Genomic DNA, 72,089 nt, shown 5'->3' with positions numbered 1-72,089 from the left:
TGAACAATAGACAATTATCATGAACAAGGAAATATAATAATAACTATTTTATTATTGCCTCTAGGGCATATTTCCAACACTAACGACGCATTTGAGGACTTAAAGAGGCAGCTAGCTGAGCCTCCAGTTCTTGCTGCTCCCATTGATAAGGAGCCAATTGTTACATGTAGTTGCTAACACCCATGCTCTCAGTGTGGCCATTGTGGTGGAGCGTAAGGAGGCTGGCAAGGAATATCCGGTTCAACGGCCGGTTTACTACATCAATGAAGTGGTTATTGAGTCCAAGCAGAGATATCCACATTGGCAAAAGCTCATTTATGGGATGTTCATGGCCAGCCGGAAGCTTAAAAATATTTTCTGGGTCATCCCATCACTATGGTCAGTTCTGCTCCTTTAGGAGATATCATTCAAAACAAAGAAGCCACGGGACGAGTCGCCAAGTGGGCCATTGAGCTTGGGCCTCAAGGTTTAAAATATATGCCTCGCACTGCCATCAAGTCTCAAGCGCTGGTGGATTTCATCAACGACTGAACAGAGCTGCAGATGCCTGAAGAGAAGTCGGATAACACATATTGGACTATTCACTTTGATGGGTCCAGGCAGTTGGAAGGCTCGGGGGCTGGAGTTGTCTTGGCTTCCCCTCGAGGTGACAAGTTTTGTTATGTTCTAAGGTTGATGTTCCCCTATACTAACAATGCAGCTGAGTACGAAGCGTTGCTCCATGGTCTTCGGATGGCTAAGGAGATGAACTTAAGCCGGGTGAGATGTTTCGGTGACTCGGATTTGGTGGCTCAACAAGTCTCAGGCAAATGGGATTCCAAGGATCCCCTCATGGCGGCTTATCACCGCGAAGTTGATGCTATTGCTGGGCAGTTCAAGGGTTATCAAGTGGAGCACATTGATCGTAGAAAGAATGAGGCGGCTGATGCTTTAAGCCGGTTGGGATCTCAGCGTAAGCCAGTGCCACCTAACACTTTTTTTGGATGTTCTGCATAACCTTTCTATCAAGTTGCCTATAGAGGAAGATCTTGCTGTTCCTGACCCGGAAGCACAATTGGTGGCGGCTCTTCACGTTATCCCAGATTGCACAGTACCATATTTGGCTTATATGACCCAGGGCGAGTTACCTGAGGATGAAACTTTGGCCAGGTAGATAACCTGGCGGTCTAATTCAATGACCATTGCCGATGGCGAGTTACACCATCACAGTGTCACTGGGGTGTTTCAGCGTTGTGTCTCTCCTGAGGAGGGCCAAGAGATTCTTCGTGAGATTCATGAAGGAGATTGTGGTCATCATGCCAGGTCAAAATCTCTTTTAGCTAAAGCTTTTCCTCACGGATTTTATTGGCTGACAGCTCACGCTGATGCAGAGGATCTGGTCAGTAAATGTGATGGCTGCCAGAAATTTTCATGACGAGCTCATGTGCTGGCTCAAGAATTGAGGATGATTCCAATTACTTGGCCATTTGCAGTCTGGGGGCTTGACATGGTTGGGCCTTTTAAAAGATCTAAGGATAAAAAGACCCACCTCTTGGTGGCGGTTGACAAATTCACAAAGTGGGTTGAAGCAGAGCCGGTCTGTAAGTCTGATGCGGCAACGGCGGTTCAATTCATTAAAAAGGTGATTTTCCGTTTTGGCTTTCCCCACAGTATCATAATTGATAATGGCACTAACTTTTCCAAAGGTTCTTTGAAAGAGTTTTGTCAACGTGAGCATATTCGTCTTGATGTATCATGAGTAGCTCACCCTCAATCCAATGGTCAAGCTGAAAGAGCCAATCAAGAAATTTTGAGAGGCATCAAGCCCCGGCTTATGGTTCCTTTGCAACGGACGTCGGGTTGTTGGGTGGAGGAGTTACCTTCAGTGATATGGAGTATCAATACTACCCCCAACAGGTCTGCGAGTTACTCGCCTTTCTTCATGGTTTATGGAGCAAAGGCGGTTCTCCCTAGTGACACCCGTCATGACTCTCCTCGCGTGGCGGCTTACGTTGAAGCTGATAATGAACAAGCACGTCAGGATGCACTTGACCTATTGAATGAGAAGCCCGATCGTGCAGCAGCCCGTTCGGCGATTTATTAACAAGACCTGTGCCCATACCATAGCCGCCGGGTTAAGTCCAGAACCTTTCAGGAAGGTGATTTGGTGCTCCGGTACATCCAGGATCAAACTGACATGCACAAGTTATCCCCACCTTGGGAAGGGCCCTTTGTGGTCAGCAAGAATTTGAACAATGGGTCATACTATCTTATCGATGTTCGAGAGCACAAAGACTCGCGTAAGTCGGAGGAGGAGACCCGCCGGTCGTGGAATATTGCTCATCTTCGGCCTTACTACACTTGAGCCACCGGCTCTTATGATATACATATTTTTGACGATGTATATATTATGATGATTATAATAAAGCAGGGTCTACATTGTTTCATCTTAGACAATCATGTGTCTTCGTCATCATTAAGACCAATTGGGGGTGGGCCGTATTCGAATCATGCTATTAACCCCTTTTGGCCGGCTTCCTGGTCGTATTCGAACCATAGCCGTAAACACTTAGATCATTTGGGGGTTGGATCATATTCAAATCATAGCTTAACCCCTTTTGGTCCGGCTTACTAATCGTATTCAAATCAGAGTCCTTAAAAGCTTCAAGGTCATTTGGGGGCTTCCTGTTCAAACATAGGTGTATTGACCAAAGAGAACATAGCTGTCGGTACCCTCTTGATTGGCGCAATGCCAACACTTCAAAGTCATTTGTCGGCTTCCTGTTCAATCATAGGTGTATTCACCAAAGAGAACATAGCTGTCGGTACCCTCTTGATCGGCGCAATGCCAAACACTTCAAGGTCACTGGGGGACTTCCTGATCGTATTCGAATCATAGTTGTCGGTACCCCTTTGATCGGCGCAATGCCAAAAACCATTAGGGGGCTTCCTGATTGTATTCGAATCATAGCTACTAACCCTCTTGGTCCGGCTTCCTGGTCGTATTCGAACCATAGCCTTGCTTTTTGACATTTGACTTGGTTTCTTGAAGTTTTTCCGGTTCTTCTTGATACTATCTTGCCTTTTGATTTAAAAGTAATTTTGGTCATACTGTGGTTTTCATTACCCGGCTTAACACAAGAGGCAACAAGCCGCCCATACATGATGATATCCAACACTTGGACTTATTGGCTTCTAAAAAGCTTTAGGGTGCTCACCCTTACTGCATAGATATCGTAAACCGGTAGTGCAGTTACATATCACATGTATGATATCATTATTATGTTTCAATTAAGGTTCAACAAGCCTTATCCATAACTGTTTAAGCATCAGTGGGTGCATATGAGATATTATGACCCGCCTTGCGGTAAACCGCCAAGGGATCTCTTTTGATTTACTTGTGTGCATGATAAAGTTAAAAAAATTCTACACCACTCAAAAATCATAAGTCTCAGGTGGCGCTTTAACAGTATGGAGCATAACGCAAAACGTGCACGATAGCACGGCAGAGCAAAGTTGTGACTCCCAGAGTCCAATTGCTTACATGTTTTTCCAGAAGGCCATAAATATAAACCGCCCAAGGATCAATCTTCTTGCTGCATGATGCTTCTAGGTCAACCCTCCCCGCTTCTTTGTCCTGTCCTACATCCTAGAAGGTTGATGACGACTAGTCAATGCCACTCAAAGCTTCGAACTCATCTTCATCATCAATTAGCTTGGACGGGTCAACTTCCGGGGCAAAGGTATGCTTACGGATTGGGGGGATCAGGCTTGTCACTTTATAAGATCGTGTTGGCATCTTCTGATTTCCCACGTCATAAGCCGGATGATACTTGGTGAGGTCTGTCTCATTGGCAATAAGGCTGGCCAGATGACATATCTCCTTTATGCAAGCAGCAAAGTCCTTTTGTTCAAATGGAGTACCGTCCTCCTTGAGGCTTGGATAACCGATAGAGATGTCGATCGGGTCTAATTCCCGTAGCCACGCTTTGGCCCGGCTTAAGGCAGTCACGGCTCCAGCTCTTGCAGATGATTGCTTGATATGTCTCCAACGTATCTATAATTTTTGATTGCTCCATGCTACTTTATCTACTGTTTTGGACTATATTGGGCTTTATTTTCCACTTTTATATTATTTTTGGGACTAACCTATTAACCGGAGGCCCAGCCCAGAATTGTTGTTTTTTGCCTATTTTAGTATTTCAAAGAAACAGAATATCAAACGAAGTCCAAACGGAATGAAACCTTCGGGAACACGATTTTCTCACCGAACGTGATCCAGGAGACTTGGACCCTGCTCCAAGGAACAACCGAGGAGGTCACGAGGGTGGGGGCGCCCCCTCCCTAGGGCGCGCCCCCTGCCTCGTGGGCCCCCTGTTGCTCCACCGACGTACTCCTAACTCCTATATATACCTACGTACCCCCGACAGATCAAATACGGAGCCAAAAAACCTAATTCCACCGTCGCAACTTTCTGTATCCACGAGATCCCATCTTGGGGCCTGTTCCGGAGCTCCGCCGGAGGGGGCATCTACCATGGAGGGCTTCTACATCAACACCATAGCCTCTCTGATGAAGTGTGAGTAGTTTACTTCAGACCTTCGGGTCCATAACTAGTAGCTAGATGGCTGCTTCTCTCTTTTTGGATCTCAATACAATGTTCTCCCCCTCTCTTGTGGAGATCTATTCGATGTAATCTTCTTTTTGCGGTGTGTTTGTTGAGACCGATGAATTGTGGGTTTATGATCCAGCTTATCTATGAATAATATTTGAATCTTCTCTGAATTATTTTATGTATGATTGAGTTATCTTTGCAAGTCTCTTTGAATTATTTGTTTGGTTTGGCCAACTAGATTGGTAGTTCTTGCAATGGGAGAAGTGGTTAGCTTTGGGTTCAATCTTGCGGTGTCCTTTCCCAGTGACAGCAGGGGCAGCAAGGCACGTATTGTATTGTTGCCATCAAGGATAACAAGATGGGGTTTTATCATATTGCATGAATTTATCCCTCTACATCATGTCATCTTGCTTAAGGCGTTACTTTGTTTTTAACTTAATACTCTAGATGCATGCTGGATAGCGGTCGATGAGTGGAGTAATAGTAGTAGATGCAGAATCGTTTCGATCTACTTGTCTCGGACGTGATGCCTATACACATGATCATACCTAGATATACTCATAATTATGCTCAATTCTGTCAATTGCTCAACAGTAATTTGTTCACCCACCGTAGAATACTTATGCTCTTGAGAGAAGCCACTAGGGAAACCTATGGCCCCGGGGTCTATTCTCATCATATCAATCTCCATTACTTTATTACTTGCTTTGTTTTTACTTGGCCTTTTACTTTTCACTTTGCATCTCTATATCAAAAATACCAAAAATATTATTTATCATCTCTATCAGATCTTACCCTCGTAAGTGACTGTGAAGGGATTGACAACCCCTAATCGCATTGGTTGTGAGTAGCTATCGTTTTGTGTAGGTACGAGGGACTCGTGCGTGATCTCCTACTAGATTGATACCTTGGTTGTCAAAAACTGAGGGAAATACTTACGCTACTTTACTGCATTATCCTCTCCTCTTCGGGGAAATCCAACGCAGTGCTCAAGAGGTAGCAAGAAGAATTTCTGGCGCCGTTGCCGGGGAGTTTGCGCAAAAGTCAACCATACCAAGTACCCATCACAATCCCTATCTCTCGTATTACATTATTTGCCTCTCGTTTTCCTCTCCCCCACTTCACCCTTGCAATTTTATTCGCCCTCTCTTTCCCAATCTCCTCCTCTCTTTCCCTTTCGCCTTTTTCTCGTTTGCCTTTTTGTTTGCTTGTGTGTTGGATTACTTGTTGCCATGGCACAAGATAATACCAAATTGTGTGACTTCTCTAATACCAATAATAATGATTTCCTTAGTACTCCGATTGCTCATCTTAATAATGATGAGTCTTGTGAAATCAATACCGCTTTGCTGAATCTTGTTATGAAAGATCAATTCGCCGGCCTTCCTAGTGAAGATGCCGCTACTCATCTAAATAATTTTGTTGATTTGTGTGATATGCAAAAGAAGAAAGATACGGATAATAATATTGTCAAATTGAAGTTATTTCTGTTTTCACTTAGAGATCATGCTAAAGTTTGGTTTTCGTCCTTGCCTAAAAATAGTATTGATTCTTGGAACAAGTGCAAAGATGCTTTTATCTCTAAGTATTTTCCTCCCGCTAAGATCATCACTCTTAGGAACGATATTATGAATTTTAAACAACTTGATCATGAGCATGTTGCCCAATCTTGGGAAAGAATGAAATTGATGCTTCGTAATTGCCCTACTCATGGTTTAAATTTATGGATGATCATACAAATTTTTTATGCCGGATTGAATTTTGCTTCTAGAAATCTTTTAGATTCGGCCGCGGGAGGCACGTTTATGGAAATTACATTAGGAGATGCTACAAAATTACTTGATAATATTATGGCTAATTATTCTCAATGGCACACCGAAAGATCTTCTAGTAAAAAAGTGCATGCTATAGAAGAAATCAATGTTTTAAGTGAAAAGATGGATGAACTTATGAAGATGTTTTCTACTAAAAATACTTCTCTTGATCCCAATGATATGCCTTTATCTACTTTGATTGAGAATAATAATGAATCTATGGATGTGAATTTTGTTGGTAGGAATAGTTTTGGAAATAACGCGTATAGAGGGAATTTTAATCCTAGGCCTTATCCTAGTAATCCTTCTAATAATTATGGAAATTCCTACAACAACTCTTATGGAAATTTTAATAAGATGCCCTCTGAATTTGAGAGTAGTGTTAAAGAGTTTATGAATTCACAAAAGAATTTTAATGCTTTGCTTGAAGAGAAATTGCTTAAAGTTGATGATTTGGCTAGGAACGTTGATAGAATTTCTCTTGAAATTGATTCTTTAAAGCTTAGATCTATTCCTCCTAAGCATGATATCAATGAGTCCCTCAAAGCCATGAGAATTTCCATTGATGAGTGCAAAGAAAGAACCGCTAGGATGCGTGCTTCCAAAGATGCTTTTATTAAAGCGTGTTCTTCCAATTCCTATGAAAATCAAGATGAAGATCTAAAAGTTATTGATGTGTCCCCTATTAAATCTTTGTTTTGCAATATGAATCTTGATGAAACTAAATATGATTTTCCTTTACCAAGAAGGCGTTCTAAGAATTCGGAGTTTCTAGATCTTGATGATGAAATTGATGAAAGTGGGATTGAAAGAAATAAGAACCTTGATGTTGCTAAACCCACTATTTTGGATCTCAAGGAATTTAATTATGAAAATTGCTCTTTGATTGGTTGTATTTCCTTGTTGCAATCCGTGCTAGATTCTCCACATGCTTATAGTCAAAATAAGGCCTTTACCGAACACATTATTGATGCCTTGATGCAATCTTATGAAGAAAAACTTGAGTTGAAAGTTTCTATCCCTAGAAAACTCTATGATGAGTGGGAACCTACCATTAAAATTAAAATTAAAGATTATGAGTTTCATGCTTTGTGTGATTTGGGTGCTAGTGTCTCCACTATTCCCAAAACTTTGTGTGATTTGCTAGATTTCCGTGACTTTGAAGATTGCTCTCTAAACATGAATCTTGCGGATTCCACTATTAAAAAGCCTATGGGAAGAATTAATGATGTTCTTATTGTTGCAAATAGGAATTATGTGCCCGTAGATTTTATCGTTCTTGATATAGATTGCAATCCTTCATGTCCTATTATTCTTGGTAGACCTTTCCTTAGAACGATTGGTGCAATTATTGATATGAAGGAAGGGAATATTAGATTGCAATTTCCCTTGAGAAAGGGTATGGAACACTTCCATAGAAACAAAATAAAATTACCATATGAATCTATCATGAGAGCCACTTATGGATTGCCTACCAAAGATGGCAATACCTAGATCTATCCTTGCTTTTATGCCTAGCTAGGGGCGTTAAACGATAACACTTGTTGGGAGGCAACCCAATTTTATTTTTTATTTTTTGTTTTTTGTTTTTTGTTTTTTGCTTCTGTTTGGGAATAAATAATCCATCTAGCCTCTGGTTAGATGTGATTTTATGTTTTAATTAGTGTTTGTGCCAAGTAGAACCTATAGGATAAGCTATGATGATAGTTGATTTGATTCTGCTGAAAAACGGAAACTTTGTGCTCACGAGAAAAAATTCAAGAAATCACAGAAACGTGATTTTGCATTGATTCTTTTTGATTCTGATCAATAAAAAAAAATTCCAGTACTTCCTGTTTTGGTAGAATTTTTAGAGTTCCAGAAGTTTGCGTTAGTTACAGATTGCTACAGACTGTTCTGTTTTTGACAGATTCTGCTTTTCGTGTGTTGCTTGCTTATTTCAATGCATCTATGGCTAATAAATCAGTTTATAAACCATAAGGAAGTTGGAATACAGTAGGTTTAACACCAATATAAATAAATAATGAGTTCATTACAGTACCTTAAAATAGTCTTTTGTTTTCTTTCACTAACGGAGCTCACGAGATTCCTATTGAGTTTTGTGTTGTGAAGTTTTCAAGTTTTGGGTGAATTCTTTTGATGGATTATGGAACAAGGAGTGGCAAGAGCCTAAGCTTGGGGATGCCCATGGCACCCCCAAGATAACCCAAGGACGCCAAAAAGTCAAAGCTTGGGGATGCCCCGGAAGGTATCCCCTCCTTCGTCTACTTCCATTGGTAATTTACTTGAAGCTATATTTTTATTCACCACATGTTATGTGTTTTGCTTGGAGCGTCTTGTATTATTTGCGTCTTTGCTTGTTAGTTTACAACAATCATCCTTGCTGTACACACCTTTTGAGAGAGCCATACATGATTTGGAATTTACTAGAATACTCTATATGCTTCACTTATATCTTTTGAGCTTGATAGTTTTGCTCATAGTGCTTCACTTATACCTTTTTCAGCGTGATAATTTTTGCTCTAGTGCTTCACTTAGATCTTTTAGAGCACAGTGGTGGATTTGTTTTAAAGAAACTATTGATCTCTCATGCTTCGCTTATATTATTTTGAGAGTTGTTAATAGCATGGTAATTTGCTTAAAGATAATATACTTGGTATTCAAGATATGTGAAACTTTCTTTTGAATGCATTGAATACTAAGATAAGTTTGATGCTTGATAATTGTTTTGAGATATGGAGGTGATAATATCAAAGCAATGTTAGTTGGGGTGATTATGAATTTAAAGAATGCTTGTGTTGAAGTTTGTGATTCCCGTAGCATGCACGTATGGTGAACCGCTTTGTGATGAAATTGGAGCACAATTTTATTTATTGATTGTCTTCCTTATGAGTGGCGGTCGGGGATGAGCGATGGTCTTTTCCTACCAATCTATCCCCCTAGGAGTATGCGTGTAGTGCTTTGGTTATGACTTCTGAATTTTTGCAACAAGTGCATGAGTTCTTTTGATTAATGTTGAGTCCATGGATTATACACACTCTCACCCTTCCACCATTGCTAGCCTCTCTAATACCGCGCACTTTTCGCCGGTATCATACACCCACCATATACCTTCCTCAAAACAGCCACCATACCTACCTATCATGGCATTTCCATAGTCATTCCGAGATATATTGCCATGCAACTTTCCACCGTTCCGTTCATATGACACACATTACTTTTGTCATATTGCTTTTTTGCATGAACATCTAGTTGACATTGTATTTGTGGCAAGGCCACCTTCATAATTTCATACATGTCGCTCTTGATTCATAGCATATCCTGGTACACCGCCAGAGGCATTCATATAGAGTCATATTTTGTTCTAAGTATTGAGTTGTAATTGTTGAGTTGTAAGAAAAATAAAAGTGTGATGATCATCATTATTAGAGCATTGTCCCAGTGAGGAAAGGATGATGGAGACTATGATTCCCCCATAAGTCGGGATGAGACTCCAGACGATATATAAAAAAAGGCCATAAAAAAGGAGAAAAGGCCCAAATAAAAAAATATGAGAGAAAAAGAGAGAAGGGACAATGCTACTATCCTTTTACCACACTTGTGCTTCAAAATAGCACCATGATCTTCATGATAGAGAGTCTCATATGTTGTCACTTTTATATACTAGTGGGAATTTTTCATTATAGAACTTGGCTTGTATATTCCAATGATGGGCTTCCTCAAAAGTGCCCTAGGTCTTCGTGAGCAAGCAAGTTGGATGCACACCCACTTAGTTTCTTTTGTTGATCTTTCATATATTTATAGCTCTAGTGCATCCATTGCATGGCAATCCCTACTCACTCACATTGATATCTATTAATGGGCATCTCCATAGCCCGTTGATACGCCTAGTTGATGTGAGACTATCTTCTCCCTTTTTGTCTTCTCCACAACCACCATTCTATTCCACCTATAGTGCTATGTCCATGGCTCACGCTCATGTATTGCGTGAAAGTTGAAAAAGTTTGAGATTACTAAAGTATGAAACAATTTCTTGGCTTGTCATCGGGGTTGTGCATGATTAAATACTTTGTGTGATGAAGATAGAGCTTAGCCAGACTATATGATTTTGTAGGGATAACTTTCTTTAGCCATGCTATTTTGAGAAGACATGATTGCTTTGATTAGTATGCTTGAAGTATTATTACTTTTATGTCAATATGAACTTTTGTCTTGAATCTTTCGGATTTGAATATTCATGCCACAATTAAGAAGATTTACATTGAAATTATGCCAAAGTATCACTCTGCATCAAAAATTCTTTTTTATCATTTACCTACTCGAGGACGAGCAGGAATTAAGCTTGGGGATGTTTGATACGTCTCCAACGTATCTATAATTTTTTATTGCTCCATGCTACTTTATCTATTGTTTTGGATTATATTGGGCTTTATTTTCCACTTTTATATTATTTTTCAGACTAACCTATTAACCGGAGGCCCAGCCCAGAATTGCTGTTTTTTGCCTATTTCAGTATTTCGAAGAACAGAATATCAAACAGAGTCCAAACGGAATGAAACCTTCGGGAACGTGATTTTCTCACCGAAGGTGATCCAGGAGACTTGGATCCTGCTCCAAGGAACAACCGAGGAGGTCATGAGGGTGGGGGGCGCGCCCCCTGCCTCGTGGGCCCCCTGTTGCTCCACCGACATACTCCTTCCTCCTATATATACCTAGGTACCCCCGACAGATCAAATACGGAGCCAAAAACCTAATTCCACCGCCGCAACTTTCTATATCCACGAGATCCCATCTTGGGGCATGTTCCGGAGCTCCACCGGAGGGGGCATCTACCACGGAGGGCTTCTACATCAACACCATAGTCTCTCCGATGAAGTGTGAGTAGTTTACTTCAGACCTTCGGGTCCATAGCTAGTAGCTAGATGGCTTCTTCTCTCTTTTTGGATCTCAATACAATGTTCTCCCCCTCTCTTGTGGAGATCTATTCGATGTAATCTTCTTTTTGCGGTGTGTTTGTTGGGACCGATGAATTGTGGGTTTATGATCCAGCTTATCTATGAATAATATTTGAATTTTCTCTGAATTCTTTTATGTATGATTGAGTTACCTTTGCAAGTCTCTTCGAATTATCCGTTTGATTTGGCCAACTAGATTGGTAGTTCTTGCAATGGGAGAAGTGTTTAGCTTTGGGTTCAATCTTGCGGTGTCCTTTCCTAGTGACAGCAGGGGCAACAAGGCACGTATTGTATTGTTGCCATCGAGGATAACAAGATGTTTTTTATCATATTGCATGAATTTATCCCTCTACATCATGTCATCTTGCTTAAGGCGTTACTCTGTTTTTAACTTAATACTCTAGATGCATGCTAGATAGCGGTCGATGAGTGGAGTAATAGTAGTAGATGCAGAATCGTTTCGATCTACTTGTCTCGGACATGATGCCTATACACATGATCATACCTAGATATACTCATAATTATGCTCAATTCTGTCAATTGCTCAACAATAATTTGTTCACCCACCGTAGAATACTTATGCTCTTGAGAGAAGCCACTAGTGAAACCTATGCCCCCGGGGTCTATTCTCATCATATCAATCTCCATTACTTTATTACTTTCTTTGTTTTTACTTTGCCTTTTACTTTTCACTTTGCATCTCTATATCAAAAATACCAAAAATATTATTTATCATCTCTATCATATCTCACCCTCGTAAGTGACAGTGAAGGGATTGACAACCCCTAATCGTGTTGGTTGTGAGTAGCTATCGTTTTGTGTAGGTATGAGGGACTCGTGCGTGATCTCCTACTGGATTGATACCTTGGTTCTGAAAAACTGAGGGAAATACTTACGCTACTTTACTGCATTATCCTCTCCTCTTCGGGGCAATCCAACGCAGTGCTCAAGAGGTAGCATTGCTTCATTTCATTAAACCGCTGGGGCAAGACAGAAAGCTTCCTTAGCACGTCAACCAAGAGTGTGGGGGCTTCATTGGACGGAGCAATTGTGGCCAATGCGTGCTGAGCACCAGTGTAAAGTTGCTCCACCAATATGTAAACCTCCTTCAGCTTCACCAGTATATCTTGGTTTAGATTGGTGCTTCGAGAGCCTACAAAGTGATCATTGGATAGGTTAAAGGCAGATAATATCATCTAGGAGGATATTCAAAATTGGGCAATCATTATGCGACTCACCAAAGATAGCAGACACCATCTGAGACACCTGGCGTTTTAAGCCGATAAGTTTAGTGGTCGCTTCCTAGAGAGCTGCCTCCGCCTTCTCAGCCCATTGGGTCAAGGCTATTTTCTCTTCAGCCGAGGCGTCCTTCTCAACTTTAAAACCGACCTTCACTTTCTCTGATTCAGCCACAGTAAATTCAAACTTTGAGTTTGCTTTCTGGGTCTCAGCCTCTTGCAGTTCCAGACAGGTCTTCAACTCAGACAGCTCGGTTTGAAGTTCAGCAATGGTGGTCTATTCATAAACCGGATCAACATCATAATTCAAATGTTAGTTCAAAATATCAAGTCCCAAGCCTTTTGCACGCAACAACACTTGGCACTTGGGGGCTAATGTCTACCGAAAGTTCTATCTAAGTGGCGGCTTAAGTGAATAAGTCCCAAGCACTTTGCGACCAAGAGTGTTTGACACTTGGGGACTAATGCATATTGCTTGACTAGTTGCAATTTTATGATGACACCTTGGTGCTACAACCGGCCATAGCCGGCTCATGAGAGCTACACAACTTTAAGCCGGATTTTGATCAAGTCTACAACATATTTAAAATAAGCAGTAAACGTGGGGGCTGGCAGGATATGCATAATCTAAGAGTTGAAGATATCATACCTCAAACTTATGATGCATCTGCTTCACCATGTCCACTTCAAGATCATGGCTACTGTGTACTTGGCTGAGAAAGCCAGAGTATAGTTCACCAATGCCCAATTGAGCATAGTTGGCGATATCAAATCGTACTTTGCATGGCTCAACATGTTCTTCCTTAGCAGAATGCTTGGCCAGCACAGTAGGTCTCCCCGGTTCAGTAAAGCCGGTCTTGGTGATCTCTACTTCATCATCTTGTGTGTTGGCTGTCTTGACAGGGCTTGAATTTTCAGGAGTTACAGAATCATCTTTGGCTTGATCAACAGGTGGGTCAACAGTCATGGTTGGAATATCATGAGCCGGATCAGATGGTTCAGGAACGAAGGCCTCAGGCGTTGTGGTTTGGGGCTCCGACTCATGGACTTTTGGTTCTTTGGCCGGCTTGTTCTTCTTTGCCCTCTTGCTGGACTTTGCTTTTCCACTACATGAGTCAAAGAGGTCAGTACAAGTATAAAAGGATTATAATGTGTAAAGGATAAGTAAATCATCATTACCTAGGACCAGTCTTGAAAGCCGGCATATTAGATTGGATTGAATCATCGGAAGAGGAATGTGAAATTTCCTGATAATTTGAATCGGAAGAGTTGAGCAGTTGATGAGTGAGACCCGCCAAAGGATAAAAAGAGTTTAAGTCGGGGGTGACCTCATTTCGGCACTTCCTTGGCGTGTTCGGTAAGCCGGAGGATAGTTCCACATCCTTGCTTGTCCGAGTCTGCCGTCGGCTGTCATGCTGCTGTTGCTTCAAAATAAAGTGGGGATCGAAATGAGCTAAGGGGTGTGAAAATCTTACTTTCCGGGTTACTCTTCGGATTTTTTGTCTTGGCAAAGGCTCGGAGTCGGAGGAAATAATAGTTACCTCTTCTTCCACTCCCTGACTCATTCCCGTGTCATCCTGATGATAGTCAATGTCAATAAGATGGTTGAAAAAAGAGCCAAGAGAATCAAGGGCTACCTCCAACTCAGAGGTGTCATCCAGCTGAAGTAAATCGGAAGCGTTGGGCTTCTTTCCTCTCTTCTAGTAGCTCTCCTGGCAGCTTTCTTGGCCTTCCTAGCTCTCTTTGCAGCTTCATGATCGTATTCTTTCTTCCAAAACTTGTCATCAGCTTGTGAAAATCATCAAAGATTGAGTTAAGATAAAGCATCAAAGATAAAGGTAAACTAATTAAGTTTGGCGGCTTACCCCTGGAGCCGGGTTAGCTGCATAGAAAGGGCTTAGGCCCACCTTGCGACAATCAGCTAGGCTTTCGTTCAGAAGGGATTTTGTCATCCAATTGATAAGGTCACCAGTCAACGCCTTGGAGCTATGGCGCAGTGGATCCTTCGTCTCTCTCGTATAATTACACATTAAACTAGAGCGGCGGCTCAAGGGGATTATCCGCCATGCCACCCAGCATCGAACCAAGTCAATGCCATTTAAGCCATTCCCCAACAGAACATTGACTTTGGCAATGGTAGGGGCGAGCTTCTTATGATCAGCAGCTGACAACTTGTCGGGGAGCGGATGGTTGGATTCGAGACGCAGGGCGCGAAAGCCGGGCAGAGGGTTCTCATTAGCTAGAGAAGTATCTTGGTAGTAGAACCATGTCTGGTTCCAGTCCTTGGGATGACTTGGTGGCTGCGCATAAGGAAAAATGGCGTCTCTCCGTCGTTGGATTAAGACCCCGCAAAGTTCCAGACTAGGTCCGTTGGAGTATTCGTTCTGGCGGTTCAAGTAAAAGTATTCTCTGAAAAGTTCCAAGACGGGCTGTTCTTCAAGGTATACCTCACAGAACACTTGAAAGTTGCATATGTTAGACACGGAGTTGGATCCAATGTCTTGAGGATGGAGGTCGAAAAAGTGCAGAACGTCCCTGAAGAACTTAGAGTCGGGCGGTGAAAAGCCCCGGTTCATGTGACCAGTGAAGACAATGATTTCCTCTTCTTTGGGCTGAGGTTTTTCTTCTGTCGGTTTAGGGGCGCGGTACGACATGACATCCTTTTTGGGTAGATATCCGGTTTTCACAAAATCTTCAAGTGTATTCTTCGTGACGATGGAGCGAACCCAATTACATGAAGTGGTTGTTTTGGGCGGCATTGTGAAGAAGGAAGCCTAAAAGGGAAAGAACAAATTTGCCGGTTCAAATTTAAGCCGGAGGAAAAGGTATTACAACACATATTCAGAAAGACGGCTTACTAAGGGGCCTAATGGTGTATGACTAATTACGTCAGGTTATCTAAGCCGCCATGAGCAGTTTGATGTTATCTATTGAGCATTGCAATTAAAGCCGGTGGTATGAGCCGCCATGGTTAGGTGGATCTATCAAAGCACAGTTTTTTGCTAAGTACACTACGAACAGGTTTCACAGATTGCAAGTATTATTTCAGATCAGCGGCAGTTCAGAAAAAGAAAATAATTCAAGACCTAAAACCACCACAGGGGAGTTCATAAGTTCTAATGAGATCTCTTTCCAAGTAAATGGGGTCCGCTAGTATTGAAGGTGAAGGCAAAACAACTATCGCATAAGTTATATGCCGTTTCTAGATCAAAAGGTGCTACGGTGGAAGAACTATGAAGAAACTATGAAGAGCACGATGAACAGTCGGAACCCTAATGCGATCTAACGCACTAAAGGAGAAGCACTTATAGGTGCAGATTTGACTGCGGGGGAGCGCCGGCGTACTCTGATCCGACACAGGTTGATGCAGCGGCCAAGGTTGAGGAGGACGAGGTGCTTTGCGACAGCGACGTAGCTCGAGCGACAGAGGGTCGCGAGAGGAAGATGGCGATGGAAAGGGGGAGAATGAGAAGAAGACTAGTCGTGGCTATTTATAAGGAAAGGCTAACAAATGGGCGCGAAAAACAAGGAGGCCAAAACATGATTATCCAGCTGCCCAGGCGCCTCGATTCTTGGGACAATTATTAAGATAAAGATCCATTGAGATATGTTGGATAAAGTGTGAATTAATGGCAGGTGACGTCATGGTGGGTTATCACAAATCCAGAAAATGACGTCAATGGCGGGTTATAAACTCTCGCACAATGAAGAGCAAAAGATTTTTTCTAGGTATTGAAGATTGACATGAACCAGTTCAAATCAATCTGGGCCTAATGTTGGGGATATAACTATTAGGTATGACCCGCCCAGGAGGGGCCAGGTTATACCTATGGCGATTCATCATATAAAGCCCACGAAGATATTTGAAGATGGTGGTTTAGTTAATGGCCCAAAGCCCAGGGGCGACTTAAGGCCTGTAAGGGTAAACCGCCATATATGTATGACGTGTGTTATAAGGCATGAATAGATAGTCACCGAGCCAGACACTGTTTATGAGCCGGCCGGGACTCCGTGAGCCGCTGGGCATTGACCTGTGTATATAAAGGGACGATCCGGCGGTGATTTAGGACAAGAAACAACAGATCGAAAGCTAGGTCAAGCGGATTCACTCCCTAGTAACCGAGACATAAACAATACCACCTCAAACTGGATTAGGCCTTTACCTTCACCACAAGGGGGCGAACCAGTATAAACTCCCGTGTAGTTTGTCCCGTTTAACCCCTTTAAGTTTCCTAGTTTCAATGGCTCCATGATTAAGTCCTTTTGCTAGGACATCTGCCATGACCTTTCCACGACAAACATGGAACAACCTGCAACTGCACCTGCAACTTGCAATGCTATAAGAGAGGCTGAGGAAAGCGGTAACATAGCCAAACAACGGTTTGCTGGGATGGTGAAAAGCGTTAGAGGCTGTTTCATGGCGAATTGGGAGGCTTGATAAACAAGTGGTGGGTAGCGCGACATAGCAATAACATTGAGACAACTAGCAAAGCAAAGATAGTTGTGAGATCTAGGGTAACGGTCATCTTTCCTGAAATCCCGCTAGGAAGAAGATCAAGTCCATGAAGTAGACGAACCAATGTAGTCGAACAAATCTTCACAATCCACAAATTAATCGGAACAAATAAGCAACACCGGAAAGAAGCAAACGACGCGGTAAACATACAAGCATAAACATGGCATAATGCACAACAAGTATGACGCGTGTCCGGTTTAAATATGCATGGCATGGCAAAGTGCAACAAACAATATTACAAGTTAAGTGGAGCTCATTATGCAACGAGTTGCATATTGACGAAACACCACATCCATTTATTTAGTTCTCTCGTGTTTATGCTACTCACCAATGTTAAATATTGTTAAACGTGGCAAGAGGTGATGCATGAACAAACTACCTATCTAGGCAATTTAAATGAGGTCAGAAACAACAAACAACAATTCCGATAAGTTCCCATGTGCATATTTAGAATTTGATACTGTTCTGCCCTAAACCATATTTTATTATTGTTAAGCATGCAAACTAATGCCACCTTGTTAAACTATGCATTTTTCTACACCATTTACATATAAAGTTTATTTAATTCCGAGCTACGATTATTTAGTTATAAAATAAATCATTTTAGCATGTCATTTATGCAAAACGAATGCAAACAGTATTTTAAACATTTTAAACATGAATGAAAGTTGGTTATTATGAAACTAGATGAAATTTAAGCATTTTGCATATATAACATGTTTAATTCCGATGCACCGTTAGTTAGATATGATATGCATGAACCAGGAGGGTTTTTCTGTAAAACTGCTTTTCCTGGTTAATTAGTAAATCGTTCCGCGGAAAAAAAACGTGAACAGGGCCGAATCTGGCTGGCCCGATAGGAGCGTGGGAACTGGAGGCTCACCCAGCAGGCCTTGGTCCATCCGCAGAGGAGGCCGGCTTGGGCGCACTGGGCCTATGCGTGGCCCACCTGGCGCACGGCAGGGAGCAGTCCGAGCGCTGTCCATCTCGCTCGACAGAGAGACAGTGCGGCGGCACAGAAGGTCAACGGCAGGGTAGCGGCGGGCTCCGGCGAGGCTTGGGGAGGTGGACGAGCTCTAGGACGGGCGCGCAGAGGAGGAGCGATGCCGGGGCTTGGCGAACTGTTGCTATTCGTTGCAGTGGAAGCAGAGGCCGGTGATGGATGGACTTGATGCAGCGGTGGCGCTTGAAGGCAGAGGAACGACGCGACGATGAGGGCGGCGCTCCGACGCTCGATGTGGTCAACGGGGAAAACCGAAGAGTTGTTGCGTCTCCCTCGTGCTCGCGAACGACGCAGGGACGAGTGGACTTTCATGGCAGCGTGATGTAGAGGAGCAGCAGAGGGACTTGGCGGGCACCAGATCCGGGGCGGAGCAGGCGGCTCCTGGGAGTTGGTGGAGCGGCGGGGACCCGAGCCGATCCGGCCGAAGTTGAGGCAGAGGTGTAGCGGGGTTGAGCTGGAGCATCCATGGCGTCTTGCGGGACACAGAGAAAATGAGAGACTGTTGAGAGAGTAGAGAGAGACCGAGGGAAAGATAAAGAAGCAGGGGCATGGCCTGGTTCTTGTCGCCGGTGGTAGTCGCCGGCAGCAGGTCAAGTTCCTGCTCGAGGAAGGAGGCGCACAAGGGGCTCAGCTGCTGAATCGAGCGAGGGGATTGGCTCAAGGATGAAAATGAGGAGGGAGATGTTGCGCGATCCCGAGGAAGAGGGCGGCGGCGACGGCGATTGGATAGGGGAGGAATGGATGGGACAGTCTAGCGTTAGACTGTTTATATAGGTAGGAGGGTTAGAAGGGGGCAAGTTTTAGACCCTTCGATCAAAATTGAGCGATCTCAGATAAATAGGTTAGGAAGCCCAAACAATGAACCGAAGATATTTTAGGGATGTTTGGAGATGATCCGGACCCATCGGTCATGATTGAGTGTTTCGGGTCCGGGGGAGTTTCAGACGCGGGCGAGGGGTCGATGCATTGTGCAAAGAGGGGTTAGGTGGTTTGACAAGAGGGAATCGAAAACCTGGTTGGACTCAGATCGGTCAATGAAGGCAAGGGGAACGCGGCAGCTACGAACGGATGCAAGCTTTATGAAAACATGCAGATGCAATGCGCATGATGCTATGATGAAATGCAACAAGCAAAAATAAATCACATGGTGAAACTCGAAATAGCCGGAAGTCTTCTGGAGCGTCGGTCTCAGGGCGTCACAACACTCCCCCACTTATAAGAGATCTCATCCCGAGATCTAAGGATGGCACCGGAGTGAAGCGGAAGAGGAAGAGGTAAAACAAAGATGCTTCTTCGACAAACGAGTGAAACCACGAGCCTTGGGAGGTTGAACAAATTGAAAGAAAGAATACAATGGAGATGAATGATATTGCAAACATTCTGTTAGCAAAGAGGAACAAGGAATACGACAAGAACCAAGAGCTTAAGGAACAATATAGACTTTGGACCCACTTTGGTTGAAGAGAAGCAAGGAAAGAAGAATTCGGCAGCACTCTGTCTGAAAGAGGGGCAAGACTTGATAAGATAAAAGGAACTTGAAGAAATGACACAACACCCCGGTTAAATCGATAAGCATGGAAAAGAACATGATCTTGACAAAACAAGATGATGGGTGAAGAGAGCAACATCACAATGCCTCCGGAACAAAAGAGTGGAATGAAAAGGACGGAGAAGAGAGCATCAATTTCCACCATGAATGAACATGAAGGAGCCTTGCTACGAAGAAGAGTTGAACGGAGTTATTGGAAAATCAACAACAAAAGATATGATTTCCAATGGTCTTATGGAAAACATTCCAAAATTATGAGGTGAAGACCATCCATTAACGGAATCAATTAATTTCTTTAGATCAACGAAGAGATGGAAAACTTCTTTCGGCAAGAGGATAGGAGAAAATTTGGATCGTTGATAAGCACCACAAATAGCAACATTCCTTTGGGAAGTCTTTAGGTGAAATCTAACCCAAGATAACTCCAAGGAAGAAAATGATGGGTTTAAATATCTCATTCTTGAGAACTTGTGAATCATGAAACACAAACTCAAATTGTCAAGAATGACATAACACCACCTCAAAAAATAAGGTAGAAAGAACTGCACTTTGGGATGCAAGAAGAATACTTGAGCTCCTCCAACAAGAATCTCGAAGAACACTTCGAGAATGAATTAAATCCTTGATGAACCATCATGTAGAGCCCCCATGAAAAACTCCGGTAAAATGAGAATGATAGAAAGAAAAGAGAAGTTGAAAGAACAAGGTGAAGCCTTGCAATGATTTAGATGGGGCTTTGCGACAAGACATCCAAGAAAACTTGGAACTCCAGAAAAGAAAGGTTAGCAACTTGAATTGAGAATTGATACCACGAATGAACTCTGGAAAGAATTGAATCACCTCGAGGAAACAATAATAAGATTTATTGTATGTTTATCCTTCATCAACTTAAATTGATGACAAGCAATGGATTTGGCATACTACTTATTCTCGTTGAGAAGGATTAGGGAGAGATATAGCGCAAACTTGGAGAAGGACTTCAATGAACCGCCGGTAGGATTTGGGAAAAACGAATGAATTTATATGAAAACAAAGGAAGAGGAATCTTGAACAAACCACCGTAAGAATTGAAGACGATTAAAGAAAAGTGACTGAATCACTCGGAAGAATTTTAGAAAATGAACGAAGATACTTGAGGGAAATTTAGATACAAGAGAATGAAGAGATCATGAGCTAACTAAAGAATACTCGAATGAAGCATAGGAAGGATTGGGGAAACGAGAGCAAAAGGTTGAAAATGACGAATTCTTCTAGAACGATAGCCTTCAAGGAATCAAAACAAAAAACAACTCCTGAAATACTCCGGATGGGTAAGAAAAGAATTCTCACAATCGAAAACAATCATGAGGATTGCATGGCGCTAGAACAACGGATGTTTGAGCAGATGGACATGATTTAAGACAAACTCTTCTTCGGTCTTCAAATGTTGAGAATGATGATGAGAACCACCATGAAATTTGATGAGACACTCCGGAAGAATGAAAAGAGAAAAGGTTGAGTCAAAGATGAAAAGAACTTGAAAGCGATCTTGGAGAAGGCATATGACTGATGAAAATTCATTCTTACGTCAAACTTGCAAAGAATTTGAGAATCTCTGGAAAATTTAGAAGAGTCGGGTAAGATCCTGGGAAAAGTCCTGTGGGTTAGGGACCACTCAAAAGAAAGGCCGTTGAAAATGATTTTAAAAGAGAGATTTCACCGGTTGAATTAAATGGCTTGAATCAGATAACAACCTCGAAATAACATGAATGGATTAAGAATGGAAACATGAATCTTCTGAGATATATTCTACACTCCGGATATGAATAGAGGTGAATAAATAAGAGAGCCTTGGATAAGAAATTGCCACATGGAAAAGCATGTGAAACAAAAGGAAGAGATATGATTAACACTGAAGCTTGAATTGACTCCACTGGAAAGGAAAAAGAACAAAGAATGATGAACTTGAAACTCCTGACCATCTTCATGATAATCACCGGATAAGAACATTGAAGGAAAGAATGAAGAAATTTCACATGAAAAAAATGGATACTTGATTAAGATATCTGAGTCCTTGAAGATGAGGGTGGGATGGTGGGAAAACAAAGGCAACTTGGGATGGATGAAACAAACACCATTGCGAAGAATTGAGAAATGATCTAGCAAATATTGAAAGGATATGATTAACTTGAAGAGAAGCACACCGGTTGGAAAAGAATGAACATGACAATCTCGATGATCAAGAAGGATTAGCACTCCCATAGAAATATGAGAACACCACTTAGAAACGGTATGGAACCAACACTTGACTTGGAAGCAACTTGAATACCACAAATAGAACAAAACAAAGGATTTGACTTGCAAAATAAGCCGAAACAAACATCTGATAGAGATTTCGTCCAAAATTTTCATGGTGGGGCCCACACGGGCTTGATCACACAGCACCATCATGTACAAGGCAGTGCACATGACATACGATGCGTCCCTGAGTCAGCATTACCAAGAACTCTTTAAGACACAATGAGACCACTGTAAAACCAACCGTGGATAGGCGGATCACTAGACATCGAACCCCAATCTCACATCATGCATCTGTCGGAAAGATATCCTAGGTAACTACTTGAATTCCCACCTATGAAATCCCGAAACTTTCTGGTTATGCAATCTGGTGTTGGGGATACAGGGAGGCACAAATATCTCACACAACTAACAAATCCTACACTCCAACTGTATCCATCCGTCATCACATAACGAAGAAAACCTCGGAAATCATGTACCTCAGACCTTCGAACACACAACGATACTAGTCATGGAGGATCATCTGTGCTATCTCCTCCAGTACTGGGGATAAGTCACGACACTATTTGCCACCATGAAAAGTATGGGAGTGTTTCGATGTCGGCGTCCTCTGGTATTCTGGAACTGATACGATAGCACTATGACAAAAACACCTTGAAGCTCAACTCCCCGGGTCCAATCCATACAATCAGGAGTGACCAAGACAGAATTCCCGTCACACCGATATCGCAACGATTCCAACAATACCCAAAAAATTGAGTGAAAAAGAGAAGAGTGATGGAAACAAAAACACCTACGTCATGATTCCTCACCGGAGCGACGAAGGGACTAAGGGGTAAAAAGAATTCCTACTCTCCGATATAACTAGACTCAAAATTGTTTTATTCTAGACTCAACAACGGTAGAGGTTCGATCAATCAAGGGGGCTCCTAAGGTCGGTAAGGCTCTGATACCAATTTTTCACGCACAATATGCGATCCAATTCCAATCACGTGATGAACTCATGATTGGGGCACAATCACATTCCAAGCGCATAGCAAGGTGGATATAATTACAACATAACATGTACTGAATAGATGAGAATACAAGATAAAGGCTTGCACTCGCCACAAGCTCAACATTCATACAACAATTCATCAATACATAACATTCATCATACAAAAGAGCAGGATCCGACTATGGATGAAATCAAATGAAAAAGACGAATGACATCCACCCTGCTAGCCCGGGCTCCCAACCCGGAACCTATATCCCTTGATCGTAGAAGAAGCAGAAGAAGAAATCCAAACAAGCAAGCATCACATTCGCGTCAAATCATCGCATTACATGTACCTGCAATTATTGGTGTAGTAATCTGTGAGCCACGAGGACTCATCTATCTCATTACCATGGGTATCAAGACTAGCAAAGCTTAATGGGTATGGAAAGGTTAAGTGGTGAGATTGCAGCAAACGATTAAGCATTGTATGGTGGCTAACTTACGAGTACAAGAGTAAGATGAGAAGCTACGCAACAGTCGCAAATTATTAATGATCAAAAAGTGATCCTGGACTACTTACGTTCAAACATAACCCCACCGTGTTCTCTTCTCGAATTGAAAAGAGACGGTCACGGTTGCGCACATGGTTGGTGTATTTTAATTCAGATCTGGTGTCAAGTTCTCTACAACCGAATATTAAAAACTCCAATCTGCCACATAACCGCGGGCACTGCTCTCAAAAGTTTAAACCCTGCAGGGGTGTCCCAATTTAGCCCATGACAAGCTCACGATCCGCGGAGACAATCGTCCATCTTGGGAAATTCGATCAGACTCGGGATCCCGGTCCACAAAACATTTTGACAATGGTAAAACAAGTCCAGCAAGACCTCCCGATGTGCCGACACCCTGATAGTAGCTGCGCGTATCTCGTCCCAGGCCATGATCGAATTGTCCAAACTTCTGGTAGGCCAAATCCAGAGTTTCCCCTGGTAGTCACCGGCGGTTGACAGGTTTGGACCAACACTAATGAAGAGCACTGGCTCGGGGGTTGATTAAGAGTCCTCGGGTGCTAGTCGGTCCCTATGCAAGTTTTTAGTTCTTATTAGTCAAATGGAGGGTGGCAAGAGTGGAACAAAACACCAGGCAAAAGGCCGAGCTTTCCACCCTTTACCATGTATATAGATGCACTAATTAAATATAAGAGATATTGTGATATTCCAAAATATCCATGTTCCAACATTGAACAACCTGCAACTACACCTGCACCTGCAACTAGCAACGCTATAAGAGAGGCTGGGCAAAGCGGTAACATAGCCAAACAACGGTTTGTTGGGATGATGAAAAGGGTTAGAGGTTGTTTCATGGCAAATTGGGAGGCTTGATAAATGAGTGGTGGGTAGCGCAACATAGCGATAGCATCGAGACAACTAGCAAAGCAAAGATAACAGTGAGATTTAGGGTGACGGTGATCTTTCCTGAAATCCCGCTAGGAAGAAGATCGAGTCCATGAAGTAGACGAACCAACGTAGTCAAATGAATCCTCACAACCCGCAACATAACTGGAACTAAGAAGCAACATCGGAAAGAAGCAAATGACATGGTAAACACACAAGCATAAATATGGCATGATGCACAACAAGTATGATGCATGTCCGGTTTAAATATGCATGGCATGCCAAAGTGCAACAAACAATATTACAAGTTAAGTGGAGCTCAGTATGCAACGAGTTGCATATTGACGAAACACCACATCCATTTATTTAGTTCTCTCCTGTTTATGCTACTCACCAATATTAAATGTTGTTAAACATGGCAAGAGGTGATGCCTGAACAAACTACCTATCTAGGCAATTTAAATGAGATCAGAAACAACAAACAACAATTCCGGTAAGTCCCCATGTGCATATTTAGAATTTGGTACTATTCTTCCCTAAACCATATTTTATTATTGTTAAGCATGCAAAGTAATGTCACCTTGTTAAACTATGCATTTTTCTACACCATTTACATATAAAGTTTATTTAATTCCGAGCTATGGTTATTTAGTTATAAAATAAATCATTTTAGCATGTCATTTATGCAAAACGAATGCAAACAGTATTTTAAACATTTTAAACATGAATGAAAGTTGGTTATTATGAAACTAGATGAAATTCTAAGCATTTTACATATATAACATCTTTAATTCCGATGCACCATTAGTGAGATATGATATGCATGAACAAGGAGGGTTTTTCTGTAAAACTGCTTTTCCTGGTTAATTAGTAAATCGTTCCGCGGAAAAAAAACGTGAACAAGGCCGAATCTGGCTGGCCCGATAGGAGCGTGGGAACTGGAGGCTCACCCAGCGGGCCTTGGTTCATCTGCAGAGGAGGCCAGCTTGGGCGCACTGGGCCTATGCGTGGCCCACCTGGCGCACAACAGGGAGCAGTCTGAGCGCTGTCCATCTCGCTCGACAGAGAGAGAAAGTGATCTTATCCCTTCCTTCTACAGTTCATGTGCGAGGCGAAAAGGAGGCAACTGATTTTTCACGTCGATCCGCCGGCGCTGCCGCTGGTTTCCCTCCCCTCCGCCGGCCGCTTCGGCGGCGGGAGGGTGGGGAAACCTCGGATCCGTGCGTCTGGCGTGTAAATAGCTTGTTTTGCCTGATCGTCATCGGTGCTATGGGGGTGGCGGCGGCTGCGGCATGTTTCGTCCCAGAGCTCTCCCCATGGCGATGCTCTCCTCTGGTGTGGCGTCATCGAGCTCGTGGGTGGTGGTGGTTGTGGTGGTTGGCCGGCAGGTGGTCGTCTGCCTGTCCAACGTGCTCCTGGTGGTGGCGGCTTATGGTGAGGTCACCGTTGCCGAAGGATTTTGGTCGCTCGTTTCTTCTCCATCCAATAAATCTTTTCTTGATGTTGATTTGTTTGGGAATGGGCGGCGTGTACCTCCTGCTGATCTGTGGATCGAGCGGTGTCTCGACCTTCCCCTCCAGTGGTGGCAGCGTCGGATGGAGAAGTGATTTTGGTCCTCGCGGATCTGTCGATCCCGCGAGTTCTTGGATTCTCCGGCAGGGCGGTGTGGCGGCTTCGCCGTCCTGGCGATGTGAGTATCTATCTCCCCCTCCTCTTAGTCGTCACGCCGGCGAAGTCTCCATCGGTGGTGTGGAGGTGGGGTCCTGGAGTGTAGGAGGTGTTTGGTTGAGCTGCAGGCTTGATTCCCTCTCAAGAGATGATGGTCGTCTTCTTCCTCTCCGATTCCGTTCGGAGAGCGTCGTTCTCTCGGAGTATGCTGATGCCGTGGTTGGCTCTCGGTGTCGCCGCCGATATGCGTTCGTCGACTTGAGATCCCGCCCGGCGTCGGGTGGCTCATGCGGCTTCAAAACCTTTATGGCGGGGGTTCCTGGACCCCTGGGGCGGCCCGTGGGCATGGCGTCTTCTCCAGCTTTGGTGAGCTCCGGCGATGGCGGCGTGGTCTGCGCGTGTTCACGCGATGGGTGTTTTGGTGGCCGGCTATGCTTTTCTGTTGTATTTTCTTTCTATTCAGAGGGAGTCTGTGTAATATTGTGCTATGAATAGAGCAGCTCTTTGTCTTAAAAAAAAGACAGAGAGACAGTGCAGCAGCGCAGAAGGTCAACGGCAGGGTAGCGGCGGGCTCCAGCGAGGCTTGGGGAGGTGGACGAGCTCCAGGACGGGCGCGCAGAGGAGGAGCGATGCCCGGGCTTGGCGAATTGCTGCTGTTCATTGCAGTGGAAGCAGAGGTCGGAGATGGATGGACTTGATGCAGCGGCGGCGCTTGAAGGTAGAGGAACGACGCGACGATGAGGGCGGTGCGCCGGCGCTCGATGCGGTCAATGGGGAAAATGAAAGCGCTGTTGCGTCTCCCTCGTGCTCGCGGACGACGCAGGGACGAGTGTACTTTCATGGCGGTGTGATGTAGAGGAGCGGCAGAGGGACTTGGCGGGCACCAGATCCGGGGCAGAGCAGGCGGCTCCTGGGAGTTGGTAGAGCGGCGGGGACCCGAGCCGATCCGGCCGAAGTTGAGGCAAAGGTGCAGTGGGGTTGAGCTGGAGCATCTATGGCATCCTGCGGGCACAGAGAAAATGAGAGAGTGTTTGAAAGACAGAGAGAGAGAGAGAGCAAGGGAAAGAGAAAGAAGCAGGGGCACGGCCTGATTCTTGTCGCCGGTGGTGGTCGCCGGCAGCAGGTCGAGCTCCTGCTTGAGGAAGGAGGCGCACGAGGGGCTGGGCTGCTGGATCGAGCTAGGGGATTGGCTCAAGGATGAAAACAAGGAGGGAGATGTTGCACGATCTGGTTGGGTGTAGATGGATCGGGAGGGATCCCGAGGAAGAGGGCGGCGGTGATTGCATAGGCGAGGAATGGATGGGACAGTCTAGGGTTAGACTGTTTATATAGGTAGGAGGGTTAGAAGGGTCAAGTTTTAGACCCTCCGATCAAAATCGAGCAGTCTCTGATAAATAGGTTAGGAGGCCGAAACAATGAATCGAAGATATTTTAGGGATGTTTGGAGATGATCCGGACCCATCGGTCATGATTGAGCATTTTGGATCCGGGGGAGTTTCGGACGCGGGCGAGGGGTCGATGCACTGTGCAGAGAGGGGTTAGGTGGTTTGACAAGACGGAATTGAAAACCCGGTTGGACTCAGATCGGTCAATGAAGGCAAGGGGGATGTGGCAACTACGAACGGATGCAAGCTTTATGAAAACATACAGATGCATTGTGCATGATGCTATTATGAAATGCAACAGGCAAAAATAAATCACATGGAGAAACTCGGAATAGCTGGAAGTCTTCTAGAGCATCGGTCTCGGGGCGTCACAGGTGAGGCCTACGCAGCAGCCTAGCCGGCCATGGGAGCCTGGAGCAGGCGGTTCCGCAGGCGCTGGATTTGGCGGCTGGAGCAAGAAGATTAGAGATTGAAGAAGCACGACCGCCATTGGATTGACATGCAACGGTCACTTCTGCTAGAATTGTTTGTTGACTAATATATAACAAGTAGAAAAATCTTGCATACACGTCAACTTAATAGGCGCATTTGCTATTTTTAATAATTTACAGCTCATTTACAACTTCTTATGCAATTTAATGTAGTCCATTTTTGTTTTGTTGGCCAAGGGCAGGGTTAAAAATTTAAACAAAATTTCACATATTTTTGGTGGGGTCCAAACTATTTTTAATACCAAAATGTCGAGCCAAATTTAAAGTACTTTCAAAATATATTTAAATTAGGTTAAACCCCAATGAAATTGGAATTTAAAATGTGAAAAAATTCAGAAATTCAAAAGTAATTGCCAGTTTTTTTGTGTGTTTTTTATATTTATAGCCCATTTCATTTTACTTTTAAGATTTGCAGCCGTCTAGTAAGAGTTGCAGCCTAGCAGGGCGGAGAAAAATAAGTAGGCCTGGGTTGGGTATGCCTGGATTGGGTATTCTTCAGAAAAAATAAACTGGGCTAGCCATTTTCAAAAAGAAAAAAATAGCTGGGTTGGTCCTGTGGTGAACGTAAAATTGAAGCATGGGCTTAGACGGGCCACAGCCCAGTTGAAACCCTGCTCTGTCTCAACATTAAAAAAATACTGCTCGGGCAGCTACGTCCCAAGTGTCTTTTCTATTGACTATACGCTGACAATGTCGTGGGTCCCAGATGTCAGCAAGCCACTAGGAGGAAGCATTTTCATTTTTCTTGTATATACAAAAAATGAGGAACTTTCTTGCGTACGCCATGTACATGGTGGGTCCCTACTGCCATCCTCTCCACATACAGTCCTCTCCCAATTCCTCTTGTTTGTTGACCATGTTGACAACACGAGAGGGTGGTGGCGTGGCGAGCGCACCAAGGCACGCGAAGGATGACGGCGAGGCCTCGAAGGGGAACAAACAAGAGTCGGGGAAGATGCAATGGTGAAGTCAGGGGTGAAGGGGAGTACAAGGGTTGACTAGTTCGGGTCGGGGTGGGGCTGACGTCAGCTTTAATGATTTAGGAGATGGTGAGGCAACGGTATGTGTGCTGAGGCGCAGCCAGCCGTGGGAGGCGGGAGTAGGCGGCACCGCCGGTGCTAGTTTGGTTTTGGCGGCTCGAGAAAGACGAGACTGAAGAAACACGATAGACTATAAAAGCAGCAGGAGTACTTAAAACCTTAACTAAAACCAGCATGGGCACTTAACAACCATAGCCGAAAGCGGTATGAGTACTTATACAGGTACAACCGTACAAAACATGCCTTGAATAGTGCTACTTTGCCTATAGTTAACCAAGGGTGAGGCCACCAAGCCCCAGGACAAGGCCTAGGCGCCACCCCACACATCCACAACTTTCTAAAAGAGGCTTCATCTCGCAATGTGGTCAATAAATAGGATATTCACTTCAGAGCCATGGAAAGGCATGAACATAACCTTATGTCCTATTCTCCAAGGTTGACGGGCCTTCATTATTTGCGACCACCCATGAATAAGTATATTTTCACCTCTAAGGGACCTGGAGTAGGTCGACATAAACATCATGTTGTGACCAAGCGTAAGTCTGACCTGACCATGGTCAAGCATCTGTATAGGAACAATAAAACTGGGCAGTTTCTGTTTCAAGAAGATCAGAGCTGTAAAATTACTGTGTATAAGCAAGAGTTTATGAAAAACATATATAATAGAAACAACTCGTAAACATCAGTTTCTTGACACAGTTGGACATGTTCAACATGTGCACCAGTGGCACACATATCCCATGTGGCCTTCCACCATTGAAACGCCCCACAAGGACCTTAAGACGATCAATAAAGTGTAGGAACTGGTGGATGTCGTCCCAGTCAACTTCAGTGCCATCAGTAACGATCGAGTTCTTATCAAATAACAAACGAGTCGTGTCCTGCACTTTGTAATAACCTACACATGCCGCCAATTATAAGAAATATTAGTTAGAAGTAGCATCTTCATGAGAGAAGGGAATCACAAATTGTTGCTACTTCTAAAGTCAAATTGTGATTAGTTAGACAGAATAGGTGGATTAAGAAGTAATCGAGGTAACATGCAAGAACTAGATACAAAACTAACTTGGATGAACTACTGGAATGACGTCGGGATGGAAGGTCACACGGAAGATGAGACCAGGTTCTTCTATTTCCATCAACATTCGTGTGCCAACTTTCAGTCCGTAACACTTGAGAAAGTTTATCCAAGTTCGCCCATAAAAAAAGGAGAAATCTTCTTGGTTCATGAACCCAACTGTGAACTTATATCCATGGCATGTCTCCGATGTGACCATTAAACAGGTGTATTCAGTTATGGCAAGGCCGACCTTCTTGAGTACATGTGTTCAGGCAGAGCAAGGGATGCACTGTAGGAAAAATAATATAAGAACACAATTTATTTGCTATCCAAATCTAGAAATAATTTCATCTTTCACCTCAGTGTTGACCATGGTACTAGTACCTTTTATCCAAATATAGCAATCTAAATTTCTAAATTAGTCGACAACATGCTCAAAAAATCCAACCCTCCCAGATAGAAAAGAGGATTCTAGGAACATACTGTGCGTGTTTTAAAATCCTGTGTTGGGATGAGTTGGAACAAGTCTGGCGTCTTGCCAAGGGCGCAAAAACCTGTAGGGTCCTCGCACTTTGGGCACTGTAAATAAAATACACTAGATTCAGTAGGAACAAAAATGCATCAACGGCGGCGATTGCCATCCTAGGATTACTGGCGACTAAGGAACTAGGATTTACTCAGGGATGGATGAAGAATTCATACCTGGTTCTCCATGAGAAAACCCTAAGCATTCGTCGAGAGGAGGTTTTCTATGAACAAGCAGAGGAGGGAGAAGGGGATACAGGACTAGTGAAATATTGCTGCTTCGTGCGTCCAGCTTACTGCTACTGTTGGAAAGGTGGGTTTTTTGTGATTTGACGGCTCATTGGGCATTGCTACGACGCTATGACCAGGGTGAGTCTACCGTGTAGTTGTGCACTCTAATTTGGTGCATGGCACATGGACCCTGTTGTCGGGTGCCCCGCATATCAGCGAAAGTAAGTAGAAAGGCATGAGTAACTAGTTACACATAAATATTTTTTTGATAAAGAGATATGATGCGGAACATCCCACGTTCATCCCCATGTACACTCCGACCACTCTCCAAGCCCCAAGAGGAAATATGACGAGACCTCGAACATACGCCATTGGACACAAGGTGAACTCGCTCCTCTTCGAATCGTCACTTTCCACATGTGAGACATGGCTACTACCTCAAACGTGTGTGCTATGCATGTCCAGGAACCAGTAGGAAGGCTGATAGAGGCGGGGTGTCCTGATCTTTCGATGAGATGATAAGTATCGATTTGGTGAAGATGACTTTGACGTTCCGACTACAATCGTGCACGACGTTGCGCCTTAGCAATCGCTAAACCAACTTCGAGAGGTTATTGACCACGCCGGAGCATAATCAACCAGACCACGAAGGTCTATTCCAGTAAGCAATCGAAGAACAAGCAAGAATATGATAAAAGCAATCTGAATATTGCGAGTATATATGAAGTATTGATAAAGGTGGGGATCTGTAAGCGGTCTTGGTCTGGTCGTTGGACACAAACGAAGTACACGAAGTTGCAATGGCTAACTTTTAACTAAACAAATCCCAAGGGAAAAACTACTAGATGGATCTACTTATATAGGAGCAAGGGGTGGCAGACAAGGAGGTGGGAGGACGTCCCAAGGCAGCCTAAAACTAACCCTAGGTCGTACAAGGCCAATGGGCCCAAGTGGAGGTGATGTAACACCTTTGAACTTGTAGTTTGACTCGGATTCTGCTGCAGCATCATATTGTTTCGTCCATAAATCAGCGCTCCGGACGAATTTGAAGGTGAATCCAATTGGGTTAGAAAGTTCACGAAATCTAGTTTATAACAAAGAAAAGAATCACCCAATTCGGAGTCCGTATGAAAAAGTTGTTGGCGTTTTGAGTCAGGTATGTCTGTGCAGTCCGAATCTGAATCCAGAATGTGAGAGACTTGGACTTTATCTTCTCTTGGCCCAAAAGTGACGTGAGAGGACTTTTTGAGCAGAACCTAAACTTCTCCTTTTCCCTTATCTTCATATGTGGAATATACAAATGTCCCATACACATGCAATTACACAAAACACAAAAGTGTGTGAAGTATTTTTTTCTGGATAACACAAATAGATTATTAAATAGTTTGCACTAGAAATCACATGACAAATATGCATGTATTCAATATTTTTGGTCTTATCCAAGGTAGTCATGTCCTCATCATCCTCCCCTTCTTAAAAACAAAGCAGTCCTCGGCGTTGTTTAATCTGAAATATGGCTAACAAAACAGACAAGGTGTATATGTTGTATATGTATATGTCATCCATTTTTACTTTCCTTGATTTTTGCACATATGACACATGTATATATGAGGAACCTTCATAGATTATAAAATATAAAGCCAAAATATTATCATAAGTAGAATGCATGAAAATAATGCAAATCAGTTTGCACATATAAGTGAAGCTCTTATTCATATCAAAAGATTGACAATATTCATCATTAAACCATCCCAACATTGGTGAATAAACATTACGTGCATCAAATTTGCATGCTACAACATACTTAAATAAGAAAACATGCAATAAGTCATTTGACACAGAATGATCACCAAGATTAGAGGTCATATCAAAATGATTAAACATTGGCACAATTATTTTAAAATGTATTTGATCCAAATCTGATTTATTTCCTGATTCACATGGTTCTTTGACATCAACAGTTAATTCAATGGGCGCACTCAAAATTGTTGGTATTTCGGTTGTTTGATCACATAATTCATTCATGATAGTAACATGATTCTCTAAACTAGGTGGCGTGCTCAAATCAACTGGTAACTCAACACATGATGTATTCAAGTTAACTAGGCATGCATCATTCTCATGTGAAAGTGAAAAATGCGTATCTTTGTCATTACCTCTTATGATCAACTCAGATGATGCAGGCACCCTCGATGGTGATGTGTCACATGGTAGAGATGACGTATTCCTCGCAACAACGGATGTGGTTGTCATAGTACGCCTAGTAGTTGAAGAAATATCTGTGTCAACAGTTGGAATGTGCACCGTGCGCTTGTTCTCCTTGTGGACAACACGTCGTTTTATTTCCTGTTCAGCTTTACAAGCAAGACGAAACAAATGGTCCATAGGATAACACTCTTCATGAATTAGTATCTCCTGAATATCATGGTTTAATCCTCCCCAAAATCTATCCATAAAATATTCTTCACTTTCTTCTAAAAATGAGTGCAACAAGGTAGTTTGTAAATCATCATAATATTTTGTTACAGTGTCACTACCTTGTTTTAAATGTTATAGTTTTTTAATCATGCCACGAGTATAATAAACATCGACGAATCTATCTCTCATGACATGTTTTAAACCATCCCAAGTAGTAGGTATATAATCATGGTTTAACCGACAGTATTCACTCCACCAAACTAAAGCGAAGCTACTGGAAGTACTAACCGCAACTTGAAATTTTCCATGCTCATCAAAAGTGTGGGAAGCAAATATAGAATTTATTTCGTACTCCCATTCAATATATAAATCAGGCCTAAAATGACCAGTAAATGGTGGCATGGAAACATTAACCTCATGTGCATTCTGATGTTGTTGCTCCTCTTGTGACGGTTGTTGTATTTTCTTAGGTGATGGAAAATCTCCCACGATCGATGAAGCCCAAGAACTAACAACTCTGTAACCTTCCATAGTTAGTAGAAAACAAGAAACAAAATCCGAGAATAATGTTCCTATGAACTACTAGGATGTGGTGGTAAAACGCTCACAGTATAGCAAATATCAATATCTTACAAGTTTTTACCATGCAACAGGTGGTGACAAGCAACCAGCGGTGTCAAATAACTCTAAAGATTGTGTAAAGCGATTGCCAGGGGAACGTACGTATACACGGTGTGGAAATATGTGGAGCTGGGTTGGCTATATATGGTAGCATTTTTTTAGCAATAATCAATTCAAAGATGCAATGTTGAATAAATACTCAACAACGGTACTGTGCTGGTCCTAGGCTAGATCGGACTAGAGACACGAGCCTAGAACACTAATGAGGTCACGGCGTAGCACAACTAGCATCAATGAAGGATACTAAGTAGCTCTGGATAGCAAGATATAAGTGAAGATCACAACGGCAGTAAAGGTAATGATGAAAAACAACTGCCAAGCAGGATATACAACAACTCTCTCTCCAACTTTCCTCTTGAAAATTTCGAGCCAATTAAATAATAATTTTTTTAAAGAATGCTACTAACTCAAGCTTTCCAATGCAAAAAGAATCACTCAATTCCGAGTTCATATGAAAAAGTTGTTGGTGTTTTGAGTCAGGTATGTCTCTGTAGTCCGAATCTGAATCCAAAACGTGAGAGACTTGGACTCTAGCTTCTCTTGGCCCAAAAGTGATGTGAGAGGACTTTTTGAACAGAACCTAAACTTCTCCTTTTCCCTTATCTTCATATGTGGAATGTACAAATGCCCCATACACCTGCAATTAGACAAAACACAAAAGTGTGTGAAGTATTTTTGTTTTGGATAACATAAATAGATTATTAAATAGTTTGCACTAGAAATCACCTGACAAATATGCATGTATGCAATATTTTTGGTCTTATCCATGGTAGTCATGTCCTCATCAAAGGCCATTGATCAACTAGGAGCATTGGACAACACGGCGAGGACACCAAGCGCGAGTAACAAGAGGAAGAGCTACCAGGAGGCTACAGCTCTCGGACGTCCGACGACCTCCGGACGACCGACGCCTGGAGTCTTCACCAACCAGTCCAAGTCCCAGCCAGTGAGACCTACAACGGTCGGACGACCGACACCGACCAGACGTCCGACATCCTCCAGCGCCCGGACGACCAGCCCCGACCGGACGACCGACAAATCCACACCCGAGGCGAAACATTGGACTTCCGACGCTTCTCGGACGTCTGGTACCTCACAAGCCACCGGACGTGACGTCCGACGCATGTCTGTGTGCAGAGTATCGGGCCGAGGCCCATATACCCCTTCACTTCGCCCCCAATTGCACTATGATTATAAATAGGGCACCCCCTCCTCCTAGTTAGGGTTAGCAATGGTTTAGCTCATTTAGAGATAGAGCTTTGCTCATACATAGGGATCTACTCCTCGTGAGAGACTTCAACCTCTTTAGAGAAGATCCACCTTTGATTCAAGACCCCATTCATGGGATGACCCTCAAGACCTCCTCATGGAGATGAACTAGCGACTTGTATCATCCTTTATTGGATTTGAATCGTGTATCTCTTTGTGTTTCGAGGATATAGCACATGTGTGACCATATCTTGTCGGTTTGAGTGATTCTTTCATGTTTCCCCTCGTGATTTCTCCTCGTGTTCTTTGTGTTCTTCATAGGATTCCCTCCAATCGTGAAAGATCCGGCATCTAGGGTTCTACCCTACATAATCTTGGTATCATGAGCCACGTTGATCACGTATTTGGAGCCCCTACCCCTCTTTTTCTAGCCTAATTTTGTTGTGTTCTTCCCCAATTTCGAAAATCCCCACCAAAAATAGCCCTAGTTTTTTTGTGATTTGTTGGTTTGATGATGTTTTGTTGATTTTGATCCGTGGATTTGCTTGGTTTCGAGTGGATCTAGCATCTCCCCAAGTTTCCCCATCTTTCATCCATGAAATCTCATCAATTTTGACCCCGAAATCCCCAATTTCCACCCAAAATCATGTCCCGAACTCGGATCTCAAGTTGACCCCGACCCACCGGACGACCGAAGTTTTTCCGGACGTCCGGAGCCCCTCGAACCATCGGACGACCGACACTTACCAGATGTCCGACACCCCTGATCCAGTACCAAAACATCGGATTTCCGTCCATTTTCGGACGTCCGTCCCGCGCTCCAGCCACCGATTGTCCGACCCTTATCGGAAGTCCGACCCCTGTGAAAACTAACTTTGGCTGATTTTTGTTTCGGCCCTAACTAATTCATCTGAACTCCAATTTTGACATTCTTTAGCTCGTTTTAAAGCTCTTGACATCCCCCAACCCACAAAAATATCACCAACATCATTTGACTCCATCAAAGTTTTGGAATTTTGGCATCTTTGCCTAGGGCTTCCACCACATCATCTGCTAGACCACCACCGACTTCCGCAACCTTACCCATTTTGCTTGCCATAGCATTAGTGGTTGTTTTAGTTGTGATTCGAGTCTCCTAATGTGTTTCATTTACTTAGGGACGGTTGCTTCTTGATCAACCACCATCACCATTTCCGCATAGGCTTGCCCACCTAACACTTTCGCCACCCCAACTTAACCCAATTGTTGTTTGAGCTTGTTTGAGTTGTGGCTCGTGTCTCCTAAGGTGTTTCGGCTACTTAGGGACGGCAACTTCAACTCCTACACGTGTATAGCCCATCACTCCACTTCCACATTGCCGAGTGCAAACCACCACTACTTTTACGCTACCACCATTTGACATTTACCTTTGGAGATTTTTAGTTTGTGGTTTTTCCGTTTCCTAGGGTGTTTCGGCTAACTAGGAACGGGTCGACATCGGCAACACCGCCTCTCATCATCGCCACGAGGTCATCATCATACATAAGGACGGTAACCTCGACGACACCTTTGTATATCCCCCTTGCCATTACATTGATAACCCTTAGCCCATTTTGCGTCACTTGCCTATCGAGACTAGCCATTTGAGTATTGCTGGCAATGTTACTTGTGCACATTAGTGATCTACACCTCCCATTGCATACATACCATATCATATTGGTATCATCATATCATATCTTGTGTCACAAGTTTGTTCCGGCATATATACAATTGCTATCTTGGTTTGTGCATTGTGCAAAAGTGGCCATACAAAAAAGAATAAAGCTTTTAAGCAAAAGAGAAAGAGCAAAGAAGCTTGTAAGCAATAGCCATAGCATCATACCAGGTTGCATATAATATTGTCATATCCGATCATCTTGGATCATCTTGAGAGGAACACCGGGAACCATACATACATAGCATACTTGGGATAGAAAGTTTATCCATCTTGCATCTTATAGGTTGTGCACAAGTGTCGTATCTGCCTATCGAGCAATCGTGCTAGCGTCTCTCTTGAGTTGTGCAACATGAGCGTTTTACGTGGATAATGTTAGCAAGAGTCAACAATGTTGTAAGAGATTTACAAATTCGCAAGTGAAACAAGTAGACCAATAGCAAAGAATGGCACACGGGAACACACACATAGATAGATAAATGGGGTCGTGCAACCAAGGAATGAGCACAAATGTGCTATCCTCACCGAGCTCCACCATAAGCCTTACTTGTGTAGGTGTGAGAAATTGATGAGATCGGTACCAATTGTGCATTTCCTTGTTACATCATTGAGTGATCATTGATCCATCTTCAACATCGGTTAGGGTACATTTGGTATAGTTCTCTCCTTTCTTACACTCATATTTGCTCGAGTCTTGTGATGAATAGGCAAGGCATTTCATCTCCGGTCTTCGACTACAACGATAGCGTGAACAACTACATCACCAAAGCGTCCATCTTCGATCTATAACGACAAACGCAAGGCGCATAATCAAGATTGTGAGAGCGCATCGAGAACCTCTCCATTGACATTCAACACTCCGAAGCAAGGAAAAGGGACTACATCGACAACAAGCTTTCTGCACAAAAGGAGGAGCAAGATGCAAGGATGGAGGAGATTCAGGCCTTAATCAAGTATACTTCCCCTTCATCATCTTCAAGGATGCGGCGACCAAGTCGATCATCTTTGGAGCGCCCAAACGACTCAAGTGCAATTCTTCCATGTCCACATCTCCATGGCGACCACCATCATGTTCGTGATCCACATTGTCATGAAGGGCAAGTCACCTCCAAGCAACATGTGCACGATGATGACGAACGACATCTACTACGAGCTCAAGCATGACAATGACATCATCATCATGAAGATGCTCCACAAGGGCAAATGTACAAGTCCCAACAAGCCCTACTTCACGCCAAGCCCAAGCTTCATGAGCATAAGAGAAGACCGCGAGACGAGCACCACCAAGACGGAGCTACGGCTACCACCACTTCGGCATCTTCGCCAAGTGCTATCAAGGCATCTTCGTCTTTGGACGTACGGCATCTTTGCCTACTTCCCACGAGTACGCCTACCATGACTTCATAAAGTCCAAGGCAACCACCTACGAGCGAGGGCGACACTTCCATCTTTGGAAGCCCCCCAAGGAAGATGGCCGAGCATGGGAAATTCTCTTCGGTCATGGAGACGAGCTACGAGGTGCCACATCATATGGGCCTCCAACAACAATACGGCGACAAGACGGTCAAGCAAGGGCCATCCCCTTCGGCTACAACGACGAGCACGAACCTCTTCAACAACATGAAGACGGCGGCCATATTGGACTCATACTCCGAGTCAAGCTACGAGACCGCACATGAGACTTTATCTTTGGTCTCAGATGAGAGTGATGTTTTTCCACATCCCACGGCATTCATCTTTGGAGTGTTGGGTTATGCGGTAGGGTGCGTCGACTGCAAATTTAAAATTTCCTACGCGCAGAACAACCAAGAACATGCTACGGGAGATGGATCATGGATCGTTACCACTAGACACGCAGTCCCGTGCAGCAGAAGAAGAGTTAGGGCAGCGCATCCGCGAGGATCGTCTCCTCCTCGTCCGATCTCCCTCGAACAGCCGGTCGTCTGATCCCACGTACAAGTTCGCTGGAGCGGCGCAAGTGCACCGCCTCTAATGGTATCCGCGCGTGCAGAAGGAACACCGTGCGTCGGACTGCTAGGTCCGATCACACAGTCGGCGGCGAGTGGAGGTGGCTATTCGCAACACATGCCAACCCTAGTCGCAGAGCTGAAGCGATCAACCACATGAGTGTGCCGCACCTCCACTTTATATAGGCGTCCGTCGAAGGCTCAACACTTGGGCCTCGCATGGACCCTAAAGCCCAAAGTCTACTCGGTCACGTTCCTAGTCCAGTTCGGATCAAGTCGACCAGTGTCCTACGAACCGACCTCATAGGTTCATTCCTTAAGCGCGCGACCCCTTAGGTTCAAGTCGGCTTGGTTATAGTTTGGACCACCTCCGACTTGTACGGTTGGTAGCGGCCTCTAGCAAGGCGTGCCGACCACCAAGCAGATTATGAAGGTGGTTAGGTGAACATATACAACGTGTCACACTTCTGTTCCCTTTGCCGCATGATATATGTTGTCGGGCTCAAGGCGAGACTTTCATCCTTGTGCTAGCCCGACCTCTTTCTTGTTCCAGTGATACCGACCACAAACTGGATTATCTCAGTCCCTGTCGCATGGCCATGCTTATCCTGGTTGGATCACATGAGGGGCCCAGAGTATATCTCTCTTAATCAGAGGGGAAAATCCCATCTTGCTCGACCATGTCTCGCAGCTGGGACTGGACAAACCTGAAACCTACCTTTGTAACTACCCAGTCATGGAGTAGCATTTGGTCGGCCCAAGGCAAGTCTGTCACCATCCCGAGTACATGCGTCAGCTCAGGTCTTAGGACATAGAACGTATATTGTACTAGAGACTCACAGATGACATATCGCTGCGTCTCATAGTTGGGTCTGTCCGAATCGGACCTTATCTCGACTCGGATCTGACTACATCGAATCCGATCAGACCTTTCCAAGTCCATATTATCCGGTTAGCATCCAATGCTCCATGTCTAGTGAGACCAAGCCATCGACCGTGTCATATGCTAGTCTAGTCGGCTGGGTGTCCACGCAGCCCTTTCGACTAGGGACCCTTTAGGACAGTCATCATACAATGCATAGTCACACAAACAAGTCACGTACTTGCTGATACACATCATTGATAATGTCCAAGGACTATCTTTATTCATAAACACATAGGAAATATCATCATACATGATTGCCTCTAGGGCATATCTCCAACATGGAGGCGTTATGGATGAGGAGGTTAAGCATGGGTCTATCCCTTCAACCAAGGAGGCAATAGGAGTTGAGCATGGAGACATTTGCACCTACATCTCTCCAACACCCACATATGTGGAGATGCCCCATTTTTCATGTGAGGAGAGCCACCACCCCATGAGTGAGATGAGTGACTCCACCATATGTGACATTGAGAGCATTTCCTATGAGAGGATGAGTGAAAGCATCACTAGCCCTACACATGAGAGCATGCCACACATCCTATGTGAGGTTGAGAGCCATTTGAGTGACTCCACCAACCATATTAGTGAGAGCATCCTAGAGGGAGTGAGTGAGCCACAACACTTAGTGAGTGAGGTAGTTGGCATGGCACGTGAGGCCACTATGATTTCTAATGACTTACCTGAAGGAAATATGCCCTAGAGGAAATAATAAAGTTATTATTTATTTCCTTAATTCATGATAAATGTTTATAATTCATGCTAGAATTTTATTAACCGGAAACTTAGTACATGTGTGAATACATAGACAAAACATATATTCCCTAGTATGCCTCTACTTGACTAGCTCGTTAATCAAAGATGGTTATGTTTCCTAACCATAGACATGAGTTGTCATTGAACAGGATCACATCATTAGGAGAATGATGTGATGGACATGACCCATCCATTAGCTTAGCATTATGATCGTGTTAGTTTCATTGCTACTGCTTTCTTCATGACTTATACAAGTTCCTCATACTATGATATTATGCAACTCCTGAATACCGGAAGAACACTTTGTGTTCTACCAAACGTCACAACATAAAAGGGTGATTATAAAGGTGCTCTACAGGTGTCTCCGAAGGTGTTTGTTGGGTTGGCATAGATCGAGATTAGGATTTGCCACTCCGTGTTTCACAGAGGTATCTCTAGGCCCTCTAGGTAATACTCATCACTATAAGCCTTGCAAGCATTGTGACTAATGAGTTAGTTGTGGGATGAAGTATTACAGAACGAGTAAAGAGACTTGCCGGTAATGGGATTGAACTAGGTATTGAGATACCGATGATCGAATCTCGGGCAAGTAACATACCGATGACAAAGGGAACAATGTATGTTGTTGTGCGGTTTGACCGATAAAGATCTTCATAGAATATGTAGGAACCAATATGAGCATCCAGGTCCCGCTATTGGTTATTGACCGGAGACGTGTCTCGGTCATGTCTACATAGTTCTCGAACCCGTAGGGTCCGCACGCTTAACGTTCGATGACGATTGGTATTGTGACTTTATGTGATATGTTGTACCGAAGATTGTTCGAAGTCCCGGATGTGATCACAGACAAGACGATGAGTCTCGAAATGGTCGAGACATAAAGATTGATATGTTGGACGACTATGTTTGGACATCGGAATGGTTCCGGGTGAGTTCGGGCATTTACCGGAGTACCGGGGGGTTACCGGAACCCCCCGGGGAGTGTAAGGGCCTTATTGGGCCTTAGTGGGAGAGAGGAGGAGCTGGCCAGGTGGAGGGTGCCCCCCAAGCCCAATCCAAATTGGGTGGGGGCCGGCCACCCCCCTTTCCTTCCCTCTCTCTCCCCCTTCCTTCCTCTCCTACTCCAACTTGGGAAGGGGGAATCCTACTCCCACTGGGAGTAGGACTCACGCCTTGGGCGCGCCATAGAGGGCCGGCCGTCCCTCTCCTCCACTCCTTTATATACGGGGGAGGGGGCACCCCTTAGACACACAAGTTGATAGTTGTTTAGTCGTGTGCGGTGCCCCCCTCCATGGTTACACACCTCGGTCATATCGTCATAGTGCTTAGGCGAAGCCCTGCGCCGGTAACTTCATCATCACCATCACAACATCGTCGTGCTGACGAAACTCTCCCTCGGCCTCAACTGGATCAAGAGTACGAGGGACGTCTCCGAGTGGAACGTGTGCTGAACATGGAGGTGCTGTACGTTTGGTGCTTTGATCGGTTGGATCACGAAGACGTTCAACTACATCAACCACATTAACTAAACGCTTCCGCTTTCGGTCTACGAGGGTACGTGGACACACTCTCCCCTATTGTTGCTATGCATCACCTAGATAGATCTTGCGTGATCGTAGGAAATTTTTTGAATTTACCGCGTTCCCCAACAGTGGCATCCGAGCCAGGTCTATGCATAGATGTTATATGCACGAGTAGAACACAAGGAGTTGTGGGCGATTATAGTCATACTGCTTACCAGCATGTCATACTTTGATTTGGCTGTATTGTTGGATGAAGCGGCTCAGACCGACATTATGCGTACGCTTACGCGAGACTGGTTCTACCGACGTGCTTCGCACATAGGTGGTTGGTGAGTGTCTATTTCTCCAACTTTAGTTGAATCATGTGTGGCTACGCCGGGTCCTTGTTGAAGGTTAAAACATCACACTTGATGAAAAATCGTTGTGGTTTTGATGCATAGGTAAGAACGGTTCTTGCTAGAAGCCCATAGCAGACACGTAAAACTTGGAACAACAAAGTAGAGGATGTTTAACTTGTTCTTGCAGGGCTTGCTGTGATGTGATATAGTCAAGGCATGATGTGATATAAATTGTTGTATGAGATGATCATGTTTTGTAACAAAGTTATCGGCAACTGGCAGGAGCCTTATGGTTATCTCTTTATTGCATGAGATCCAAGCGCCATATAATTGCTTTACTTTATCGCTATGCGATAGCAATAGTTGCAAAAGCAATAGTTGGCAAGACGACCATGTCATGACACATTGATAAAGATCAAGATGATGGAGATCATGGTGTCATGCCGGTGACAATGGAGATCATGATGGTACTTTGGAGATGGAGATCAAAGGCACAAGATGATGATGGCCATATCATGTCACATATTTTGATTGCATGTGATGTTTATCTTTTATATTCTTATTTTTCTTAGTTCGGCGGTAGCATTATAAGATGATCCCTTACTAAATTTCAAGGTATAAGTGTTCTCCCTGAGTATGCACCGTTGTGATAGTTCGTCGTGCCGAGGCACCATGTGATGAGCGGGTGTGATAAGCTCTACGTTCACATACAACGGGTGCAAGCCAGTTTTGCACGCGCAGAATACTCGGGTTAAACTTGATGAACCTAGCATATGTAGATATGGCCTCGGAACACTAGAGACCGAAAGGTCGAGCATGAATCATATAGTAGATATGATCAACATAGTGATGTTCACCATTGAAAACTACTCCATCTCACGTGATGATCGGACATGGTTTAGTTGATTTGGATCACGTGATCTTTTAGATGACTAGAGGGATGTCTATCTAAGTGGGAGTTCTTAAGTAATATGATTAATTGAACTCTAATTTATCATGAACTTAGTCCTAATAGTATTTTGCAAATTATGTTGTAGATCAATAGCTCGTGTTATAGCTTCCCTATGTTTTTATATGTTCCTAGAGAAAACTATGTTCAAAGATTATAATAGTAATGATGCGGACTGGGTCTGTAATCTGAGGTTTGTCCTCATTGCTGCACAGAAGAATTATGTCCTTGATGCATCGCTAGGTGACAGACCTATTGCAAGAGCAGATGTAGACATTATGAATGTTTGGCTAGCTCAATATGATGACTACTTGATAGTTTAGTGCACCATGCTTTACGGTTTAGAATCGGGACTTCAAAGACATTTTGAACGTCATGGAATATATGAGATGTTCCAAGATTTGAAGTTAATATTTTAAGCAAATGCCCGAGTTGAGAGATATGAAGTCTCCAACAAGTTCTACAGCTAAAATATGGAGGAGAATAGCTCAAGCAGTAAGCATGTGCTCAGATTGTCTGGGTACTACAATTGCTTGAATCAAGTGGGAGTTAATCTTCCAGATAAGATAGTGATTGACAGAGTTCTCTAGTCACCATCACCAAGTTACTGGAACTTTGTGATGAACTATAGTATGCAAGGGATGATGAAAATGATTCCCGAGCTCTTCGTGATGTTGAAATCAACGAAGGTAGAAATCAAGAACGAGCATCAAGTGTTGATGATTGACAAGACCAGTAGTTTCAAGAAAAGGGCAAAGGGAAAGAAAGGAAACTTCAAGTAGAATGGCAAGTAAGTTGTCACTCCGGTGAAGAAGCCCAAAGCTGGACCAAAGCCTAAAACTGGGTGCCTCTACTGCAAAGGAAATGGTCACTACAAGTGGAACTACCCCAAATATTTGGCGGATAAGAAGGATGGCAAAGTGAACAAAGGTATATTTGATATACATATTATTGATGTGTACCTTACTAGTGCTCGTAGTAATCCCTGGGTATTTGATACTTGTTCGGTTTCTAAGATTAGTAACTCTAAACAGGAGTTGTAGAATAAATAGAGACTAGTTGGGGATGAAGTGACGATGTGTGTTGGAAGTGGTTCCAAGATTGATATGATCATCATCGAGCACTCCCTATACTTTTGGGATTAGTGTTGAACCTAAATAAATGTTATTTGGTGTTTGCGTTGAGCATAAATATGATTAGATCATGTTTATTGCGATATGATTATTCATCTAAGACAGAGAATAAATTGTTATTCTGTTTACATGAATAAAACCTTCTATGGTCATACACCCAATGTTGATGGTTTATTGAATCTTGATCGTAGTGATACACATATTCATAATATTGATGCCAAAAGATGCAAAGTTGATAATTATAGTGCAGCATATTTGTGGCACTACCGTTTGGGTCATATCAGTGTAAAGCGCATAAAGAAACTCCATAAAGATGGACTTTTGGAATCACTTGATTATGAATCGTTTGATGCTTGTGAACCGTGCCTTATGGGCAAGATGACTAGAATTCCATTCTCCGAAACAATGGAACGATCTAGTGACTTATTGGAAATAATACATACCGATGTATGCGGTCCAATGAGTGTTGATGCTCGTGGCGGGTATCATTATTTTCTGACCTTTATAGATGATTTCAGCAGATATGGGTATATCTACTTAATGAAACACAAGTCTGAAACATTTGAAAAGTTCAAAGAATTTCAGAGTAAAGTGGAGAATCATCATAACAAGAAAAGAAAGTTTCTACAATCTGATCGTGGAGGAGAATACTTGACTTACAAGTTTGGCCTTCATTTAAAACAATGTGGAATAGTTTCACAGCTCATGCCACATGGAACACCACAGCGTAATGGTGTGTCCGAACGTCGTAACCGTAATTTATTGGACATGGTGTGATCTATGATGTCTCTTACCGGTTTACCACTATCGTTTTGGGGTTATACATTAGAGACAGTTGCATTCACTTTAAATAGGGCACCATCAAAATCCCTTGAGATGACGCCTTATGAACTGTGGTTTGGCAAGAAACCAAAGTTGTCGTTTCTTAAAGTTTGGGGTTGCGATGCTTATGTGAAAAGCTTCAACCTGATAAGCTCGAACCCAAATCAGTTAAGTGCATCTTCATAGGATTCCCAAAGGAAACTGTTGGGTACACCTTATATCACAGATCCGAAGGCAAGATATTCGTTGCTAAGAATGGATCCTTTCTAGAGAAGGAATTTCTCGAACGAAGTGAGTGGGAGGAAAGTAGAGCTTGATGAGGTAACTGTACCTTATCCCAAATTGGAAAGTAGTTCATCATAGAAATCAGTTCGAGTGATTCCTACACCAATTAGTAAGGAAGCTAATGATGATGATCATGAAACTTCATATCAAGTTACTACAGAACCTCGTAGGTCTTCCAGAGTATGGTCCGCACCAAAGTGGTACGATAATCCTATTCTAGAAGTCATGTTACTAGACCATGATGAACCTACAAACTATGAGGAAGCGATGATGAGCCCAGGTTCCGCGAAATGGCTTGAGGCCATGAAATCTGAGATGGGATCCATGTATGAGAACAAAGTGCGGACTTTTGTGGACTTTCTCGATGATCAGCAAGCCATATTAAATAAATGGATCTTCAAGAGGAAGACGAACACTGATAGTAGTGTTACTATCTACAAAGCTCGACTTGTCGCAAAAAGGTTTTTGACAAGTTCAAGGTGCTGACTATAATGAGATTTTCTCAACTATAGCGATGCTTAAATATGTCTGAATCATGTTAGCAGTTGCCATATTTTATGAAATCTGGCAAATGGATGTCAAAACTGCATTCCTTAAATACATATTTCTTAAAGAAGAGTTGTATATGATGCAACCGGAAGGTTTTGTCAATCCTAAAGTGTAGCGACCAGACCTCAAACAGTCTGATCTCTGTGCATCAGTGTCATCCCTGGATTGGTAATGCTGACACGCACAGTACTTGAAGGATTTATAACAGAGTAGCAATCGCACACGCAAAAGCTCAATCAAAAACTCAATGTCTCTATCCGGTGGCATGCCTGGCAACTCTTCTGGAAATACGTCAGAAAAATCCTTCACCACTGGTACTTCCTCCTGTACAACTCCTGTTAAGGAATTTACTTGAGTCCTCTTTGGCAGATGCCAGGATACATACTTGATCCTTCTTCCTTCTGGCGTGGTAAGCAAAACCGACTTACTGGCGCATTCAATGTTCCCTCCATACTTCGATAACCAATCCATGCCTAATATCACATCCAGTCCTTGCGATTCCAATACTATTAGGTCTAAGGGAAACACGTAGTTACCAATCCTTAATGGTAACCGATCACACCATAGACTAGCCATATACTCTGCTCCTGGCGAGGTTACTAACGATTGCAATAAATGACTTAACCAAAAGCTTACTTATTACTGCATCTGGCTGGGCTTCAACCTCCTCCATGCTAACGTGGTTCACCTGTCCTTTGTTAAAAGGATTGGGCTTCTTCCCAGAACTTCCATTGCCATTTCCATTCTTCGCTTCAGGACATTCAGTGGCATAATGTCCGGTCTTATGGCATTTGTAACAGGTGATGTGGCTCAGATCCCTCTTGGCTGGTGTTGATGGGTTTGTGCGGTTCTGTCCGTTGCTTCCTCCATTCCCATTACCATTCTTGGGGCCACTATGGTTGTGCGAACTACCTCCTCCATGGGTATGCTGAAAATGTCCTCCTGAGTTCAGGGTAAAACGAGGCTTCTGCTGAGCTCCAGAATTTTACTTCCCTTGTCCATACTTCCTCTTGCGGTTGTCAATCTGCTGCTGCTTCCCTTCAATCATAAGAGCTCTATCTACCAACTCCTGGTAGTTGTTGAAGGTTCCTACCATCAAATGCATACTCAACTCATCATTCAGTCCTTCCAGAAACTTCTCCTGCTTAGCTGCATCCGTAGCAACGTCATCTGGGGCATAACGTGCTAGCTTACTAATGTCATCCACATACTGGCCAACGGTACGTCCTCCCTGGCATAAGTTGTGAAACTCATGCTTCTTCATGGCCATTGCTCCTGCTGAAACATGGGCAGTACGAAAAGCCTGCTGAAACTGATCCCATGTGACAATGTCGATAGGATAAGTGGCTGTGAAATTCTCCCACCATGATGTTGCGGGTCCATCAAGCTTATGTGCGGCAAAACGCACCCTCTCTGCATCTGTGCATCCTGCAGTGGTCAACTCCCTTCCCATCTTGCGGAGCCAATCATCTGCAACTATCGGCTCGGTGCTACTGGAGAACACCGGCGGATTCAACCTCAAGAAACGGGCTAAGCGGTCAACAGGTGGTGGTGGTGGTGGGTTGTTGTTGTTGTTGTTCCCCTGATTCTGATTATGGACTAGTATCTGCATCAATGCATTCTGTTGTTGGATCAACTGGGTGAGCTCCGGTGAGAAAGCAAATCCATTGTCATGTCTCGGAGGCATCTGAGGGTTAGAAAGGATGAGAAAATAGAATAGAATGAGGTCTAGAGAGAAAACACTACCCATATGCACATGAGACCAAAGCAAACAATATCACTTCAATCAAATCAAACAAGGGCATACATCGGTCTAACTATCGTTACAAAAGTGCTCGGACTATACTATATACATGGGGGAATACTACTATTGTTATGGTGGTCGACTAGAAACACTGCTCCGATGAAGACTCCATGATATCTGCTCCAGCTTCATCAACATAGTCATCATCACTATCATCTGGGTCCTAGTCGGTGTCGTCGATGATGATGTAGTTCTCCGGGCAAGTGCAATCATCGTCTTCTCCTCCAGTCGTGGGAAATCCCATGAATACTTTTAGTTTCTTCTTCAAATCATCATTCTTCTCCAGGAGTATTGTTATTTCCTCCTCGTACCCATCACGCGTAGACTTGAGTTCTTCCTCCAGCTCCGTGATCTTGGTCAATGCCTTCTTCAGATCCATCATGCCTGCGCACATCTGGTTCTCCTGGTGTCGTATGTGCTGGTTTAACTCCTGGATGAAAGCTACAATTGATCTATCCTTCCTGGTGTTGATCATCTCCCATTGCTCATCTAGGCGCCCACAAATCTGGTAGATAGTATCCTTGAGATCTTTTTCGTAAACTTCTCCAATGCGTCCCATGGTGGTGTGAGCTGGCATGCTCTTTCCTAGACTCCAGGTTGGTGCATCAAAGCAAAACTCTATGGGCTCAGTGACTGGCATGAATGTTCTTCCTGGAACTTGAACTTGAATCATCCAGTGCTCTTCTTCAGGTAAAGTGGCGATGTAGGTCCCGGTGAAGCTTGGTACTCCGATGTTCAGGTATCTAGTGACTTCCTTCAAGTGGCGTCCAAAGGGTGTATCTTCATCCGGTTGAGGGAACTTGTTCCTTGCATCTGCCATCCTAAAAGCGTAGAAAAGATGAGGAGTCAGAAGTGAGAAGAGAGAGTAGTGATCTAGGGTTTTATCTTAGTGGTCATGTCCTACAGTCAGCGTGTGCTCTGATACCATCTTGTAGCGACCAGAACTCAAACAGTCTGATCTCTGTGCACAGTGTCATCCCTGGATCAGTAATGCTGACACGCAAAGTACTTGAAGGATTTATAACAGAGTAGCAATCACACACTTATTACATCGAATGTCTCAAAAGAGAACTTATTACAAATAATATGGCTTAAGGCCATCTAATAACGGTAACAACGAAAGGCTTGGAAGATAAGCGAGTCCATCAACTCCAACGGCATCACTGAGTATAGAACCACGACCTAAAAACTCCTTACTCGTCGTCTGAAAAGTCTGCAACATGAACGTTGTAGCCCAAAATGGGTCAGCACATGGAATATGCTGGCAATGTAACACATAGAGAGTATTGAAATAATAATGCTATACTACACGCATATATGGCTGGTGGAAAGCTCTATGGTTACAGTTTTGCATAAAGCCAATTTTTCCCTACTGCAAAGGAATAAATTTCATTTCACTATCATGGTGGTTGTTAAACATTGAGAAGGGTACTCCAACTCAATCCCAATTAAGCATCATCATTAAACCCAACAATATTAATTAAGTAACATGATGAGATTCACATGATAATCCAAGTACTAGATACTCAAAACGTCCATAACCGGGGACACGACTAACCATGATTAGTTTATACACTCTGCAGAGGTTTGCGCACTTTTCGCCGCAAGACTCGATCTCCTCCGCTTGATTTCTCGCACTACATGGTGTTTGAGAAACGGATGACCGAGACACAGTCTTTTAGAAGCATTAACTCTCTACTCCGGGTAGACCGTACCAACCTACATCCCCTACATCTGCTAGTCTACCTCTTCAAGAGCTCACGCAACTTAATCAACTATGCTAGAGCCCATAGTAGCTTGCGGCTGCACACGGAAGTTTCTAGCATGAATAATCTCAAGATCCCTTTGAGCCTGGGTGGCGATCCATATGAGAATCACACGATACCCCGTGATTTCCAAAAAATACAGGCAACACTGGGTTCCCCAGGTGCCTCAATCCACCCAGATGTGAATTTAAGTTGCCACCTTAAGTAAACCATTAAATTTAAACAACCTCACATATGTCATGGATACACTCACCCAATCCACGTCTACTAGCATAGCATGGCAATATAAGGAAACGTAGAAGTAACTCCCAAAGGTTTGATAATAAACTGGTAATAGGTTCTACCTCATCTACTTCCCAAACCCACATATTAATCAGATCCTAATCATGCAATTGTTTGAGGATTGATCTAATGCAATAAAACTTGGTAGTAAAGAGGTATGATCAAAGTGTTACTTGCCTTGCTGATGATCCATGAAACCTAGAGATTCGAAGTAGCAAGCGGCGCACTCCGGGTACTCTATCGCAAACAAACAAGCATACAATAAGCACTCATCTAATGTACATGTAAACCTCAAATAAGAGATCTAACCAGAAAGTTCAACTTAAGAACTCCGGGTTGCAAAAAGAATGAAATCAAACGAAGCAACGAGAGTCAAAGGGCCAAAGAAACAAGCTTCATTTACTAATCTGGACCTAAGTCAAATTTTACTGTATCAAAAACTTGTTTGAGTTGGTTAAACGGAAAGATGGTTTCGAGACGAAACTCTAGGCGCTTGAATCGCCTAATTCCGATAAACGAGTAAAAAGTTATAGTAAAACGAAAATCTGATCAGAAATCGCGATCACAAATAATCGTGGAAAATCCAAAAAAAAGAAAAACGGACGAACAGGCTAACGAACGAACGTTCGCTGTCTGCGAAAAAAACCAAAAAATCGTTCGTTAAAATGAATGAACGAACGGGCGTTCGCTAAATAACTAAACCGGGAAAAAAATAAAAATGATATAAAAAATAAACCGCGGATCTAAAAAGAAAAACCGTACGGTTTTCCGGAGAAAACCGGCGGCGGCAGCGGCTACCTCCGGCAAGTCCGGCGAGGGCATTGGCGGCGGCGGGCGGCTCCGGCGAGGCGGCGGGTCGGCGGCGGGGCGGCGGCGGCGGGGTGTGGCGGCGAGGTGCGGCGGCGGCGGGGCGCGGCATCGACGCGGCGGCGGGATCCGGCGGCGGTGGCACGGTCGGGCGGCGGCGGCACGGGGCTCGAGGCGGGGCGAGGCGGCGGCTAGGGTTTCGGCCCGGGGCGGGCCGTTGGCCTTTAAAGGCCGCCCGGGCGCAGTGTCCAGGTCGAATACGGCCCGGCAAGGCGGTAACTTTTTTTAAACATTACGCGTAGAAAAACAAATAAAAGAAATACTAAACAGACTCCAAAAATCCCGAAATAAATTTTCCCCGACTTCTAAAATCAAGCCGAACAAGATGAACATTTATTTGGGGCCTAAATGCAATTTTTGAAAAACGCGCATTTTTCCTAAATTCAAATAAAATCTTATTTGATTTTATTATTAAAAATCCTCAAAATTTCTTTATTTTGGGAAAGTCATTTTATTCCCTCTCTCATATTTTCATAATAGAAATAATTGAAGATAAAATAAATAAAATCAAATGATCCTATTTTTTTAAAATTTGAGAAAACTCAAATTTGAAAGTCACGAAATCCCCAACTCTCTCTGTGGGTCCTTGAGTTGCGTAGAATTTCCAGGATCGAAGAAAAATGCAATAAAATATGATATGCAATGATGATCTATGTATAACATTCAAAATTGAAAATTTGGGATGTTACATAAAGGTACTAACAAGGTGTGCAAGCTCCAGCGATCCATCTATGGACTGGTACAAGCATCTCGGAGTTGGAATATACGCTTTGATGAGTTGATCAAAGCATATAGTTTTATACAGACTTGTGGTGAATCCTGTATTTACAAGAAAGTGAGTGGGAGCACTAGAGCCTTTTTGGTAAGTATACGTGAATGACATATTGTTGATCGAAAATGATGTAGAATTTTCTGGAAAACATAAAAGAGAGTTTGAAAGGATTTTTTCAAAGAAAGACCTCGGTGAAGTTGCTTGTATATTGGGCATCAAGATCTATAGAGATAGATCAAGACAAGTTTTTTGAAAGAGTTCAAAATGGATCAGTCAAAGAAGAAGTTCCTGCCTGTATTACAAGGTGTAAACTTGAGTAAGACTCAAATCCTGACCACGGCAGAAGATAGAAAGAGAATGAAAGTCATTCCCTCTGCCATAGTCATAGGTTCTATGAAGTATGCTCGGCTGTGTACCAGACCTATTGTGCACCTTGCCATGAGTTTGGCAAGGGGGTACAATAGTGATCTAAGAGTAGATCACCGGACAGCGGTCAAAATTATCCTTAGTGCGGACTAAGGAAATATTTCTCGGTTATGGAGGTGATAAAGAGTTCATCATAAAGAGTTACGTTGATGCAAGCTTTTACACCGATCCAGATGACTCTAAGTCTCAATCTGGATACATACTGAAAATGGGAGCAATTAGCTATAGTAGCTCCATGCAGAGCATTGTAGACATAGAATATTTGCAAAATACATGCGGTTCTCAATATGATAGACCCGTTGACTAAACTTCTCTCACGAGCAAAACATGATCACACCTTAGTACTCTTTGGGTGTTAATCACATAGCGATGTGAACTAGATTATTGACTCTAGTAAACCCTTTGAGTGTTAAATCACATGGTGATGTGAACTAGATTATTGACTCTAGTGCAAGTGGGAGGCTGAAGGAAATATGCCCTAGAGGCAATAATAAAGTTATTATTTATTTCCTTAGTTCATCATAAATGTTTATTGTTCATGCTGGAATTGCATTAACCGGAAACTTAGTACATGTGTGAATACATAGACAAAACATATAGTCCCTAGTATGCCTCTACTTGACTAGCTCGTTAATCAAAGATGGTTATGTTTCGTAACCATAGACATGTGTTGTCATTTGATGAACGAGATCACATCATTAGGAGAATGATGTGATGGACATGATCCATCCGTTAGCTTAGCATTATGATCGTGTTAGTTTCATTGCTACTGCTTTCTTCATGACTTATACAAGTTCCTCAGACTATGAGCTTATGCAACTCCTGAATACCGAAAGAACACTTTGTGTGGTACCAAACATCACAACGTAAAAGGGTGATTATAAAGGTGCTCTATAGGTGTATCCGAAGGTGTTTGTTGGGTTTGCATAGATCGAGATTAGGATTTGTCACTTCGTGTTTCGGAGAGGTATCTCTGGGCCCTCTCGGTAATACTCATCACTATAAGCCTTGCAAGCATTGTGACTAATGAGTTAGTTGCGGGATGAAGTATTATGGAACGAGTAAAGAGACTTGCGGTAACGAGATTGAACTAGGTATTGAGATACCGACGATCGAATCTTGGGCAAGTAACATACCGATGACAAAGGGAACAACGTGTGTTGTTATGCGGTTTGACTGATAAAGATCTTCATAGAATATGTAGGAACCAATATGAGTGTCCAAGTTCTGCTATTGGTTATTGACCAGAGACGTGTCTCGGTCATGTCTACATAGTTCTCGAACCCGTAGGGTCCGCACTCTTAACATTCGATGACGATTGGTATTATGAGTTTATGTGATATGGTGTACCGAAGATTGTTCGGAGTCCCAGATGTGATCACGGACATGACGAGGAGTCTCGAAATGGTCAAGACATAAAGATTGATATATTGGACAACTATGTTTGGACATCGGAATGGTTCCGGATGAGTTCGGGCATTTACTGGAGTACCGGGGGGGGGGTACCGGAACCCCCCGGGGAGTGTATGGGCCTTATTGCGCCATAGAGGGAGAGAAGAGGAGGCGCCCAGGTGGAGGGCGCCCCCCCAAGCCCAATCTGAATTGGGTGGGGGAGCGCCCCCCCCCCTTTCCTTCCCTTTCTCCCCCCTTCCTTTCTCTCCTACTCCTACTTGGGAAGGGGAATCCTACACCCACTAGGAGTAGGACTCCCCTCTTGGGCATGCCATACAGGGCCGGCCCTCCCCCTCCTCCACTCCTTTATATACGAGGGACGGGGCACCCCTTTATATACACCGGTAACTTCATCGTCACTGTCACCATGTCGTCGTGCTGACGAAACTCTCCCTCGGCCTCAACTGGATCAAGAGTACGAGGGACGTCTCCGAGCTGAATGTGTGCTGAACGCGACGGTGCCGTACGTTCGGTGCTTGGATCGGTTGGATCGCGAATACGTTCGACTACATCAACCACGTTAACTAAATGCTTACGCTTTCGGTCTACGAGGGTACGTGGACACACTCTCCCCTCTCGTTGTTATGCATCACCTAGATAGATCTTGCGTGATCGTAGGAAATTTTTTGAAATTACCGCGTTCCAAAACATTACCCTCTACTGTGAGTGTGTTTTCCTTTTTGGTGCTAGGTCTCCTACATGACGACAAGCCTATCCTCAATGAGTCCATACCTCCAATCGAGACGACGATGGCCATGGTGGACAATGATGCACCCCCCACATGGTTCCATCAAGATGAAGATGACACCGAGTGGATCTTCGAGACCTCACCTACAACACATGAGCGACGCTCCAAAGGTAACATAGGTGATAGTGCTTCTCTTGTACCACTAGTGGACTATCTCACCAATCATTGCTTGCATGATGTTGATCCACCTATTCCCATGCTTCATGCTAGTGCGACTTCCTCATGTCATGACTTACCAATTTATGATGAATATGATGATGAGCATGTTGAATTGCCTACTTGTGATGCTATGCTCCATAGGATATCATGTGAAAATTGTATTGGTCACGTCATGTTTGACAACCCCTTAAACTTGTCATATGCTATGAGTGACATCTCCCATATTGCATCATTACAATCTCAACATAGTAACTATGCATGCCCCATTAAAATAAATCCAATTTGCACTTATGGCCAAGATGATGGTCATTGGCTTTTATTTTTCATGTGATGATATTGCCATGCTTCCTTTACATGATTTGCGCAATTCATCTACTATGCCTTGCCATGATCACATTGTTCCAAATATGCATTGTTTTGGATGTTGTCAATATTCTCCAAGTGATGTTTCCACTAATGCTCATGAGGAGACCCCCATAGTTTCCTCATACATACTAGGAGATCTTGATGCATCCCATACTTTGCATGATTCCCATAATTCCATGCACCATATACATTCCATGCATAACAATGTTCTACATATTTCTCATGATGCATTACATCCTTTGAGTCTCCATTATGCTCTACATAACAACAAACCTCTCATGATGGATGACATGTTTCTATATCATGCATCTCATTTATTTGAGCATTGGATATTTTGTGCTAACCAACACAAGCACGTGCGCATCATGATGGATGATGTGTACATATACCACACACACACAATTTTTCATTTGCCTTTGTTTTGTGTAGGTACTTATTGTTGGGGAACGTAGCAGAAATTCAAAATTTTCCTACGTGTCACCAAGATCTATCTATGGAGAAACCAGGAACGAGGGGAAGGAGAGTGCATCTACATACCCTTGTAGATCTCTAAGCGGAAGCGTTCAAGAGAACGGGGTTGAAGGAGTCGTACTCGTCGTGATCCAAATCACTGGAGATCCTAGTGCCAAACGGACGGCACCTCCGCGTTCAACACACGTACAGCCCGGTGACGTCTCCCATGCCTTAATCCAGCAAGGAGAGAGGGAGAGGTTGAGGAAGACTCCATCCAGCAGCAGCACAACGGCGTGGTGGTGGTGGAGGAGCGTGGCAATCTTGCAGGGCTTCGCCAAGCACCTGCGGGAGAGGAGGAGGTGTCACGGGAGGGAGGGAGGCGCCAGGGCTTCAGGTGCGGCTGCCCTCCCTCCCCTCCACTATATATAGGGGCAAGGGAGAGGGGGAGGGCGCAGCCTTGCCCCTTCCTCCAAGGAAGGGGTGCGGCCAAGGGGGGAAGGAGTCTATCCTCCCCAAGGCACCTCGGAGGTGCCTTCCCCTTTTAGGACTCTCCCCTCCCCAAGTCTCCTTGGCGCATGGGCCTCTTGGGGCTGGTGCCCTTGGCCCATATAGGCCAAGGCGTGCCCCCTACAGCCCATGTGGCCCCCCGGGGCAGGTGGACCCCCCCCCCGGTGGACCCCCAGACCCCTTTCGGCACTCCCGGTACAATACCGATAAAGTGCGAAACTTTTCCGGCGACCAAAATAAGACTTCCCATATATAAATCTTTACCTCCGGACCATTCCGGAACTCCTCGTGACGTCCGGGATCTCATCCAGGACTCCAAACAACATTCTGTAACCACATACAAACTTCCTTTATAACCCTAGCGTCATCGAACCTTAAGTGTGTAGACCCTATGGGTTCCGAAACCATGCAGACATGACCGAGACGTTCTCCGGTCAATAACCAACAGCAGGATCTGGATACCCATGTTGGCTCCCACATGTTCCACGATGATCTCATCGGATGAACCACGATGTCAAGGACTCAATCGATCCCGTATACAATTCCCTTTGTCTAGCGGTATTGTACTTGCCCGAGATTCGATCGTCGGTATACCGATACCTTGTTCAATCTCGTTACCGGCAAGTCTCTTTACTCGTTCCGTAACACATCATCCTGTGATCAACCCCTTGATCACATTTTGCACATTATGATGATGTCCTACCGAGTGGGCCCAGAGATACCTCTCCGTCACACGGAGTGACAAATCCCAGTCTCGATTCGTGCCAACCCAACAGACACTTTCGGAGATACTTGTAGTGCACCTTTATAGCCACCCAGTTACGTTGTGATGTTTGGTACACCCAAAGCATTCCTACGGTATCCGGGAGTTGCACAATCTCATGGTCTAAGGAAAAGATACTTGACATTAGAAAAGCTTTAGCATACGAACTACACGATCTCTGTGCTAGGCTTAGGATTGGGTCTTGTCCATCACATCATTCTGCTAATGATGTGATCCCGTTATCAACGACATCCAATGTCCATGGTCAGGAAACCGTAACCATCTATTGATCAACGAGCTAGTCAACTAGAGGCTTACTAGGGACATGGTGTTGTCTATGTATCCACACATGTATCTGAGTTTCCTATCAATACAATTATAGCATGGATAATAAACGATTATCATGAACAAGGAAATATGATAATAACTTATTTATTATTGCCTCTAGGGCATATTTCCAACACTTATGAACACTCGTCAACCTCACAATCGCATGAGTTGACAAAACGAGCTCTTGAGAGCAACGATGACTTGGGATCACGTGGACTATCCTTACCACCATTCCCTTCGTGCAAGGACTACACGCATCTCTTCTACTTAGCTCTCACATGGCTATGGGCTATTTACCACTTGTCACCTTATGCCCATACTATCGTGTTCACTTTGCATGTTATGCCTCTTTACATGATTTTGCCATGCAATTGTGACCCTTGCTTGCATCTACCCATGATTCACCATTATGCTACTTCTATGTGTATTTGCATGCTTGGTGGAGATACTTGTTGCTATTGCCATGTTTACCATGTGCCACATGCTATTGTTGATTCTTGTGTTGGGAGAGTCATGATGTTCCATTGCTATTTACCTAGGACTTCTTGCCAATACAATGATGATACTCTCCTCATATCTTGCTTTCATGCTTGTGCTATGACATGTGCATTGTTCATGCCCACTATTTGCACACATGACATGCTTGCCATGATTCCTCCTAGTATGTTGCATCTTTGCACTACTAGCTTACTTTACTTGATCACGATGACTGCTTGCTTTGTCGCATCACCCAGGTTCCATTCTTACTCGCTTTCTTGGATTGATGACATATATGTTGATGCCTCTCACTTGATTTGTCATGATCATTGTCTCTTGTCTCCATTAGTTGCATCTCTCATATCACCTTGTATTGAGTGCCAACTTGCTATGCTTATTGATCGTGGAGACTTGGACATATTACTTGTGAAGCATGCTTGTTTACTTGAGCCTATTGTATTTGGTTGTTCTCGCATCATATGCCTCCATACTATGCAATACTCCCTTGTCCTTTCTTATGATGAGCATGATGCATACACTTGTTGGGTATCTTACCACACGAATGATAGGTTTTGCACTTCCGCTAACCTCATTTGTTTTTAAGAGTGTTTGTCATGTTCTTTCATTTTGAAGGATTCACAGGGTGGTACCATCATGAGCCATATTGGTCTTGCAAAGGTCTACATGATGTGCGACACCAACATTTTCGACATCCTCATAAAGGTGAACTCCTTCCCTTTGAGCCATCCTCAAGTACGCATATTGGTTGGGTCACTCTTTCATTGTTGTTTCCTTCTTGTTGTCTACATAACACATCTCGCGAATGGAGGACCGACATTGGAGATTGGCTCTATGGACCTTCACATTGAGGAGCGCTCGCACTTATTGGATGCACATTTGGAACTCCATTCATGCCACGACGTCGCACATTGGTACATCAACACTCCTTTGACACATTGCACCAACATATCCATATTTTTTGATTGTACTCCCACATGTCATGCTCGATGGACATATCATACCCATAAAAAATTTGCACCCTGTGCATGGATTGACTTGCATTATGATCGCCTTGTTGCATCTTGTATTCCCATGTCATCCATGATATATGATCTTGTGCACTTCCTTAGCAAATTTGTTGTGATCTTTCTTGATGGCATATACATACATCATGATCTTATTGTCCAACATCAATTGCATGATAACATACACATATTGAGCATCCATTGCCATGTTCATGTTGTTGATAAAACATCACACTATGACATCATTTTGCACAATGGTAGCATTTGTAGCTTTGTGCACCATGACGTCATGAATGATTTACATATCATTATACATCATCTTCATAAGCTTCATGTGCTTTGTCATGAACAATCTTGCCGCACGGACTTATTCTTACATGATGGACACTCTGCATGTGATAACCATTGTATTTCCAAGTGTACTTTGTGTTTGATCATTTTGCATGTACCACATACTAGAGACACCTTGGAGTACTTGGATTGCACCATGCCTTCACCTCCGTCCAACTACAAGTCCGTCCATGACAACCGTTTCCATGGTGATGAGGATCACGATTCGAGGTCGGATCTTTCCCAAGGGGGGGAGATGACGCGGAGCATCCCACGTTCATCCCCATGTACACTCCGACCACTCTCCAAGCCCCAAGAGGACATATGACGAGACCTCGAACATACGCCATTGGACACAAGGTGAACTCGCTCCTCTCCGAATCATCACTTTCCACATGTGAGACATGGCTACTACCTCAAACGTGTGTGCTATGCATGTCCAGGAACCAGGAGGAAGGCCATGGATCGGCTAGGAGCATTGGACAAGACGACGAGGACACCAAGCGTGAGGAACAAGAGGAAGAGCTGCCAGGAAGCTACAACTCTCGAACGTCCGACGACCTCTGGAAGACCGATGTCGGTCGGACGTCCGACACCATGGAGTCTTCACCAGCTAGCCCAAGTCCCAGCCAGCGAGACCTATAACGGTCGAATGACCGACGCCGACCGGACGTCCGACATCCTCCAGCGCCCGGATGACCGACCCCTGATGTCTACTATGCAACCTTCTTCTTGTAGACGTTGTTGGGCCTCCAAGTGCAGAGGTTTGTAGGACAGTAGCAAATTTCCCTCAAGTGGATGACCTAAGGTTTATCAATCCATGGGAGGCGTAGGATGAAGATGGTCTCTCTCAAACAACCTTGCAACCAAATAACAAAGAGTCTCTTGTGTCCCCAACACACCCAATACAATGGTGAATTGTATAAGTGCACTAGTTCGGCGAAGAGATGGTGATACAAGTGCAATATGGATGGTAGATATGAGTATTTGTAATCTGAAATTATAAAAACAGCAAGGTAACTAATGATAAAATTGAGCGTAAACGGTATTGCAATGCTAGGAAACAAGGCCTAGGGTTCATACTTTCACTAGTGCAAGTTCTCTCAACAATAATAACATAACCGGATCATATAACTATCCCTCAACATGCAACAAAGAGTCACTCCAAAGTCACTAATAGCGGAGAGCAAACGAAGAGATTATGGTAGGGTACAAAACCACCTCAAAGTTATTATTTCTATTCTATCTATTCAAGAGTTCATAGTAAAATAACATGAAGCTATTCTTTCTGTTCAATCTATCATAGAGTTCATACTAGAATAACACCTTAAGACATAAATCAACCAAAACCCTAATGTCACCTAGATACTCCATTACCACCTCAAGTATCCATGGGCATGATTATACGATATGCATCACACAATCTCAGATTCATCTATTCAACCAACACAAAGTACTTCAAAGAGTGCCCCAAAGTTTCTACCGGAGAGTCAAGACGAGAACGTGTTCCAACCCCTATGCATAAGTTCACAAGGTCACTGAACCCGCAAGTTGATCACCAAAACATACATCAAGTGAATCACGTGAATATCCCATTGTCACCACAGATAAGCACGACAAGAAATATATCAAGTGTTCTCAAATCCTTAAAGACTCAATCCGATAAGATAACTTCAAAGGGAAAACTCAATCCATTACAAGAGAGTAGAGGGGGGAGAAACATCATAAGATCCAACTATAATAGTAAAGCTCGCGATACATCAAGATCGTATCACCTCAAGAACACGAGAGAGAGAGAGATCAAACACATAGCTACTGGTACATACCCTCAGCCCCAAGGGTGAACTACTCCCTCCTCCTCATGGAGATCGTCGGGATGATGAAGATGGCCACCGGTGAGGGATCCCCCCTCCGACAGGGTGCTGGAACAGGGTCCCGATTGGTTTTTGGTGGCTACAGAGGCTTGCGGTGGTGGAACTCCCGATCTATTGTGCTCCTTGATGTTTTTAGTGTATATGGACATATATAGGCGAAAGAAGTCGGTCAGGGGAGCCACGAGGGGCCCACGAGGGTGGGGGCGTGTCCAGGGGGGTAGGGCGCGCCTCCCTCCCTCGTGGACACCTCGAAGCTTCCCTTACGTGCACTCCAAGTCCCCTGGATTGCTTCCGTTCCAAAAATAACTTTCCCGAAGGTTTCATTCCGTTTGGACTCTGTTTGAAATTCCTTTTCTTGGAAACACTGAAATAGGCAAGAAAACAGCAATATGGGCTGGGCCTCCGGTTAGTTGGTTAGTCCCAAAAATGATATAAAAGTGTAAAGTACAACCCATAAACATCCAAAACAGGTAATATAATAGCATGGAACAATCAAAAAAGATACGTTGGAGACGTATCAAGCATCCCCAAGCTTAATTCCTGCTCGTCCTCGAGTAGGTAAATGATAAAAACAGAATTTTTGATGTGGAATGATACCTAGCATATTTCTCAATGTAATTTTCTTTATTGTGGCACGAATGTTCAGATCCAAATGATTCAAAATAAAAGTTCATATTGACATAAGAAATAGTAATACTTCAAGCATACTAACTAAGCAATCATGTCTTCTCAAAATAACATGGCTAAAGAAAGTTATCCCTACAAAATCATATAGTCTGGCTGTTGCTCTATCTTCATCACACAAAGTATTTAATCATGCACAACCCCTATGACAAGCCAAGAAATTGTTTCATACTTTAATATTCTCAAACTTTTTCAAGTTTCACGCAATACATGAGCGTGAGCCATGGACATAGCACTATATGTGGAATAGAATGGTGGTTGTGGAGAAGACAAAAAGGAGGAAGATAGTCTCACATCAACTGGGTGTATCAACGGGCTATGGAGATGCCCATTAATAGATATCAATGTGAGTGAGTAGGGATTGCCAAGCAACGGATGCACTAGAGCTATAAATGTATGAAAGCTCAACAAAAGAAACTAAGTGGGTGTGCATCCAACTTGCTTGCTCACAAAGACCTAGGGAATTTTGTGAGCAAACAACTTATGGAAACAATAATCAACTAGCATAGGAAGGCAAAACAAGCATAGGTTCAAAATTTTCAACACATAGAGAGGAAACTTGATATTATTGCAATTCCTACAAGCATATATTCCTCCCTCATAATAATTTTCAGTAGCATCATGAATGAATTCAACAATATAACCAGCACATAAAGCATTCTTTTCATGATCTACTTGCATAGAAATTTTACTACTCTCCACATAAGCAAATTTCTTCTCATGAATAATAGTGGGAGCAAACTCAACAAAATAACTATCACGTGAGGCATAATCCAATTGAAAACTAAAATCATGATGACAAGTTTCATGGTTATCATTATTCTTTATAGCATACATGTCATCAGAATAATCATCATAGATAGCAACTTTATTCTCATAATCAATTGGAACCTCTTCTGAAATAGTGGATTCATCACTAAATAAAGTCATGACCTCTCCGAATCTACTTTGATCATTATTAAAATAAGAATCAACACGCTCCAAAATAGTGGGATCAATACTACCTAAAGTTGACATGCTTCCAAACTCACTTTCATCAATATAATCATCATAAATAGGAGGCATGCTTTCATCATAATAAATATTCTCATCAAAACTTGGGGGACTAAACATATCATCTTCATCAAACATAGCATCCCCAAGCTTGTGGCTTTGCATATCATTAGCATCATGGGTATTCAAAGAATTCATACTAACAACGTTGCAATCAAGCTCATCATTCACATATTTTATGCCAAACATTTTATAGACTTCTTCTTCTAGCACTTGAGCACAATTTTCCTTACCATCATTCTTACGAAAGATATTAAAAAGATGAAGTGTATGAGACAAACTCAATTCCATTTTTTGGTAGTTTTCTTTTATAGACTAAACTATTGATAAAACAAGAAACTAAAAAACTCGATTGCAAGATCTAAAGATATACCTTCAAGTACTCACCTCCCCCACAACGGCGCCAGAAAGAGCTTGGTGTCTACTACGCAACCTTCTTCTTGTAGATGTTGTTGGGCCTCCAAGTGCAGAGGTTTGTAGGACAGTAGCAAATTTCCCTCAAGTGGATGACCTAAGGTTTATCAATCGTGGGAGGCGTAGGATGAAGATGGTCTCTCTCAAACAACCCTGCAACCAAATAACAAAGAGTCTCTTGTGTCCCCAACACACCCAATACAATGGTGAATTGTATAAGTGCACTAGTTCGGCGAAGAGATGGTGATACAAGTGCAATATGGATGGTAGATATGAGTATTTGTAATCTGAAATTATAAAAACAGCAAGGTAACTAATGATAAAATTGAGCATAAACAGTATTACAATGCTAGGAAACAAGGCCTAGGGTTCATACTTTCACTAGTGCAAGTTCTCTCAACAATAATAACATAACCGGATCATATAACTATCCCTCAACATACAACAAAGAGTCACTCCAAAGTCACTAATAGCAGAGAGTAAACGAAGAGATTATGATAGGGTACGAAACCACCTCAAAGTTATTCTTTCTGTTCTATCTATTCAAGTGTTCGTAGTAAAATAACATGAAGCTATTCTTTCTGTTCAATCTATCATAGAGTTCGTACTAGAATAACACCTTAAGACACAAATCAACCAAAACCCTAATGTCACCTAGATACTCCATTGTCACCTCAAGTATCCATGGGCATGATTATACGATATGCATCACACAATCTCAGATTCATCTATTCAACCAACACAAAGTACTTCAAAGAGTGCCCCAAAGTTTCTACCAGAGAGTCAAGACGAAAACATGTGCCAACCCCTATGCGTAAGTTCACAAGGTCACTGAACTCGCAAGTTGATCACCAAAACATATATCAAGTGAATCACGTGAATATCCCATTGTCACCACAGATAAGCACGACAAGACATATATCAAGTGTTCTCAAATCCTTAAAGACTCAGCCCGATAAGATAACTTCAAAGGGAAAACTCAATCCATTACAAGAGAGTATATGGGGGAGAAACATCGTAAGATCCAACTATAATAGAAAAGCTCGCGATACATCAAGATCATATCACCTCAAGAACACGAGAGAGAGAGAGAGATCAAACACATAGCTACTGGTACATACCCTCAGCCCCGAGGGTGAACTACTGCCTCCTCGTCATGGAGATCACCGAGATGATGAAGATGGCCACCGGTGAGGGATCCCCCCTCCGGCAGGGTGCCGTAACAAGGCCCCGATTGGTTTTTGGTGGCTACATCACTACAAAAAATACACTTCCGTGATGATACGTGTTTTTCACAGTAGGTCGCGTTTTTGTCATGCATGTACATCCATGACAAATTTATGACAAAATCAAAATAGTCATACCTGTGCTGTCATAGAAGTGTTCCATGACATTACCAAAATTATCATCACGGAAGTGTCCACTTCCATGACGATAAATCACGCGTCACAGAAGTGCTTTCATCATGGGTGACCGACACGTGGCATCCACCGTAACGGAACACCATTAATCTATCGGGTCGGATTTTGGATCCGATAACCCGTTAACAGCCACAACCAATGCCGATTTTCCACGTGTAAAATTCTCATTGCCTGACGGATCCACGTGTCAGCTCCGCGTTGGCACAGGTGTCACTCATCCAACGGTCGAGATGGGCCTATGATATGTTGACACGTGGACCGGCCCAAAAGTGGCCCACAAAGTTTATATGGGCCGACCCAACCGAAGGCCCATAAGATTTAGCGGACCATAATGGGCCGGCCCAGCTAAAGGCCCACAAAATTTAGTGGACCATAATGGGCCGGCCCAGCTAAAGGCCCACAAGATTTTGCAGACCACAATGGGCCGGCCCAGCTAAAGGCCCACAAGATTCTGCAGACCATAATGGGCCGACCCAGCTAAAGGCCCAACATTCTGTGTCAAATCGGCCCGTCAACGGCCTGGTCTAAACTTGTCATCAATGCGGCCCATGGTCACTTCTGGCCCGTTAACAGTCCGCTAAGTAATTGGGCCGAATTACGGCCCGGTGTATTTCCGGCCTGTTAAAGGTCCGGCTTCATTTGGGCCCATTTACAGTCCATCAAAACTTTTGGCCCATAAACGACCGTGAAGGATTTGGGTCATATTCGGCCATGTGTGTCATTCGGCCTGTTAGAGGCCCACTATAGATTTGGGCCACTTTCGGCATGTTGTCATTTTCGGCCTGTTAACGCCGGACGTAAACCATGGGCCATATGTGGCCCAACGTCATATTGGGCCCATTAACGGCCCATATAAAAATGATGATAATCTAGCCTGACTGAAGTTCCGGCCTGTTAAAGGCCCGTGTATTAGGTCGGCGCATTTACGGCCCGTCCAAATTTCGGCCTGTCAAATATCCGCATCGTAAATGGGCCACCATTTCGGCCTGCTAAGTCCAGTGGGTTATGGGACAATCAGGGCCCAATCTCACTTTCGGTCTATTAAAGGCTCATGTTTTTTATGGGCTCGAGATATTTACACCTGTAAATGGCCTATTTTTACTGAGGGCCCAAATTATGTTTAGGCCTGTTAAAGGCCCACTATGGGCATAGGCCTACCAGAAAAATTTGAAAGCTTATGCTAATTTAAGCCCAGATATTTTTAGTGGGCTACATGCCAATTTTGTCCCGTAATCATTTTTAGCCCAATTGGAATGGGCCCGACGAATGTTGGCATGTTGGGCTCCTACAAAGCTTTCGGCCGAATACATTACTAAGATAAACCTACACTATACAAAAATAGCGTCGTAATTACTGCAGCCTGTGGCAACATCATAAATGTTCTCTCATAACAAAATAAATTCCAATCATACAACAAAAGGCTTGTTGGCATAAAGTTTATAGTCCTTCCAGATAAAAGCACCATCAGATGTATAGAAGCACAGATCATTTGACCTGAGTGCTAATGTTTCAGGCTGTAGAATCTGATGGAGCAGCATGATCTCCACCTTTTTTCCGCCGTTGCTCTTCAACAATGAAGCGAATGTCTGATAGTCTGGTTTCAAAACCATTCATATCTTGACGACATTTCTCAACCACTATTCTTGTTTCCGAAACAACGTCCATTAGGGACTGGACTTGTGTCTGGAGCACAGATATATCACTCTATCTAGCAGGAAGATTTTGTTCAGTAGGCGATTTGGATGAGGTTACCTTGACAACCAACCCAGAATTACGCAGGAAGGCGCTTTTTGCACTATTAGTGGAGAGATACTGACGCACTGCAACAAGAGGTGACATTGTGCCTGTAGTAGCCTCATCACCTTCGGGTGGTTGTGGCTGTTCAATCATTTGTTCCATAGCTTCCTGAAAGTTTGAACTTGTAGATTAGTGTACCAGATAAGTTACTAATGAGAAAAAACAAACAAAGTAGGTTAAACTTTTATACATAACTTATTTTGGTGAACTACTGTAATACATTAGCATGTATTGTAGTGCCAACTACATAATAAAATCACTTTCGGAACATATGTCCATGTAGCATGCCTACTGTATTGTCTATTTCCTCACATTCGTTGACATCTAATGATAAAGAGACATGGTTTAAAGTAGGATGAACATAGTATGACATCATTCATATCATGGGCAAACAGATATAAAACAAACAGGCTATTTTATCATTGTGTGCGCACGTGAACATAACAACTAGATTACAGATCAAGACCAAAAGAATATCCTTCATCTCTTTTAAACCATGTAAGGTGAAATGATACGTTAAGACAACTGTGTATAAAAGTGAACAGAGTAACTGACATTGGCTGCAAACCAAGTAGTTAAATGAACACATCACAGTACCAATCAGTTCAAGGCAGGAGGAGTAAGGACTTACAACAGCGGCTTGAGCTGGTGTGCTCATGCCCTTCATCTTGCTGGTGTGGCAATGCTTGAAGATTTGCACTGCATTCGGTTCAGGTTCTTTTTGGTCCGCACGGGCTTTCCTCTGTATTTGGAACAAGTCAATATACATACGATAATATGGCACAAAAAAAGAAGGAAGTAGCAGCTATTTACAAGAGCCTCGCAGTGTGCAATATAGCTACGAGATCCTGTTGTCTATTGGAATTTCACTTTAGAATGGTTGGTTTTGTTCTTCAAACAGTTAGCCTAGAAGAAGATACACTTGTAAGGCACATACATAAATACAAGTTCAATATGTGGTCTGATCAAATACATATAGCCTACCTGATACTTTGGATCAGACCAGTGTTTAACGAGGGCTGTCCAGTCTTCATCTGTAATATATTCCACTAGAGATGTTTGGGCTATTTCATTGTTAGCCTTGCTTTCAAAGTGAGATTTTCTAAGGTGGTACTGATACTGTCGCAGAGCAGACTGAAAAACATGAGTGCATGCTTGTTTAGTTGCATCATCTTTCGGATCCAACTTGAACCTCATCTGTTGAAAAAAGAATGTGAGTCTTATTAGGAGGAAGCTAGAAAGATTGGGACAGAGCAAGACAATATTACTAATTGCGATGAATAACATTACTTACGGATAAATGGTCAAGGAAGGTGTTAAACTGGGTATTGTCTTTCTCATTCATGTACTGGATCCACGTTGGGAGGATACGCGCATGACACCTAACGGCAACGGCTGCCTCTGATACTAACTTGGCTGACTCTGTAGCATCACGTGGCCTTTTTAAACCTGCCTCAAAATGGATCTCCATTCTTCCTCCTTTATATTTTGTTAATCTATCAAGCATTATCCCTGATGTGTGTTTCCGCTTGCGCCGTGGTGCTACTTCAACAACGAATATGGAAAATGATAGTGTACATCAAACTGTGAGAGTACATATAAAGGAGCATGCAACTGCAACTTGACTCGGTTAGGTACCGTCTTGGTGTTGATCCTCATGAGGTTCATCTGATCTTGCCAAGTCCTGTTGTGTCAGCAATGCTTCGGAAGTAGTGTTAGGTGTGAAGGCAGCTTGGGAACTGGCCAGTTCCAGAGCAAACGAATGAGTAACTAGTTGAGATGCTGGTACAGTTGAAGCGGATGCTGCAGCTAGTGGAGCAGGTGATACTGTGTTTGTAGATTTAGCCGGTGGACTTGGACCTTCTACTGCACTATAAGTACCAGCAGAATCTCGACGACAGAACCTTTTCCATTTCACCCGGCGAGTAATAGCACTCCCTATTATATTATTTTCCTTGCTCTTTTTTGACTTTGCCATGTCAAGCTGTACCCACAACACAAAAGAATAAAATCACTCTTCAGAACTCATTGATGCATGATACAGACAAGCAATACTTTGATGTAAGACAACCGTATGAGGATGGAATATGTAAGAGAAACAGGACGGCATGACATATTCACAGCTACGATGTGCAAACTAAGCAGAAGGATTTTCAAGAAAATAGAAGTAATGCAAGCTAGACACCATATGAAAGATGCAACCAATATTACTCTGCCAAGTTAAAAGTTCCTTGTCATAAGTGGCAATTCGAAAAATTAGAAGCAGTACAACGTAGAAATCAATGCAAGATGCAACCACTATCAAACTGCCATGTTAAAAGCGTCCAATCATGAGTTACTGATGTGGGATACACAACAGCAGTACTTTGATGTAAGAACATGGTATGATAGATAGATGCAGTGTATTCTAGACACAGAAAGCCATGTCATATGCACATGTATAACGTATAAACTCAGCAGGTGCAATTTAATCAAAATAGAAGAATCCAGGCTAGACAACATATGCAACATGAAACCAATTATCACACTGTCAACTTAGAGCAAGCACCTACGATGGTGGAGTGCGGGAGATGAACTCATCATGTAGACTTGGGACTTCAACTTCATTAGCAGTAGCAGTGGCAAATCTAGAGAGTCTCTGTTTGCGTCGGTGCGGAGTACCACCAACATCCCCTAACTTACTCTTTTCCTTCCTATTTTCTGATATTGCCTTATGAATTCAAAACCACAAGAAGATGAATAAAATTAGCTCTGCATAACTGGTTGATGCATGATACAGACGAACACTACTTTGATGTAAGGCAAGTGCAGGATAGGAGGATGGAATATATACAAAAAAAGACAGTGTTTCATATTCACACGTATGATAGGAGGATGGAATATGTATGAAAAAACAATAAGCGGAAGGCATTTCAACAAAATTGGAAGAAATGAAAGCTAGGCACCATATGAACATGCAACCAATATCACTCTATCAGGTAAAAAGTGTCTCGTCGTAAGTGCCATTTCAAGAAATTAGAAGCAGTACAAGCTAGAAGACAATGCAAGATGCAACCTACATCATAGTCCCAAGTTAAATGTGTCTTATGGGTAAGTGATCGTTGCAGGTATAAGTTGTAAGCTACGCAGATGCAATTCTACATAATCAGAAGCAATACAAACTAGACATCATACGGAAAACGCAACCACGTATAACAGTTCCAAGTAAGAGCAAGCACCTGTGATGGTGGAGTAGGGGAGATGTGCTCATCATGTACACGTATGTTCTAGAAACGGGAACACGTGTCATATTCACAGGCATTATGTGTAAAGTAAGCAGATGCAATTCAAGTTAGAAGCAATACAAGCTAGACATCATACGCAACATGCAAACACATATAATAGTGTCAAGTTAGAGCAAGCACCTGTGATGGTGGAGTAGGGGAGATGCGCTCATCATCTACACAGCTACGTTGACTGTCCAGCCTTGTGTTGTCTTGCGAATCTTGTTGGGAGGATGGCGGAGTAGAATCTTTAGAGACCCCCTGTTTGAGTTGCTCCGAAGGACCACCATCATCCACTCCCGGACTAATTTCCTTCAGCTGTAATGATTTTGCATTGTGAAGTCAAACTGATAAGAAAAAGGAATAAAATTCGCTCTTCAGAACTCATTCATGCATGATACTGATGAACACTACTCGGATGAAAGGCAAACACATGATGCGAGGATGGAATATGTACGAAAAAATGGACGGCTTGACATATTCACACCTATGTTGTGGTAACTAAGAAGAAGGCACTTCAACAAATTAGAAACATTGCAAGACACCATATGGAAGGTGCAATCAATATCACTCTGCCAAGTTAAAACTGTCTCGTCATAGGTGGCGTTCATCAAACTAGAAGCAATACATGCTAGAAATCATATTCAAGACGCAAACCAATATCACACTGCCAACTTAAAGGTGTCCCATCATAAGTGACCGATGCAGGATACACAAGAAGAGTAGTTTTATGTAAGAACATGGTGTGATAGACAGATATAGGGCCTGTTTGGTTCATGACTTAGCTAGCCACGCCAAAGGTGTGGCGTGCCACATCTTTCTAGGTACACGTTTGGTTTTTTACTAAGGTTCGGCTCACCACAGCTGGAAGAGGCTTTTGCTGTAGAAATTTTTGCCTAAGGTGTGGCGCTCATTTTAGCCGCCACACTTTGTGGCGCGCCACACCTGCCTATGTTTAGGCGTGGCAAACTGAGGGCTCAACCAAACAGCCCCATAGTATGTACCAAAAACAGGAAAGCATGTCATATTCACATGTATCATGTGTCAGCTAAGCATATGCAGTTTACACTAATTAGGAGCAATACGAGCTAGACACCATATGCAACATGCAACCAGATATCACACTGCCAAGTTAGAGCAAGCACCTTGGATGGTGGAGTAGGGGAGCGGAGACTTGGACCATGTAATGCACTATCAGTACAAGGAGAATCGGTACAGATGCTCCATTTACGTTGCTACAAAGGACCACCATCATCGCCTTCCTTACTCTTTTCCTTCCTCTTTCTTGATTTTGCCTTGTCAAGTCAAACCCACAAGAAAAAGGAATAAAATTTGCTCTTCAGAACTTATTGATGCATGATACTGACGAACACTACTTTCATGTAAGGCAGCCGCATGATAGGAGGATGGAATATGTATGAAAAACAGGACGGCGTGACATATTGACATGTATGATGTATAAAGTGTAAACTAAGCACAAGGTGCTTGAACTTGTTAGAATCGATGCAAGCTAGAAACCATATGAAAGATGAAACCAATATCACTCTGCCAAATTAAAAGGGTGCCCTAACAAATGTATTTGACCAAATTAGAAGCAATACATGGCAACAGGCTAGAAATAATATGCAATATGCAACAAATAAAGGTGACACATCGTAAGTGATTGATGCAGGATACAGAAGAGAGGTAGTTTCATGTAAGAACAAGGTTAACACATAGATGCAGTGTGTACCAAAAATACGAAGGCATGTCATATTCACAGGTATAGTGTGTAAACTAAGCAGATGCAATTTACCCTAATTAGAAGCATTACAAGCTAGACACCGTATGCAACATGCAACCACATATCACACTGCGAAGTTGGAGCAAGCACCTGTGATGGTGGTGTAGGGGAAGTGTTGTCTTTAGGTACAGAGCAACGTTCAATATCTTCATTTAGGCTTGCTGTTTCTTGAGAATCATGTGGAGAGGATGAAATTGCATTCTTTATAAGAGTATTGCGTCTCATATTAACCCACGCGTGTGACTGTCTCATCATAAGCGATAGACGCATGATACACAAGAACAGTAGTTTGATGTAAGAACATGGTGTGATAGGCAGATGAAGTATGTACCAAAAACAGGAAGGCGTGTCATATTCACATGTATAATGTGTAAGCTAAGGAGATGCAATTTAACAAATTAGGAGCATTGATGAGGGATACACAAGAAAAGTAGTTTGATGTAAGAACATGGTTAATAGAAAGACGTAGTATGTACCAAAAACAGGAAGGCATGTCATATTCACAGGTATAATGTGTTAACTAAGCAGATGCAATTTACCCTAATTAGAAGCATTACAAGGTAGACACCATATGCAACATGCAACCACATATCACACTGCCAAGTAAGAGCAAGCACCTGCAATGGTGGTGTGAGGGAATTGTGGTGATCAACTAGAGAGCTATGTTGACTATCTTCATTTATCCTTGTTGTGTCTTGAGAATCATGTGGGGAGGATGACACTGCACTCTTTAAACGAGTAGGGCGTCTCACAGTAACCCACCCGAGTGACTATCTCATCATAAGTGATTGACGAAGGATACAAAAGAGCATTAGTTTGATGTACGAACATGGTTAATAGACATATGTAGTATGTATCAAAAACAAGAAGGCATGTCATTATCAAAGGTATAATGTGTAAAGTAAGCAGATGCAATTTAACCAAATTGGAAGCAATACAAGCTAGACACCATATGCAACATGCAACCACATTTGACAGTGCAAAGTTAAAGCAAGCACCTGGGATGGTTGTGTGTGGAAATTGAGATCATCAACTGCAGAGCTACGTTTACTGTCTCCAACTGCTGACACTGCACCCATTAGAGCGCTGAAACGCTTAGTGCTTATCTTCGAATTACACTGGAGCGACTTCTGTCTTTTCTTTTCTGTATTCATCAACACTGCATTAGAGTCTGAAATACCCATGCATAAAAAAACAATAGTGTGAGTGGGTGAAGTGTGTGCACAATTAGTATAGTGTAAAGGTAGCAGATAGCAGGTCGGTGAGAAATAAATGACGGGAGACATATGATAGCTCTACAACATGCATG

This window comes from Triticum aestivum, chromosome 6B (genome assembly GCF_018294505.1).
Source record: "Triticum aestivum cultivar Chinese Spring chromosome 6B, IWGSC CS RefSeq v2.1, whole genome shotgun sequence".
Classification (NCBI taxonomy): domain Eukaryota; kingdom Viridiplantae; phylum Streptophyta; class Magnoliopsida; order Poales; family Poaceae; genus Triticum; species Triticum aestivum.
Note: the sequence above shows the minus strand (reverse complement) of the source record.